General features: G+C 39.7%; 2 protein-coding genes and 2 long non-coding RNA genes across 7 annotated transcripts; 1 reads left to right on the top strand and 3 right to left on the bottom strand.

Annotated features, from left to right (window-relative positions):
* Window positions 1-4,255: 4,255 nt before the first annotated feature.
* Window positions 4,256-9,110, top strand: LOC121052249. 2 transcript variants are annotated; one of them, XR_005808665.1, is made up of 3 exons: window positions 4,256-6,188; window positions 6,859-6,934; window positions 8,353-9,110. It is a non-coding gene; the product is annotated as an uncharacterized LOC121052249 (long non-coding RNA). The 2 variants fall into 2 exon arrangements; XR_005808664.1 differs by having other exon boundaries at window positions 8,332-9,110.
* A 348-nt stretch (window positions 9,111-9,458) lies between these two features.
* LOC112194980 lies at window positions 9,459-11,085 on the bottom strand. Its single transcript, XR_005808669.1, has 3 exons — window positions 10,938-11,085; window positions 10,662-10,746; window positions 9,459-9,919 (listed from the first exon to the last, which is right to left on the bottom strand). It is a non-coding gene; the product is annotated as an uncharacterized LOC112194980 (long non-coding RNA).
* A 649-nt stretch (window positions 11,086-11,734) lies between these two features.
* LOC112193729 (B3 domain-containing protein Os12g0592300) lies at window positions 11,735-13,865 on the bottom strand. Of its 2 annotated transcripts, none has more exons than XM_024333964.2 (4): window positions 13,456-13,865; window positions 12,536-12,833; window positions 12,320-12,431; window positions 11,735-12,217 (listed from the first exon to the last, which is right to left on the bottom strand). In XM_024333964.2, exons 1-4 carry the CDS (start codon window positions 13,516-13,518, stop codon window positions 12,199-12,201), a joined length of 492 nt encoding a protein of 163 aa, XP_024189732.1. In that variant the 5' UTR covers window positions 13,519-13,865; the 3' UTR covers window positions 11,735-12,198. The 2 variants fall into 2 exon arrangements, with proteins under 2 accessions (XP_024189732.1, XP_024189730.1); XM_024333962.2 differs by having other exon boundaries at window positions 12,301-12,431; window positions 13,456-13,858.
* Window positions 13,866-26,935: 13,070 nt separating this feature from the next.
* Window positions 26,936-41,314, bottom strand: LOC112193462 (insulin-degrading enzyme-like 1, peroxisomal). Of its 2 annotated transcripts, none has more exons than XM_040517086.1 (26): window positions 40,690-41,314; window positions 40,390-40,465; window positions 40,069-40,136; window positions 39,273-39,364; window positions 39,108-39,181; window positions 38,945-38,988; window positions 37,191-37,242; window positions 36,836-36,958; window positions 36,635-36,747; window positions 36,269-36,431; window positions 35,276-35,368; window positions 33,803-33,888; window positions 32,932-33,018; window positions 32,314-32,417; window positions 31,857-31,959; window positions 31,626-31,719; window positions 31,315-31,506; window positions 31,119-31,180; window positions 30,786-30,890; window positions 29,772-29,973; window positions 29,445-29,653; window positions 28,839-28,963; window positions 28,695-28,746; window positions 28,526-28,612; window positions 27,961-28,083; window positions 26,936-27,571 (listed from the first exon to the last, which is right to left on the bottom strand). In XM_040517086.1, the coding sequence occupies exons 1-26, from the start codon at window positions 40,804-40,806 to the stop codon at window positions 27,320-27,322; spliced, it is 2,898 nt and encodes a 965-aa protein (XP_040373020.1). In that variant the 5' UTR covers window positions 40,807-41,314; the 3' UTR covers window positions 26,936-27,319. The 2 variants fall into 2 exon arrangements, with proteins under 2 accessions (XP_040373020.1, XP_024189380.1); XM_024333612.2 differs by having other exon boundaries at window positions 26,996-27,571; window positions 31,315-31,504; window positions 31,612-31,719; window positions 40,690-41,311.
* Between the last annotated feature and the right edge of the window lie 30,775 nt (window positions 41,315-72,089).

The following is a 72,089-nucleotide window of genomic DNA, read 5'->3' as shown; positions in this document are numbered from 1 at the left end:
CTAGACGGATGACGGGCTACGATTATTTGTGTACGCACATCGGATGCTCTAATCCTAGGCGGATGACGGGCTACGATTATTTGAGTATGCGTATCGGATGCTCTGATCCTAAGTGGATGATGGGCTACGATTAGTTGTGTATGCATACCGGATGCTCTAATCCTAAGTGGATGACGGGCTACGGTTATTTGAGTATGTGTATCGGATGTTCTAACCTATGTTGATGAACTACGATATTGACAATCATGTCGGATGCCATAACCTAGGCCAGGTGATGGGCTACGATTCAGTTAGAGCTCTAGTCTGTCAGTCACCGTATTTGTATAAATACGCTTTCGGGGTTTTGAGAAGAAAGATATGAGTTTAGACCCCGTATTAATCTTTTGTGATTTAGAGTTGGTGATTTTTGTGACTGATTTTGGGGATTGTGGATTGCTTTGTGGGTATTGTGATTTGTGGATAGTGAAAATGTATTCCTTGTGGTTTTCCATGAATGGATTGATGTCTCTTTGTAGACGTAATACTGTTGAGTTTTTACTTGAACTGTAAGAATTGTAATTTAATAAATCAACAGTTCCTTCTTGTTTACTCACGAGCTTTGCAAAAAGCTTACCGGGTTTTGTGTTGTTGCAATTCCCGGTACACTATTCAAACGGTGTAGCGGGTAATCCTACAGGACAGAAGAAACAGGAAGGCGATCGAGCTGTGTAGAGTAGCTGCATGTGATACTCTGAATTTCTATTGAGAGGTTTGTTATGCTCATTTAGAGCTTTACAATCTTACTTGTATGAGTGAGTTGTAATAATTAACTCGAGGTTTTCGAGATTTGAATTTTGAGTGGCTTGTGGTGTGGTTGTTCAGAGAAAAAAAGTCAGAAAGTTTATTTGTAATAGTTATTATTTATTTGTAATAGTTATTATTCACGTTTCGGATTTGAATTGGTTATTCAAAATTCGGGGCGTGACAGTTTGGTATCAGAGCGTAAGGTACATATTTGGTGACGTTTCAATACTTTCCGAGTGATGGCCCGTCTGCAGCGGATCCCCATCATGTGCTCTTCGGTATTGGCTAAGTCATTGGGTATGTGTGAGTGTTGGGAGTTGTTTAGGCCGCTAGGTCGTTTTAGGAACGTGAATACCTTCCCTGTAGTATTGACTTGGTTAATATGAGCTTGTATTTGACTTATACTGTGTTTTAAGTGTTATACATGTATTAGCCAATCATACTATGCATCTTAGGTAATGGATATTCGAAGGAGTAGTACTTTGGACATAAGCTGTCATGGAGTTTCGTATTAGAATAAGTTCAGTTTCCGCGGGTTATAATCTTTAAGGAATGGATACCTCTAGATCTAACTCTGATGAGTCAGTGAGAATTGTTTTATGGAAGTAAGGTTCTTTTGGATGTTGAAGTGTTTGGTTGAAGGCATGATGTTGGCCTATGCACGTACCTTGTGTGGTCATGAGTATAAATTGATAGAAATTTTGCCTTCTTAAGTTGGACATACAGATGTTTGGATGAGATGTACGTATCAAGGATTTGATATCTTGTTTGTATCGAGATGTCTTAGTGGAGTTTAGTAATTGACTTGTGATATATGTTTAAAGTGGCTTTGAGGTAGCTATGCTAATCTTGTGTGAGGTTGAGGTGTTAGCATAGATTGGGAATCTAAGGGCAGTTGGGATGAGATTGTTGTGGTATTCATCAAGTGTGTATGGTACAAGCTAGTTGGTTTCTTCTAGTGCTATGCCTTTTGTACACTGGCCTCCTAGAACTTTATTTGCGTATTCGATTGGTTAACTGTCGTGCGCCTATCCCTAGTGATTGTAGAGTAAACCTATTCTACAGTTTTGAGTTGTGCTACGAAATGTGATTCGAGGAAAATGTTGTGAGTGTCTTTTCCTCTATACCAACGAGTTGTTGGGGCAGGGATTTAGGTGCGGAAACCAAAGTTCGAAGTTTGTTTGAGTGATTGAGACAATATTTTTGGGTGGTCTCTGAGTACTATAATTGTTTTGAAATCAGGGTTGTTGGTAGGAACGGAACTGGTGGTAAGTTTTTGTTGAAGCAATTGATTGATGAAATAGTTGAGATTTTATATGTGTTGTAAGTGTAACTCTAAGGATGTGGGTTTTCCTAGTTAACTCAGGAAGCGCTTAATTTTATTAATTCCTAATTCTAGCGACGGAATTGTTTGTGTTTGGTTTGACTCAAATGATGCTTGCTAGACCACTGTGTGACTGAATTGATTGTTGGGTTTGGAATTGATTGTTTGTGATACATTTTTATGAACGACGCGTGCAGCAGAGTCAGCTAGGGTTTTGAAAGAGCAAGGAGTGGCCAAGGTTCGACCCTTGGTGTCGTTGTTGGTTGTTTAAAGGAAAAGACGACATGCATTCAATCTTATTGATTTAGTTTACAAAAAAAAAAACTACACTATTCTAAGCTAAGTCAGCAGCTCCGGATGGGTTGAGGCTGAGCTCAAGAGAAACAGGAGAGCCACTGTTGTAACCGCCTGAGCCACCGGAATAGTAACCAAATGCGCTACCTTCCTCGGATGTATTCTTCGGGTTACCAAGGATGTCTTCACCGTGCTCAGGGAACAGAGGAAGAGTCTCGACCTCCTGGTGATCTCCTCCTTGTTGTTCCATGGGAGATTGTCCTCCTGTTGTGCCAAAAGAGGTAGTACGGGTATTAGTGTTGAAGGGTGAGGAGGAATATGGGTCAACACCATAGCCGACGCATGACCCAAGGGTTAGATCGATTGATCTATCCTTTCCAGTAGAATCAGTGGAACCAAAGTTTAGATCGATGGATCTACCATCATCAGCAGAACTTGTGGGTCCAAAGTTGAGATCGAGAGATCCACCAACCCGAACGTTTTGGATTGACCTCATCAGCTGCCTCTCTCGAGCTTTGAGGTTCTGGAACCAAAAGAAGACGTTCTTGTCCTCGATCTGCCCAAACTGTTTCAGATTGAGGCAGATCTCTTGAATCTGCTCTGGAGTTGGGTACTTAAACCCCTTGTCATAGTAAAGCCCCTTGAGGATTCTTAGTTGAGGCGGTGTGGGAGCCCACCGGATATTAGTCGGTCTGACAGGCGGGTTGGCACTACTCCCAGCTGCTTGGTTGTTTCCTCCATCCTCGACTTGTTGCTGGGCTTGTAGTTCCATTTGTTGTTGGGTTTGAAGCTCCATTTGTTGCAGAGTTCGTGGTTCCATGGTAATGAGTTGAGAGACAGTGTAAATTGATGAAGGGTGTTGGAGATCTGAAGGTTCAGAGGAAAGAAGAGATTGAATCAACTAGGTGGGAGAGAAGATAGGGAGGAAAAGGATTGAAATCGATGAAGAAAGGATTTGAGATTGAGAAGAGGAAAGCTGAAGAGTTGAGAGAGAAGGGCTGGGACTCGAGAGGATTTTTCTTTTCCTTTGGAGTGAACAGTCGCTCCCTCAGAATGTACCTATTTATAGAGCAAGGTGAGCAGATCTCCACCGTTGGATGGACGATCTCTGTGATTCATTCTACGCGTTGGATTAAAGTCGCCCTAAAACCCGGAAAAGTTGTTGACGCGTGTAGAGCGCGTAGGGGGACAGGATGAATCTCGAGGCGCTGTGGCAGACAGCTTTAGCCGAAAGTGATTCTGATTTCCGTAAATCACGGAAAGGACAAGCCGTGGCAGGTGGGCCGCACCTGGGCTTGCCCCGGATCAGGGTCCTCACTGTAGCTGTGGGTGGAGGCCCGATGAGCCGAATGTCTGCAACAGTTTTGGATATGTTGGGCTGGATTTCTGCAACAGTCTTGGATATGTTGGGCCGGATTTCTGTAACAATTTTGGATATGTCGGGCCGGGTTTCTGCAACAGTTTTGGATATTTTGGGCCGGATTGCTGAAAACGGTTGAGTTTAAATAAAATGAATTGCATGGATAGCAACGAGAGCAGCTGGTACTCTAGTGGTTGAGAGAGAAGTCCTTGTACTTGAGGTCCTAGGTTCGAGCCTCGCCTCTCGTTTATTTTTATTATGTTCGTTATGGACATAATAAGTACAACATTTGTACATATTATTATAAGGGCAGCTTGTGCTCCAGTGGTTAGGAGCAGAGCTTTTGTGCAGCAGGTTAGGGTTTCGAATCTTGCCTCCCCTTTTATTTTTTTTTATTTTTATTTTTTTTTATTATGTTGCTGTTGACATAATAAATATAACACGTGGGGATATATTGATAAAAGCAGCTCTTACTTCAGTGGTGGGGAGCAAAGCCTTGGGGCATAGGGTCGGGAGTTCGAACCTTACCTCCTGCAAATATTTCTTTTTTTGGATCTCGTATATGCTCGATATACGGATGTATATACGGTCAGTACGGTATGCGTACGGTATGTAGAGCTTCACACTGTAGCCGAGCCGAGTCGAGTCGAAGGTTAGTGGGCCGAGTTTTTGGACCAAATTGGTTTGGGCCGGTTCGAAATGTGGTTGGGTCGGTTTCTTTGGCCCAAATGGCCAGCCTTTGTGCTTAGCCCAAGTCATCATCACTGGGTGACATTTTATTTTGTTGGCGTGCTTTTGAGAATGATTTGTTTTGGGTGATGCATCTCTATTGTTGCGTAGGATAGTGCATGCTTAAATTTTACCATGGAGGTTTACCGTGATGTTAATTGAGTAACGAAACGCTTTGTGTGAGTGTTTACTGTACTTGTATGCCTGTACAGGGTGACTATTAGTGTGAAAATAGATTTGTGTACAATACCACGTGGTGATTTGGGTGTGTGTTGCTTGAGGCAATTGTTGTGTTGTAATTTTGAGAAATGTGGATTGCGAAAGAATGTGGTATTGCTGAATTGTGTTGAAATGGATGTTTCATTTGTGAATTCTTGTTGTGTGGGTCACATTAGTGATGAAATGATTTACCTGCTATTGGGATGTATTTTTACACATAGAGCCGTAGCTTTGCGGATTGCTACAGTTTTGGTAAAAATGGAGATTCGATGGTTAGGTTAGCCTTATCTCCTAGAATTCTTGTGGAGCAACTTTTTGCTTGAGTCTAAGTTGAAGAAGAAAATCTATGATGGAGCTAGTGTAGTCAATCGTGGTATAGTTGAAGTAGAATTTGATGTGGCCATATTTGGTGTTGGATGGTATTATGTATGATCTACATAGAACCTTTTTTTTTTTGGCTGAAACTGTCTTGTTTAATATCTGGTGGAGGCTTAGTATCGGATGCATTACTCAAATGAGGGCGAGGACAGGATGCGAGACGGAGTGAGCCATTCGTGGTTTATATGTTGCGCACTTAAATTTCGGGACGAAATTTCTTTAAGGAGGGTAGATTGTAATAACCTGTTTTGGCAGCATTTAGTGGGTTTAATGTGGATAAAAGAAAAGTGGAACATGTTTCCGTGTTTTGAGCAACAAAGGGAAAACAGTGCTTCTGCTTTGACTCTCTCTCTCTCTCACTCAAACTGTCACTCTCTTTCTCGTCCGAAACCCATTCGAAAACAGAGCACGGTTTCTCCGGTCTCTCTCTCCCACCTCAGGCCACCACAAGACACCAGACCACGTCCCACACCTTCGCCTCGATATTTCGCAGCTGCAGGTGGCAGCCTTGCGCTGCAGAACAACCGGAAGCGGCGGCGGGAAGCTCCGCCCGGTTTGAGCTCGTTTGGGTTCCAAGCTTGATATCTCAAGCTACCGGTCACCAATCCTCACCAAACTTCATCCTCGAGCTCACCTCAACCTCCTGAAACTCCCAGAAGTGTCCATACACGGCGGCACTGCGCGTGGTGGCAGCTAGAAGCCAGCCCCGATCAAAATCGGAAAAAAAACGAGCTATCGATCCGGATATCTCGAGCTACAGACCATCATTTCTTGTGATTCTTGCGCTGGTGAACTCAGATTGAAGTTTTGAACAACTTTCATGAAGGGATCGAAGCGAGTTGTTGAAGTTTTTACGTCGGAATTCAAGCTCGCCGGATTCTGGAAATTTTCCGGCCACCGAAGCTTTCGATCAAGATATCTCAAGCTGTAGAGCTTCGTTTTGAGTGATTCTTGAACCTGTGAGTTCGCCTTGATATTCTTAACAACTCTCCAGAAGGAATAGAGGCCTGAAATTGAAGTTTTTAAGTCGAAATCAAGCTCGCCGTTTTCTGCAATTCTCGTCGGTTTCTGGAAAAATTCCGGCCACCTCGACTGTTTTAGGTAATTTCGACCCCTTCCGGTCATTTTCAGACTTCATGCTAGTTAGGAAAGTGGTTGGGCTTGATGAGATGAAGAGGAGCAGCCTGGCCCCGACACCATTGGCGGTGGTCGGCGGCGGCTCGGCCCCTAACTCCGGCGGCCCTTTCCGGCCACCTCCGGGGGTCAAAAATGTGATTCTTTACATTTTTAGATTCTACATTTCAATACGATCATTTCGATATATTATACGCAATTTTGGATATCGTATGATTTAGTTATGAATTTGACGATTTCGATCGATTTCGATCGTTCGATTTGTGATCTGTGAAGATCAGACCGTCGGATGGACTTGTAATTTTAATATGTTGATCGTATGACTGTCCCAGTGACTTTTTGTGGTCACGGGCGAAGATCCGACTATTGGATCTTCGTATAATTGTGAAATGGTGTTTTGGAAGGCGATTCGTGAGAATCCGACCGTCGGATTTTCATATAAATATGTGGAGATGTAAATAAAGGCGATTCAGGAAGATCCGACCGTTGGATCTTCGTGATAATTTCGGGAGGATGATCCAAAGAGTGATCCGTGAGGATCCGACCGTTGGATCATCGTATAAATTCGATCAGACCGTCAGATGTCATTTATTTTATTTTATGAGTTGTTGGCTAAATTCAAGTCACTTATGATTAGGTGTTTGACGGTTTGATTTGGCGGACGATTCGTATAATCGTGGTTGTGCTGTTAAGAAGACGCAGCGGGATTAGAGGTGAGTAAACCTCACGTGGTTCATATTACGAACCAGTACTTTTAATTAATTTATTTTGTTGTCATTGTGTGAAAATATTTATGGAATAAATATTTGTTTTAAATCATATGGACTTGATCAACTACGGTCCATAGGTAAGTAAAATGATTTCTATTATACAAAATGAATTTCATGATTTTCTTGTGTGAACTATAGTTGGTATTAGTGGTCATTCCTGAGTGGGTGATTACGTATATATATATTTACGTGATTATATGTGGAATGGTGTGACATTGAAGAGTGTGGAATTATAATGATTTAATTGATGTGAAATCGAAAACGTGAATTACCATATTCACTTATGATAATAGCGATTGGTGGAATTATATTGAAAATTCATGTATGACGTGGTATTGTGTGATGATATGATTGAGTATGGATTGGTAATTTTTGGAGTGGTATTTTGAGTACATATTTACACAATAATAGTACATATCATGGACTTATTGATCCTATTGTGTGAAAGAATATTTTTGTACTTGATTGGTTGAGTTTAGGGTCAACATAATGACCAGCATGGGGGAATCGGATGCTCTAATACTAGGTGGAAGATGGGCTACGATTGGTTGAGTTTAGGGTCAACGTAGTGACCAGTATGAGGGAATCGGATGCTCTAATACTAGGTGGATGATGGGCTACGATTGGTTGAGTGTAAGAAATGCCACGACCCTTATCGGGTGACGGGCTAAGTTGAGTATGCACATCGGATGCTCTAATTCTAGACGGATGACGGGCTACGATTATTTGTGTACGCACATCGGATGCTCTAATCCTAGGCGGATGACGGGCTACGATTATTTGAGTATGCGTATCGGATGCTCTAATCCTAAGTGGATGACGGGCTACGATTAGTTGTGTATGCATACCGGATGCTCTAATCCTAAGTGGATGACGGGCTACGGTTATTTGAGTATGTGTATCGGATGTTCTAACCTATGTTGATGAACTACGATATTGACAATCATGTCGGATGCCATAACCTAGGCCAGGTGATGGGCTACGATTCAGTTAGAGCTCTAGTCTGTCAGTCACCGTATTTGTATAAATACGCTTTCGGGGTTTTGAGAAGAAAGATGTGAGTTTAGACCCCGTCTTAATCTTTGGTGATTTAGAGTTGGTGATTTTTGTGACTGATTTTGGGGATTGTGGATTGCTTTGTGGGTATTGTGATTTGTGGATAGTGAAAATGTATTCCTTGTGGTTTTCCATGAATGGATTGATGTCTCTTTGTAGACGTAATACTGTTGAGTTTTTACTTGAACTGTAAGAATTGTAATTTAATAAATCAACAGTTCCTTCTTGTTTACTCACGAGCTTTGCAAAAAGCTTACCGGGTTTTGTGTTGTTGCAATTCCCAGTACACTATTCAAACGGTGTAGCGGGTAATCCTACAGGACAGAAGAAACAGGAAGGCGATCGAGCTGTGTAGAGTAGCTGCATGTGATACTCTGAATTTCTATTGAGAGGTTTGTTATGCTCATTTAGAGCTTTACAATCTTACTTGTATGAGTGAGTTGTAATAATTAACTCGAGGTTTTCGAGATTTGAATTTTGAGTGGCTTGTGGTGTGGTTGTTCAGAGAAAAAAGTCAGAAAGTTTATTTGTAATAGTTATTATTCACGTTTCGGATTTGAATTGGTTATTCAAAATTCGGGACGTGACACTAGAACAGGATATTGACTCCATTCAACGGAAAGTATGGTCGTTGCAAGAAGAGTTGAATAGGCTGACTGTCGGACTCTATCTTCTTCGTTATCGAGTGGAGAGATCAGAACTAATTAGATCTGGAACAATCCTACCATATTCGATCAGATCCGGGATGCCTCGACTTAGTTTAGATTGAGGCAGCTCCTAATCAAACCAGGATTCCTAGGTGGAGCCCATACAGGAGAAGTGAAGCGCATAATTCTCAAGGGAGACCAAATTCAAGAGTAAGCTCGAACCGCCCCACAAGAAATCTAGGTGGTTAGCGACAACTGCGACCCTACTGCCTATTCCATGAAGCTTGGGGACACACCACCGAAAATTGTTCTTTCGCAGGGCGAGATTCGAGCGGACGTGTCCGAGACTATGGAAGGAGAGAAAAATGGCCCAAAAGAGACATCAACTTCATCAGTTTGGTACTTTGGGCACTAAGTTGAGCTTAACAAACCAAAATAACAATGAAACAAAAAGTTCACAAGTAAAATTTTGAAGGGAAAAAACTTTAGTCCAAACCAATATGGACTTGTATTCCAAACTCTCTTATTTCCTTCCATGATTTAACATTTCAACCATCAAAGATCATTTTTGCCAAAAATCAATGTAAACATGAATTCGTTAATTTACTCATCTATTTGCATCAAACAAATTTTAAAAAATGTCCTACAGGACACTACCGCAGAGAAAGAAGGAAACGTTGGGTGGAGTCGCTTTTGCTAATTTGTTTTAGTAGGCCTACAAGACTAATAAACCTTACCTTGCATGTATTGTTACAACACAATTCTAAATGCTCAATTTAGACATCAGCTACAAGTCAAACAATCCATGTACACTAATATTACATTGAATACATCAACAAATATAAGGTTACAACCATGGATAAACAACAGAACAAGAAGCCTTTATTTTTTTAACGGACAACTGTTACAGAATTATAATTTGTACATCAGTCTTTATTTTCCTTAATTTTTCTTGGACCACTCCCCTGCGTTCTTCTTCCCATAATCTTTCGCGTTCTTCTTCCAAGATGGATGTTCAGGCATAGAGTTTGGAGTATATATGCTGATTGGTAACATCCCTAAACACTCCATCCATATAAGTTTTTCCAAACTGATTGATCACCAACATCTCAAGCTTCATTGCATTTTTCATAATAGATTTCTCGATCTCTTTCAGATTTACAGTCCAGCATGTTCCACAAGGGCCTCTAAGGCCACTGATGGACGGTACACAACTATTAAAGTTCTTCACAAATGCACGTGGTATACGATACAGAATTATCAGATCATAAGAAACCACTCATATCTAAATGACATTTTAAGGCTATGAGACCAACAAAAGACCTAATGGAAAATATGGCAATCTTAATTTCTCAAAACCACAAACTCAAGGAAATCAAAGACTGGTATATATGGTACAACTATCATCATTTGCATACACACTCTTGGTCACCACAGATCAAATATCTCATAGATACGGGGGTCTCTCGATCTGATCACAAGATGAAGGAATAAATAACATATTTTTCATGTATGCATAACTTTCTCCAGTATTTTATAGCCCTGAGTTCAGATTATGGAAATTGAAGCAGACTATTTGTTGGGGATATCAGTTATATATGCTTATAATTTGGGGTATACTGTAGTGAGATATTAAACTTTAGACCTATTGAGAACTAAGATAATTTGGAAAATAAACTTGTTTAATTGGTTCAGATTGAGGTAGGCAGGATAATATTATTAATTATTAACTTCCCAGAAAAATTTGGATGAAAGGAATACAGTTGATCAAATAACTTTCAAGTCAACTGCATTTCATGTGAACATAATTTCACATTCATTTCTCAAAAATTCAACTGCATTTCAGGGGCATCAAACAGAACTTGATGAATCTACGCAGAAAATTAATATAAGTAAAAAAAAAAAAAAAAGAGGCAATCATGAAAATGGATCTAAAAGAAAATGAGATGAGAATTGATCGATGTTACCAGTTGCTGGGAGAAGTCGCCAATAAGGACCTTGAAAAATGATGGCCTTTCTTCCTCTGGCTCCATACACAATAGAAATTGTGCCCTAATTCATCAAACAAAGGTAGCAATGGTTAAAATGCTTGAATGTGACCGAAACTATCAGAAATTCAACAGATGATGAGTTGCACAGTAGGAGTGTTGCAATAACAAAATGAAAACCCTTGTATTTATTTATTTATTTAGGATAAAAACAGGGAGAGAATTTGAAGCTGGAAGAGCAGAAAAATGCATCACCTTGAATTTCTGGAGAGTACAACAAAAATTGGGGACAATGTATGAGAGAATATATGAATAGTAACTTAGTAAGGAAAAAGGTTGGTGAAGCAAATTTAATTGAACTGACTGCAGTCTAGGACACTGCAACTGACTACAACCACAAAACAAAATCTTCTAAAATTTGGATGAGGCCGGAATGCGCAGGCTGTAAGTTACAGCCACTGACAAGGGCACATGTGGCGTAAGTAGAGCCACACAATCAGTCAAAGTAGGGGCATTTAGTAATTTCTAAATGGACGGTCGTTGGGACTTAGGAGTGAAAGAGGTGGCCGTTATGGTAAAAAATTAGGGGGATTGATTGGTCTATTGTCACAATACGACAAAATAGCCAAGCGTATTGATCCTCCCAGCATTTTGGTTTCTGGTTTCCTTTTGCAGAAAGCACATTGAGAGGGAAGGAAAGTGGGTCGGTCAAATATATACTGACGAGGTCTTCGTGTAGTCGAAGATGATGAAGGCGTTGAGGATACTGTAAGATCTTCGCGGATAGCGATTGTGCAGAAATCTGAAGAACTATGTTATCCCATCCCGGAATTTCGGCCGGTAAGTCACTTGTTAAGTGCTGTGGTTGGAGGAGTAGTGGTTTTAACAAGAGCTCATAACATGCATTTGGTCTGTCTAGCTAAGATACCATTTAGAAACATCATGATTGGATATGTTGGAACCCCAAATCACAAAAAGAAGCAATGATTCAAGCCAAGAATAAATACAATTAACAACCCCGATAAATAAAATAGCTAGATAGATAGTGGACATTCAACAACAAAAAGTCAAGGACCAATTGAAATATGATTCAACAATGAGTCACATTACAGAAGAAAACGTACAATGCATAAAACACTACAAATTAGAAATACAAGAACCGACTAGGGAGTGAAAAACCAGAAGATGATCCTTTGGCAGTTTGGCCAAGACGAGTAAGACCATTTTTTATCAAATTTGAATAGCAGTGCAGTCTGAAATGCTGCAGCCACCTAGCTTTGAGTTTCGACATCCAGGGCTGCTCCTACTTTATAAACATGGAGTTGAAGTACAGAATGGTTGACTACCTCAATAACAAGGGTGTCTCCAAATGAAATTTGGTTCTCTTTACAAACATTACACCAGCCTTCCATACGCATTTGACCCCTTGGTGTTTCGTTGAGTTTAATAGACCATGACCTCCCAGTTGGATCTTGAAGCATTATAGTTTTATTGTTCATAAGACCTGCAGCTATGACTACTTTGCTTGGAATTCTCTGCAATGAAAACAGGGAAAAGCTTCTTAGAAATAGAGCAGTCGACATTGGCTTGAGAATTTGGCGACAAAGTAAGCACTCACCAGGTCATATCGAGTATACCTCGTAAAAATAGTAGTAAAAAATGGATTCTCCGAATTGAAAGAGATGGATCCAATAGATGTTTCTTCCACAAGATCAAGTGCAGGTCTCTTTCCTAAAATGATGTGGTTGTCTGTATAATGCCAAATACAACAGCAAAACCAAGTTGTTACAAGATGGCACACACCAAACTTCTATAAGCTGTTGAGAAATGAAATAATAAACAGTACAACTTACTAATTGTTCTGTCCACAACATTGCCAATCCTGCTCTTGGCTGCTTCAACATTCTTCTCACAGTAGCTTTTATCATAAATTATGACATCAAAAATTGAACCATCATCTTTAGTGAAAGTCAAGAAATCCCCAACTTCCAGAAAATGATGCTTTGCAAAACTCTGCCAACCATTATGGAAAACCACGCGATCCTTGATCTCTTTTAAATTCACAGCCCACAAGTTTCCACAAGGGCCTCTAAGGCCACACATTCGTGGTACACGACCATTGAAGTTCTTCACAAACGCACGTGGTATACGCTACAAAATTAATAGATTCGTAGAAACCATTCATATCTGAATGACATTTGTAGGCTATGATCATAGTAAGTTCATAGGCATTCATACCTGAGAGTTGATACCAACAAAAGGGACTAGACAAATATGAGCTCAGGAAAAACATAAATCGGTTTAACCAGATTTAGTTTCATAAGCATTCCGTCTCACCAAAGATCTCAGCTCTAATCGATCTATAAATGATATGTAGTTTTCTAACATGCTGAAGTTATATATCAAATACATTACATCAATTTCTTGTATGCACAAGAAATTTTCCATTTTCCCTTAAAGGAACACTAGGGGAATTTAAGCAATTAGTCTGCTTATATAATTTGCTATGAACAAAACTACACTACATAGACAATTTGAACTAGAGATGACTAAAAACTGTAACCTTTGTTGGAATTTTTGGCTTCTCTTGTTTGGTTGCAGTCTTGCAGAGTATGGTAGGAATTTTTAATACTTGATCCCCAAAAGAACATGAAACAAATAGTAGCAAACGGAATTTGATGGGCATCACTCACCTCAGAATTTCATTGATGAAGCTAAGCAGAGAATTAATCAACCTTGAAAAAGAAAAAGAAGTGAGATTAATATATGTTACCAGTTGCTGGGAGAAGCCATCAACAAGGACCTTGAAAAACGATGGTCTTTCTTCAAGCTCCATACTCTCTGTTTCTTCTTCCCAGCTGGGTTCTTCTCGGCACCTCCACAACTAACCCCTCTGGTTTCTGCTCTCTCTCTAAATGCTGGCCTTGTCTGACTCGATCAAGAGCTTTAATTTATGAGCATTATCTTGAAGGTCGAGTTTGGTCCTGCACCCCAGGCCTGGGTTAACCAATTGCTACGAAACTGTTTAGTCTCCATCAGGGTTTTTGAATGGTTTCACAGGTTCGTGCTTCTGATATTTTGATGCTGCATCCCAGGTAACACTGTGACCACGTTTTGGGTCTGCAAGCTTTTTCACATTACAGTGATGTGATGTGACTTTTCCCGACTCCAATGGAGTTATGGCACCTTGCCACCTTTTTCCTCTCAAGGATACCGTGATGGAGTCCTAGCCTATGTGAGATCTGCTCAATTGAATTTTGTTTTGTTATTTTTTTTTTATAATTTTTTGAAGTTTATTAATTAAGGAAAAAATTATACGGTATTGAAATGACCGGTTGTGATATTAATACCACGATATTTATTCCTATCTAAGATCCATAATTATGTATCTATCACGGTCAAAATTTTAAAGAAATTACACCTAATATGAGATACTCACACCTATGCATAACAATAGGCAACTGAGGGACAACATTTGAACCACCTTATATATACTTCCAATAATTGTAGGTTGCTCATCTTATGGGACACCCAGAAAAATACCTAGCCATGATGTTAGTGTATGCGCGTAGATGACAGCTTCATACATGCGAGAGTTAGGAAATAAAGTAGAATGAGAACACAACAACTCAACCTACAATAACAATAATATATAGGGGACATGACCACTTACTCAATTTTAGCCTAAAAATTGCACACTTACTCCACTAAGAGTTTTTTAACCTCATTTACCAAATCTAACAGTGTTTGACAGTATTGCCCTCATTTTAATTAACAAATTACACTCATATCTCTCTCTCTCTCTCTCTCTCTCTCTCTCTCTCTCTCTCTCTCTCTCTCTCTCTCTCTCTCTCTCTCTCTCTCTCTCAGCCACCACGCCCACCACTCCACCGTCGATGTCGGCCTCCACCGCCGTCGCTCTATCCCACCGTCGGACCACCAGAGGATGATGTCATCCAACTCCACGATCCCAACCCCTCTGGGCTTCGCCGATTTTATTCGTCAGATGTCCGGGAAACTCTCCACGCTGGAATCGAGTCTGGGCTTCGCCAGTTTTGTTTGTCAGAAGTCCGGGAAGCTCTGAAGCTCCAAGTCGGAATCAAGTCTGGGCTTCGCTTGCAGGTCTCGGACGACGTCAAAACTGTGGTCTATTGGGGGGCAATAGACAGATTATTGCCCCCAATAATTTCTTAACTGTGGTTAATTAATCACTGAAATTAGAGTTTTGATAAGTCTTATGTTGTTTTGAGTTTATTAAAGTACAATAATCTGGCAATGATAAAACTGGGGATTTTTGGGGTGGTCTATTGGGAGGCAATAGACATATTATTGCCCCGCAATAATGTCTTAACTGTGGGTCATTTATTACAGGTCATTTCAACAAAATGCTGCTAGATTCATTAACCAACATAATTAGGTTTATTGGGGGGTCATAAAAAGTTTATTGCCCCCCAATAATTTTTTTTTATAAATGGTCAGAAGTAACTCAGTTTGGTTTTGAATTAGTTTACAAAAGTAAAGGTACTCAAATTCAATACTTGGTGAATTTAAGTCCACAACGAATTGGCTTTTTTTCACACTCTCCACTCCACTTGAACCGCTTCACCCTAGGCCTCCCGGGTGGCCTCTTAACAAGAATAAATGCACCTAACAACAAAAGGATCACCCATATTCATGCAAAAAATAACAAAACAAATATATTATTGCCCCGCAATAAACAGATTATTGCCGCCCAATAATATATCAGAAATACCAAAACACATTAGAAGCAGTCTTTAACACAAAGGAAAATATCACTAAACACAATTATAGAGACTTTATAACAATTAAGACACATTATTGCCCCCCAATAGGAAGATTATTGCCCCCCAATAATCTCGACTTCGGTTGACGATTTTGCCCACAATTCTAGTCGTTTTGCAACAATTCCGGTTGACCATTTGCCTTCACACTAATTCGACCCCGATTGCAACGACTCCGGTTGCAGCCCGAGACTGGAGATACAATCAAGTTGCGATTTCTGTGATAATTAGTCGCCGGCGAGAGAGACAAAAGCAAATTGAAGACGTACCCGATTCTATTGGCGGTCGTCGATTCCTTCAGAAGGTCCAACCCAGCCTCGCCGAGCTTCTCAGCGACGAGGACCGTCGGCTTAGCGTCGAGCCTGGCCGCGGAGAGCACGACCACGAGTTTCGGCACCGCGATGGCGAGAGCCGGCGTCGTGGGCGACCTGCTGGAGGGATGGAGGGAGGGAGAGAGAGAGAGACTCTCTCTCTCTCTCTCTAAGTGAGAAAGAAGGAGAGGGCAAAAAAGTCCCCAAAAAAAGAATAAAAAAAGAATTAATTGGGTATTAGGAAAATAATCTCTTAGAGTGTTTTGAGTAAATGGGGTTAAAAAAATGTTAGTGGAGCAAGTGGGCAATTTGGTGCCTAAAATTGGGTAAATGATCGTTTCCCCTAATATATAAGGAAATAGACCACCAAGAATTAAAATGGTTCAGCGATATGCCTACACCAACAGGACAACAAGATCAAACTTCTTCCACTACTTCGTATTAGGCCTCATTTGGTTCGCATAAAGGAAATCAATTCTTAAGAAATCTTATGGGAAATGAAAACAGACTTCCTACTAGCTTTCTTTTCCGTTGTTTGGAAACGTTGTGAAAGCAACGAAAAAAGATATGTTTGTTTACATTTTAGTGTTTGATTTTGTATAACGAAAGGAAACTAAATCATACTAATATTCCATTTATATCCTCATACATTAAAATTTATAATTACACAAATCTCATAAACTATTTAAATAATAATATTCAACATGGATATAAATGTATTTATACTATGTAATTAATGCAGGCAAACATAAAGGGAAAATGAATTAGGATTTACTTTCCCCATCAATTCTTAAGAAGCTTCTTAAAGGAAAGTTGTTCATTTTCTTGTGTACACCAAATGTAGGAAAGGAATAAATTTCTTTTCCACAATTCCAAGTCCTCAAATCTGCGAACCAAAGGAGGTCTTGATGCAAAAAACCTGAAGAATACAAAGAGCTAAAGAAGCTCAACCTTCAGCTGATTACTCATGGGTTGGAACAATCCAACAATCTCTCTTTCCAAATGATAGCGAAGGTATACCCAATGTGTGATTCCATTACTTGGAGTGCAATCGAGCTGACTATTTCAGATTTTGAGCTACCAAACTGTGTTATAGCTAGTTATTACAAAACATTGAAAGTTTTAGAGAGAGAGGCTCATTTCTCTCTCTAGAGTTTTCTACCCTTCCTATCCCATTGGGATTCAATTGGCATGCAGTATACCCTCCATCTTCACTCACCTCCATTTGCTTCACTCATCGTCTGCCTCCATTCCCCACCATAATCCTTTACACCCTTTGTGGTGATTTTGCTGGCTTTGTCCAGATATTACACCCTCTTGTGGTGATTCCACTGCCTATGTCTAGATCTAGAAGACTTTGTTCCTCCTTTTACATTATTATTCTTTTATTTTCTTGTCAATTATCTCTAAAATTCTTCAAATCTGAGATCATCCCACCCAATATCCCATACCAACTCTCCTCTCTCTACCACTGACTTCCATGGAGGTTCTTATGACTGCCTCTATAAAAGTGAAATTCACTTTCCTAGAGGAGTATGGGTGCTCAGGCGTAGATGCTTCACCCCCATTCACCATTGTAATTTTTCTTTGCTATTGACTTTTGTTCCCTTTTGGTGGCTGCAGTTCCTTCTCGGATCTTTGGGCTCTAGTAGAGATAAGAAGGTTAGTCTGAGGTGTCAATTCTCTCTCCATATCAAAATGTATTTTGGGTATGATTGGATCTGCTTTTTGGCGTTCTATTGGCAGCGGTCTCACAGATTATATCACTTAAATTTGGCTCTTCTGGCGACATCTTAGTCGATAATTGTGTGGCAGTTCGTGATTGTGCAATATTACTGGTAGGGCTGAGCATTTAACCCCAAAACTAGAAACCCGACCTGAAACTAGTCTGGGCCCTTTAAAAAAATTGACATTTTTATAAAGCCCGGCCCAAAAACATTATATAACGGGCTAGGGTTGGGCCTTAGAATTCAAAAACCTAAAGGCTCGAAGTCATGTATAATTGCCCAGACTTTTTAGTTCTTTTCTCTTTTCTTTCTTTACTCTCTCTTCTTCTTTCTTCACCTGTCTCTTCTTTCTCCTTTCTTTTCCTATCTCTTCTTGTTCCTCCTTCCCTCATTTCCTTTTTTTTTTCCATCTCTCTTCTTATCTTTTTCTTCTTCTTCTTCTCCCCATATGCCCTCCTTTGTCTTTTTTTTTTCTTCTTTCTTTTCCCTTCTCTTCCTAGTCTTCCTTCCCCATCAAATCAATTGTAGATCATTAGAGAGAATTCCTAGTCCTCCTTTGTCTTTACTCAACTCCAAAATCTGTGCAACACCATTGGAACAGTTGAGGAAATTGATGTCGAATCTGAGAGAAGGTTTAACTCCAGCAATTTCAAATACAAAAAAGAAGAATGTCTCAGTCAGGGAAATTGATGCCGAATCTAAATTGTGCAGATTGCAAAGGTCTGGAAGCTTGATTCGATAACGAAGTCTAAGCTTGATTCAATAATGAAGTTCGAGCCTGGGCAACAGGATCGAAGTCGGAGCTTGATTCCATAAACCTAGACTTGGAGCTTCGATGGTGGTGGTTAGGTGGGTTTGGAAGGCAATGAAATTTGGGTTTGGAGATAAGATTGAACTAGCCTAATGGGCCCAGAGGCCAAAAAAAAAAAAAAAAAAAACAGTTCAGGCCCAACTCTGTCTCAAAAATGAGAAAATATTATTTAGGGTCTGGCCAAAAATTTCAGTTTGGGTCCGGGCTCTCGAAATTTGACACGGGCCGGACCCGTACTTAGGCCAAACTGCTTGGGTGGCGACAACAGTGGTATCGATTTAGGATATGTTCTTTTAATTTTTAGGGTTGCTCTCTTTTATCCTGACCTATGTGGTATTAGGTTAGAGATGTAATTTTCTTGTTTTAGTTTATCTTATATTTCGGGGCTTTAGGCTCCCTCATTGGGTTTATCCCTTTGAGCTTTTTAATGAAAAATGATTACTTTGACAAAAAATAAAATAAAAATAAAACTGTGTTGTAGCTCCGCCAGATCAAGTTTCTCCTAATGAAACTCCTCCGGACCATGTCCTCCACTCCTCCCTAGTCAGAAATTTATTGTTGTTTGGAAAAGAAAATTGAGGACTTCTTTACCGGAATTAGTAAACATTTTCACTATTATAACTAAATATTTTATGCAATATACATAGAGAAGTGTTATCTTTTGTATTCGAGTTGCTTTTTTCACACCTTTGCATGTATCTCGTATAGGGAATAACAAATAATTCCTCTAATAACGGCCAGGAACTTATTGGTAGTAGGGCTTCCGGCGGAACTAGGATTTGTAACTTGGGGGTCAAAACATAATTAAATATAGGGTTAAATATTGTTTACTCCCTGAACTTTTACTCAAAAAACACTTCAGTCTCTATCGTTCTAATTTCACACGTTTACTCCTTGTACTCTCAATTTTGGACCAATAGGTCCATTCCTTTACTCTCTGTCTAAAAATTCCGTTAAATCGCTAACGTGACATTTTTTTTTGCTGTAAAATGTCTATCCTACCCTCACTTTTTTTTTAAATATATATATATATATATATTATTTTTAATTTTTTCCTTGTCCTTTTTTCTATTTATCTCTTCTTCTTCCATTAGTCTCTCACAAATTCTCGCAGAGCTGTGAACCCCAATCGACCTCGTCTTGCCAGCAGCCTTAACCCAACACCACCAAACCCTAAGCGGAGTCGACAACAGATTGCTCTACGGTGGAGCAGTTGTTTGGAGCTCCGATTCGAACCCGAAATCGAGGCCGAGAGAAGATGACCAATCTAGGGAGAAGCTGATCCAATCTAGCGAGAAGACGACTAACGTCGACCGGTGGGCTTGGGGAGATTTTTCGGTGGCGGCTGAGCGAAGATGATGTCGGCCAGTGATCCTCTTCTCTCTCTCCATAAACAAATTCCCCAATTTTTTTTTTTTTTGGTCTAATCCCACCTCGATGAGTTCAATGGTGGCGGAGTTGTGCTCTTCATCATCTTTCTCAGCCTCTTATGGCACCCAATCTTCATGATCGTCTTCTTGATCATCCTCGTCTACTGGGTCTGCGGTTAATTCTCTTGCGCTGCCGGCCCGGTCGTGCTCTTCAACCAAACTTCGACAACGGTGCCGTCCTCTTCGCGCTCAGCCTCCTCCCCTTTGGTTCACAGAAGACTTTCATTTCAATAAGGAAAGTGCTGCTGAAGGTGGGTTGGTTTCTGTGAGTGGATCGAAGCTGTCGCGCTCGGCCTATACCCGATTTTGAAATCGGGTTTTCCAAATTCATATGGCTGTTGATTTTGAATATTTCTTAAGATGATATATGGAGCCTCAATTATTAATTGTTTAACTTTTGCTGATGTGATTGAAATTTTGAGTTACTAAGCTTGAAATGGTGTTGTTTGGTTGAATTCGAAACAAGTAGAGACGTGGATTTCTTGTTGTGTTGTGGTTTTTGACATATTCTGAGTTCTGACTTTGTGTTGCTTACTGTTCCTCAATAGCCAATTTGTTCCTTCATTGAATTATTAAACATTAATCAGCTAATTGTAAATAAAAGAAGTGTGAAAGAATACAAGGATACATCTTGTGAGGATTTCGTTTTGGCTTAGGATCCACCCAATCCTATCGGGGGTGGAAAAGGAAGAAGAGAGAGGAACGCAGAAGGGAAAAAAAAACAGAGAGAGAGAGAGAGAGAGAGAGGAAAAAAATAAATTAATTTAAAAAATTTGAGGGGTATATGAGACATTTTGACGTGGAAGAGATAACCACATCAGTGACTTAATGGAGAAATTGGGCGGAATGGACCTATTGGTCCAAAATTGAAAGATAAAGGAGTAAACGTGTGAAATTAAAAAGCGAGGGACTGAACTGTTTTTTTTTTTTGTGAAAGTACAAGGAGTAAACAATATTTAACTCTTAAATATATAATTAAACAAAAAACAAATAACTTTATGTTTAAGTAAATCCAGAATATGTGTCTGGCCCAAACTTTAGCTTACTTGACATAATCGTAATAGGGTTATGAATTAGAGATATTCTCGGAGATATTCATAGATATCCGATTAATTGTACAATTATCTTTCCTTGTACAACTCTGAATCTATGTCTTGTAATCCTCTATATATAGAGGCTCCTATTATCAATGTGTTGACACCCAAAAATCCAGCTAACAAGCCCAATTCATATTTCGAGGCGAATTACACCCGCAAACATCACGCCACGCACGTGGACCCAAGCCACGTTCATGCACTCGGGGCTTACAAGAATGGGTGTGGTGTGGAAGGTTACAGAAAAGTATGATGTCCATCGCGAGTTTTAGGCATGTTGATAATTTTGGACTTGAAATTCAAGCCAGCAACCCAATTCTCAACATGGGCAAGGTGAAGAAGAGAGATAGCACAATTCAAGCCCAATATCTCATTAATGGGGATAAAGCCAACCAACAAGCTAAGAAACCCAAAGCCCATTGAAAAAATCCTCTCACCCAAAGCCCATTGAAACCATCTTAAACTCACCACGTCCAAAATCTTGATCCCAGCAACATAACAAAATCCTAGCAGCGCAGCAGAAATCCTGGGATTGCAATCTCAGCAGCAGATTTCAGCAGCGAGAATCCTGGAAAGGTAATCCCAGCAGCAGGATTTCTGGGATTATGATCACAGCTACACGCCAAAGACAAGGCAGCAAGCTTAATGCTGCATCACATATCAACTCTCCTATAAATTAAGAGTTCTCACTATTGTGAAGGGGCATTCAGAAGCAACCCTAAAGAAACCCACATGCAAAGCAAACCCAAGCAATTCCCCAATACTTATCCCAGAAACATGTAGGCAAACATAGAAACAAAACCAAGCAGTTTCCTCCAACACCTATCCTAAAAACCCATTTCCAATCCAAAACTCATCAACCACAATCTGAATCCAAGCTTTCATGGCTGCTGCAAATCTCTCATCTTCACTACAAATCATGCTTTTCTAGCTCCCACGCCACATGCATCTTGCCAAGCACCTTTTGAAACGATCAAGTCACTGCCGTGCATGTACAAGGAGCTGACGGGAAGAACACAACAGCAACACTACTAGAAATTTCCCCATTGCACACTGATTTGAATTAGTCCCTATTGGGACAAAGCACACGAAGGATGGAGAGTCCCCCATATCAGCTTCCCAAAAGGAGCAGTTGGGATAATATTTTGCCTTGTACAGTCTTGCAATTAAAGAGTGAGGATTGGACGCCAATCTCCATCCTTGTTTGCCAAGCATAGCAAGATTGTACGCATAAATGTTCTTGAACCCCATACCACCTTCTTGCTTTGTGAGACACAATCGCTCCCAACTCCTCCAGTGTATCTTTCTCTTGTTATCCGTGTCTCCCCAAAAGAATGATGCACAAAGTTGATGAATATCATCACAAAGAGCCTTTGGCAATAGGTAACAGTTCATTGCATACAATGACATAGTTTGAGCCACTGCTTTAATAAGGATTTCTTTACCAGCTGCACTCAAGATCTTTGCCTTCCAATTGACCAATTTTTTTGTCAATCTTTCCTTGATATAAGCAAAAATAGCTGACTTGGATCTCCCAACCCTCATAGGTAGTCCCAGATACTTGTCATGCTTCGTGACACATTGAACACCAAGAATAGAAGCTAATTCTTGTTTCCTGTCATCCTTAACATTATTACTAAAGACAACACTACTTTTCTGGAAGTTCACCTTTTGTCCTGAGGCTTTCTAAATATATGATGAAAAGAAATACTACTGAAATAGCTGGGCAAATTATTGATATTTGAGAAAATAATGTTTGGAGAATCAACTTATTAATACCGCTGCATCCTACCATATAAACGAGACAAGTAAGAGTTCATCAATCTAAGGACGCGTTTTCCAGAGTAAACGAGCGGCGTACGTCAAAGTGAGAAGAAGGGCAAAGAAGAATATTCAACGCGTAGGGAAGGAAAGTGTAGCTGCTGCCTGCTGCAAAGCCTGACTGACGCAGTATTCTTGCTTGGACCACCGAGCAGACTAGTCGAATAAGTCAAACTCATGACCAAGAATTGTAATGCTATGCTCTATCCTCGCATATTCGCATTTTCACATTTTCACTCACTCACTTCTCCTATGTCTTTATCTTTTCATCACATAGTAAGCTACATATTGATCATGAAAATAAATCGATCAATAAACTTATGAGTCAATTTTTTTTTTTTTCTGTTATGTTTTTCTTAGATATTTGTCAATCGCTCGTGTTTTGGTTAGATGATATTTGAACATATCAAGTTACGACCAAAATTGTGATTTTCAATATATTGTGGTGATCGATGAATGATTTAAGTAAAACATAACAGCAAACAAAAGGCACTATTGTCGAGTTTTGTTGGCGGTGGAGCTTTGATGTTGGACTAATTGATGACAACGAATGATTGTTGGAGGCTACGTACAAGTTCTACCCATTTGGTTTGTTGTAAACAAGTTTGGCCGTTTGGGATCTAGGTCGGAAAATTAACTTTCTCTAATACCAACATATGGACTTCGAGTTTATGAGTTTTCTAACATTTTATTGTTTGGTTCCACACAAGATCTATAATAGTGAGATTGAGTGTGATTATTTAAATATTATTTTTTCTATCTCGCAACTAAGAAGTCGGTCATAGTGTATAATTTTATTTTAAGAAAAACATTTATGATGACGATATTTTCATCTAAAAGAAAACTTTGGACCGCTCCAATAGGCTTATTAAAAGATGATTTCTAGAAAATACATATTTAGTTAGGAATTTGTCCTACCCATTTGCTTTTTTGTAAAGAATTTTGGGATCTAAGTTCAACAAAATTTAGGAGTTTAGCTTCCTTTAACATGAACACATGGACTTCGAGTTCCTGAGTTTTTGTAGCATTTTATTGTTTGATTCCAACCAAATGACCAATATAATTAATGTTATATGTTTATAATAATTAAATTGAATATGATACAGTTGTGTCTCACAGTCCTTTAAAACTAAAGTGATTAAGCCTGATAATCATAATTTATATACCGAACTAATAGCTCGGTCATAATATATAATATATTCTTCTTCTTTTTTTGAATAAATATATAACATTATTCTATTAACAAAAAGTTTATGACGACGATATTTTTAGTTTGGACCGCTCCTATCAAAAGATGATTTCTAAAAAGTGCATATTTGGTTAGGAATTTGTCCTATACGTCCCCCCACATAGTTGGTTGTTAAATTGGAAGAGTCAAATCATGCTAACCATAAGTAACGCACCACCCAAATATATATCTACATAGAAAATGTACCATGTTCTTTTCGTTTATGCTCACTCTGTCACTTCCTTAAACAAAAGAAAAACGAGTAAATGTGGACCGAGCAATAATATAGAAAACAAAGCAGCCTTCTTGGAAAAACCACAATAGGCGAGGCTATAAAATAGGAACCAAGTCTCTTCTCCTTCCTCACAAATTCAAAGCCATCTTCCTCTCTTTCTTTCCATTGGGTTTTCGTCTCTCAATTCTCTCTCTCTGTGTCTATTGGAAACAAAGCCAAGCTTAGAGAGAGAGAACAACCCAGATACCATTGAAAGATTAAGAGAGAGGAGACTTGATTAATCAATTAGATCATCATCACCATCATCATTCATCAACATGGCGAAGTGGGTGGAATTATTGGATACAGGGGTCAGAATAGCAGCCAGGTTTCATTCTCACTGCCCACAAACCGGACGTTTGTACTACCACCCTCCCTCTTCCAACTCCTCCTCTCAAGACGATCATCATCACCACGCGCCGCTTTTCGACGCCATGATGAGCGGTTGCGCTGTCAAGGCAGCTAGGGAGGCCAGCAGCACCAATAACAATGAGTTCATATATGCTGTATTGTAACGGGAAAAAAAAAAACAGAGAGAGAAGGAAGACCATTTTTGGCCATTGAATATATAAAGTGACGATTTTATTGTATAATTTGTATTTTTTGTGTGGCAATACTCGTATCCACAATTTACGATCTTTTGATAGAAGCTAGTTAATTTAGACTTAAAGCACTGTTGGGTTTCTGCATGTTGGAATTTTTTCTTTATCACTTTGTTCTTGCAAGCAATGAATATTTCTCTATGAGAGGAGGGAGGAAAAGTTATTACGTACATATTTTCATCAAATCTTTGGATAAATAAACTTCACGTGAGGTGCAATGACAAATCATGGTGATTTTGTTGGAGACACTCAAATTTGACAAAAAAAATCTTCACCGAACTATTTTATCTCAACTTTTAATTTCGATTTGTTTGACACTGATTGTTTTATAAGAGATTGTATCTAGCTTTTTTTGTAGTCTAAATCTATCAAAAATGTCTAATCAAAGATCACACATGATGTATTATGTCTGGCTTTTCTTTAGTTATACAACCCATCAAATAGGTATAACTGAAATCTTTTCGAAAGATCCAACTGAAGATTACATATGACGTTCTTTTCGAAAGATCCAACTGAAGATTACATATGACGTCATCAATAAAGTAATATGAGTTTCACAACTAAAACCAATTGATATTAGTTAGAGCAGTCCAGATTCTTACAAATACATTTTGATAGTGTTCATTTTTCCATATGAATTTATATACTCAACATATTACTACACAAGTGGCGAATTCCCAAGTCATAGACATAGACAACTTATATTAGGTGACGTGGAGTCCGGATGACTAGGTAGCATTTATGTGTGGGTTAACTTAACTCTTACAAAAGTAATATGAGTTTCAAAACCAAAATAAATTGACAATAGTTGGACCTGGTCCAAAATGCTTATAAACACATTTGCAAAATCTCAACGTTCTCATGTGAGATTTTATATTCTCAACAGTCACCTATTTATGGGGGATGACAACAAGATACATAACCTAAGTAACTTCAGCCACTCTCCAACGCAACCAATACGAAAGAGAGATATCTTCATTGTCATCAGCGTAGACCAGGTAATCCATCTAGAAATAAAATTAAGCCTAAACCTGAAGTGACCAAAAACCCATCTCTTCTTACCCTTCCTTTGTGCGTGCTATAGACATAGTCAAGACGCCCGAAGAGTTGCCATAAGTCTTCTTTATTTTTACTTCTTCTAGGGTCTGTTAGCAGCTCCCTCTTCTCGTACCCCTCTGGGTTGGGTTATTATAAAAAAGTTGATATCTTTTTCATAAAAATCCTTTTCATAGAAAATGTATGGGTGATTCTAGTTTGACCTCCAAATTTGATACTTAGACCTTCAACTTTTTTCAATTATTAATAGACTTTGTCAAGTTATATGAAAATACAAATAAGGACAAAAAGAGAAAAATGAAAAAATAAAATAAAATAAATACTCTTCTTACCTCCTCCAACCAAATATAACATTCAATTAATTTTTTTTTTCAAAATTTCCTTATATTGCCTATATAGTTTTACAATTTACCTAAAACAATTAAGTAAAAATAATAATTTATATACATGACCCATCATTTAATACAAAAATAAATTCAAAACAATCTGATTTGGAATTTTCTTAAACTAAAGATATAGTTATTATTCGATCTTCCAACCCAAAACCCTTGAAATCCTTCTTTTAGCAAATTCAGCAAAGAGATTCCAACAATATATTAAGATCAAGAACCAACCCTCTGAATAATTTTTGTGGGTGAGAGACTTACTCATAAGAGTACATGATTGCTATTTTGATTCATTCTTCTTCGAGGTTAAAGATAGAGATAAAAAAATATAGTAATAGATTGTTGTATCTCATGTTCAAGGGTGTTTTGGTAAAAATAAGGAGGTCTACTTAGCTTTTCAAGTATTCTAATAAGTAAATTAGAGGTGTACTAAGTATGAGAGGTCCAAATAGCAAATTTGAAGGTCTAACTAGAACCACCCAAAATGTATTTGAGGTTAAAAAAAAAAAAATTATTTGTTATGTGATCTAGTCTCTGTTGTTCTTCCAGTTTATTGATTTTTAACAACACGCAGCTAATTTGAAATTAATGAATCGAAAAGATTTCCGTCACAGCAGAGACAAAAATAGCTGATTACCAAGTATTAGTGACTGTATTACTATGACTCCATGTGAGAGCCACAATAGTTGCCGTGTCTAAATCAGGTGCAAGTTGTAAGAATAATTGGCTTTTAATTGAGGACTTTATAAATATATATGTAAGCCACATGCAAGGGCAGAATCTGCGTTTCTTATTTGAGGATGACTTTATTACAGAACAAATTCTTGGTAGCTCAACATAGAATACAAAGAATATAACATTGTTGAATGGGACAAGTTTCCATTTTCTGTGAGAAAAAAAAAAAAAACTAAAAATACAAGGACCACGTTTGTCACCGTCGAATCTTCTAAACTTTTTCTTCATTGTCAATGAACTTCTTGAGCTCTCTTTCTGATGCTGTCAACAATCATCAGTATTCTCATACAACTTTGTCGAAGTTGAAAACTTGAAATGAAGAAATATCATTTGTAATCCAGAAATCGTATCCTGAATCGTCTACAACTTCACATGACCGGAGCTTCCCTTGAATGAACCATAAAGAGGCTGTGACCTTCTGAAAGCGAAAATATCATCGATTTTGACGGTGCAAGGTTGCACTAGGGATCTTTTATCTGATGCATACTCAAATGAATGACGATTCCCATATACTCGTACACTCAATGTCCTCTTATGAGGTGCCCCAACTTTTATATGCTCATTGAAAAACTCAATCAACTCTTGTTGTGTAAGCTGCCTCAGTGCTGCAATCTGTTCAACACCACCATTAATCAGGGATTCTTTTATCTTTCTTTTTTTTGCAAATTAGCAATAAGGTCAATTCTTCAAACAGCTATGCCCAAAAAGTCCCACACCTTTTCCCTCAGGGTCCAAACTACAACTTAAAAACTAATATACACTCCAGTCCAATTAGAAAAGTATCATATAATTAAACACTAGTATTTATGATTGCCTTTGTCTCTCAGTTAGGGTCAATGACATAGTGTGAAACTTGAAATTTGGACTGCAGAGGAAGAACAGTCACATGGAATAATGCCCTGATGAGGGCATTACATTATTCAATGGTATGAAATGAATTGATTACATTGCATTATGCTTGCACAAATATATATGCTGAAAAGTTAGATTGATGTCCATACCTCTGCTTCTTTACGAGCAAACTTGAGGGTCCCATCAGAAATCTCCCTCCAATAAAATTCAGCTTCTTCCCTCAAGTTCTGGTGCTTCTCAAGCTTCATATCGATCAAAGTATTTACATTGCTCTACATAACAGACAGTATAGCAGCTAATTACCGTGGAAAAACTCTGAGCCTTTTAAAACTAGCAAACATAAGTTATATCAGCTTTAAAGAACGAAACACAAAGAAGGTCTAGATTAGGCCACTGAACTGTACATATATTGTCCTCTTCTTACTGTGTGGAAGAGACCATTAGAGAAGTTCAAAGAGACCTACTAGGTGACCCCTTAACCCTTTCATGCCTCAAAAAGCCAATTTTAATTCAGTTTACGGACCATCTTAATTGCGATTAGTCCAATTGCCTCATATGACGATGTGGAACAGAGCCTTCACACTATTCACTCTTTCTTAAATACTCAGAATGCTAGTTCGACTTTTCCAAACCGTAAGTCGCAATTATTTGAAGATTTACATCATCTAGTCAAATATGATAAAGAAATGAAGACTAGATCCTAGTTGACCTCACCTTGAATTCGTTATTTGTCATCTCATAAAGCTTACTCTCAAACGTCTTGAGAAATTCCTCCACTCTCAAATCAATACGTCCTGGACCCTGTTAAGAGCAGTATGACATACTTGGTATAAATAAGCATTAAGGAAATAATGTATTCATAATGTAAAGGCATGCCATATACCTTCACTGTGGATTGTATAATGAACTGCAGTCCACGGATACCACAATCATTCCTACATCAGGAGAAAACAAAGCTAAATAAAAGAAGAAAAAATAAAAGAAGATCGCATGAACTGGGGATCAGTAATTTGAATTTGTGTCATACCTCTGTAAAAGACGAGTTATGTAACCAAGTTGCTCAACTATTCTAAGTTGGTGAAAGGCTGGTTCCTTTGCAATAAGAACAAATAGCTGAAGTTTCACATTCAGCATAAAATCATCTCGATGAACCTACACATGTAAAAGGCATATATCATAACCTATCAAAATAATTGAGTGGTAGATTGGTGTTTTATCTATTATAATAGGAGCATTGAATAATCCATAATGGCAAGAAAGGTTAGGGAACCGCTATGTTCTGTAAAAAAAGACTTGCAGCCCTCTTCAAGAACCACCATAGTTTTACTGAATAAAGAAGATTCATAGAGTAAACAATGGAGTGAGGAAAACCTTTAATGTCAGAATAAAAGCCTGAAAGTCCATTTGCCTGATCAAACTAATCATCCATAAGAGGTGACTTATAGTAATCTGGACATTTAAATAAGTGGAGAAGGAATTATTGGCATCTAAGTTTTAACACTTCAGCTTACTTTTTAGTTTAACTTTGAATGAGACCTAGAAATGAAAACTATAAACAACAACTCCAGTGGAAATGAGAACATTCCAATAGATTCTAGATTATTCATTTATGTAACAAGTATACCAGACAAACCTGGATATAGTGGACAAGGGAAGAATTCTTATCACTTCGATTAAGGCCTTCCACAGGATAGATAAAGTTTTTTCCCTTTTCAAGCTTCACGACTCTATTTGTCAAATGTTGGGATGGGAATAAAGGTTGGCAAATAGGGTTTGAACCCTTAAAAAAAACATATTCTACTTGCAGGATCATTGACTCAGCTTCAGTACTTTCAAGGTTTCCTGAAAAACAAAATCCCTCTGCAATTAATAAAACTAGAAAATGAAAACTAAAACGAACAGAATAATGGTTATATAACCTAGTAACTATTCAAAAAAAAAAAAAAAAAAAAATTGGAACCTGCTGTGTAACACACTAAGAAGGCCCTTGAGAGCATCAATGGAACAAAATTAGCAAGATCTTCAACTTCAAGATGAGTAAGAACTTCTAGTTGTTCCATCAATGGCCAAGTCTGGTCCTGTAGAACTAATGAGCAATAGTAAATAGCCTGCTCATAGGACTGTTCAAATTTGTAATTTTGGTACTCCTTTGTGACCGTTTCCTAATAGGGACAAAAGATCAGACAGCAGAGGTTAGATACAATCAAAGATACGCACCTGTTGAGATATCTGTTTCCCAAGTTTTGTGATTTACAAATCAGCCATTGTAACAAGTTACTTAAAGCAATAATCTTAAAGGTCTCCCACATGCAAAAATTGCATAGACAAGAAAAAGTATTCTTTATACAAGAAACAAAAGAATCTATAAATACCAAGTTAGACAGCAACAGAAACAAGAAATAAAAAAATGCTACGAATCAATACATAAATTAATTGATTAGATCACAAAGTTCTTTTATTGGAAAAAAAGATATGTTAATGATATGTAATGATGCTCAAATATAGGAAAATCCTGTCCCTAACGGTGACGAGGATCTTTAATTGGGCATCCTCCTTCAAGTCAACATTTTCATTCTATGAATAATTAACTGAATATTTAATCTAGAAGAAGAAACAAGATTGTCTCTAATGCCAACTTAGCTATTCTCCTGATCACGGAAACTTCCAATCCAAGTCTAAGAGAACATGAATCTGGGAAACCCTAAAACATCTAAACAAAGCTTAAGTTCCAACCACATTTATTTTTGTAAGAAAACAGATAGATTACATAGGATATATGTTTCTATATATTACAAATTCTTTACTGTCGCTTTAGAACATAAGATAGCATGGAGCAAGTCCCTGGAATAAGCCAACAGAACAAACCACTATATATGTTGTAGCACCACTTAAAGTGTTCAGCCAAATGCCAAGAACAATATGTACAAGATTTACAACATAATATTATTAGACACAAGAAGCCTTGAGCGTTTACCTTGATCACAGAGAACCTGTCAGCTTTCACTTTAAAGCTTGCAATCTTCTCAACTACCGTTTCCAGTAAAATCCTCAATTTGTGATTATAACCAACCAAAGTCACCTACAAATACAAGGTCACACAAGAAAATAAATACAAATGCTATGAAGTATAAACAAACACACTGTACGAAACAAACGAACAATAAAAATGACAGAAGGAAATATAAAAATAAAAATTCTCAAGATCATAATCTGTAAAACTGATAAACAGATCAAATCAAGGAGATGCTGAAACCATAGACAGAAATATTACAGAAACACCAAAACAATAATTTAAAGAACCATCTACCTGAAAACCACTTTCTGTGTGGTATATTCCATAGTACAGTCCAGCAACCTCAGCATAATAAGCTGACAAAGAAATAATAAATAAGCACTTCAAAGAAAATGACACCTTCTATGTAAGCCAAAAACAAGACCAATGGAAACAAAATGGAGATTCCCAGATTTAAATAATCATATATGATTGTAAATAAACCACTTACCATAGTCATTCAAGTAATCCATTAACAAATGAGTAAAAATACTAGTCAGGACTTCTGCTTCCGGGGAGCCACTTGCATGGGGACAATTGAAATCAATCTTGACGTATGCTTTAGGAGTAAAAAACATTGTATCAGGCTTGTACCATAGTGTTGCATATGGTGACTTTCTTAACAGAACTGGACATTTGACCTGATTAAAAGTCAATCAGGTCATTATTTTTTATTTTCGTAAGAGAAACAACTTAGAGAAGAAAAAAAATAATTAACGTCACTTTTTTTCTATACTATTCACCACACCTTCTCATTCTCATTCTCATTCTCATTCTTAAGAGACAAGTCCGTGGGGATGAACACATTACGTGCTGGTAGGTGTAAATTCACATTTGGAGAAGATGCTATCCATTCCTGCAATCAAATGCACAACTTTCAAGATTAGCAAAGCACTACCCTTTCTCCTTCTACATGATTGCCAAGACCTCCAAAAATAGAAATCATTGATGCCCTTGTGCTTAGTATTTACTTAAGTATGATCCTTAACAAACCTGAATTCTGGAGCCCGTAATTTTTTCCATGCAGTAAGCAGTTCCATACCAGGGCTCAAACATGTTTGTATCACCTTCAAATTTCTTGGACTCCCAGAAGATTCTGTAGAAATGGGACATATTAGCAAACTTTTTACCACAGTTTAATATAGTTCCCACATGGAAAAACTAAATAAATGCTGATATCAAACTTTAAGACAGTAAGACGAAGATCAACTACATATGCAAGAAATAAAACTATTTGGTACTGAAAACAGGACAGTCCTCAGCAAATGCGGATAACAGATTATTGAATTCTAGACTTCTACAGTGCTGAATCACAACAACAAACAAATTTCTTAAATTAATCTCACTCAGCAATAGTATATGCATCAAATGCAATGAAAACTTTAGCACATTGTTTATGAAGCTTCAAGGTCTAAACAACCAATTAAGAATCCAACGAAGTAGCACTTACCGGACATTGTTTGGAGAAAGCTTGTTCAGCACAATTTGGATAATGTCTGGACTGAAGTTAGAAGGCAATGATGATCTTACCAGCCAGTCTTTCGGGGGATATTTCTGTGATATGATACAAACTTGTCATTTGATTTGAGCAACAAGGAAGTAGAGTTCTATAATAGCAGATTCTAAACAGTACCCAAAATGTTCTCACTAGAGCCCACCAATTACCCACTTTACCCTTTTAAGCTAGAATTTACACGTGTTGGGTGGTTCGCTATCAAACACTATTTAAAGTGTTCACTGGCTGGATGTTCATAGCATTCGATGGTTCTCTATTGGACGTTCTTTAAGTTGGTTTGCAGAGTTTGGTAAAATTGATCTCATATTCATGTCTGGCAATGCTGCCAAATGTTATTGCCTCGTATGGGAAGAATCCATACAGATTGTTCTTTTCGTAAGGTTAAACATCCTAAGTTTTAATTGTAACAGCTACATATCAACACCCATGCAGATCACGTCCTTAAAGAAACAGTAAAAACCGTGAGGCATACATGCAAAGATCTATTATATAGAATGTCAAGAACAGAAATATATTTACAGCAGCCAGGACAGTGAACATTAAACTGCCTACCTGCATATTTGATGAAATACTGACCACGTAATTAATAGGCTCAATTTTGTCCTGATAATGAAACTTTGTCTCACAAATAGCAGATAGCTTCAGTAAACATAAACTTATGTCAGAGCCCATTACAAAATGAGAGAGACAAATCAACATACAAAGTTTGAATATGATTAACAAAGATACTGCAAATAAAACTGCAGTAAAGTTTAAACTATTTAGATACATGGAGAATTAAGAGAACATGGTGATGCAACAACGTGGACAGAAAGTTGATACATTGAAACAAATGTTAATAACTTATTTCCACTCATGCTTTCAAAGACAAGAAAATAACATAACATTCTTTCATCCTCCTTCAATCTTAACCTCATATTTCAAAAGCATATAAATCATATAGCCAAACGATCAATAGAAAACAACATAACTAGCTCTCATTGTTTGGAACATACAGGTGTTCAACTGCTCTCACTATCCATGTAAAGCAATTTAATCATTCAACGAATCATCTAAAATACTCTGAAATTCTCACTACTTTAAGCCATAATTCCAATTAGAGAAATGACTATGGCATTCTGTCTTTGTAGAGACTACTGCTAAGAGATTCACATGGTTTGCCTTGAAAAAGGATACAGAGTCATTAAGAAGATGGCATCAATAACTAGAACTTATATTATCATCCTTACAATTCATTCTTCTTTACAGATACACACATTGGTGGAGAATTGAACAATTAGGAATTAAATAACTACTGGATCTCCGCCTACACAAGCAAATTGTGAAATATGATGCCATACCATAGACCATGCATCAGTAATTCTTATGGATGAGAACAGGTGCTAAACTTGTTGAAAATTAAAGATATTGTGCACATGTCTACCTCATCAAATATCCATTTGCAGACACCTGACTGCTGTAACAGGGAAACGTATTTGAAAAGCAAGCCTACTATATCTTGCATGTGGTCTGCATTGTAGCCACGAGACTAATTATATCATGAAACTATACTCCAGGAAGAAAAGGTAAGATGAGTATCCCAAGCTCCATAGGACTTATGAAAAGAAGCTCAGAAGAAACAAATAAAACTTAAACCGTTGGGAGATAATAGAATACCAAAAAAGAAAAAAAGGTTATTGGCACTTAGTACCAAAACAAATCGTGATCAGGCGGATTGGTGACTTCAAAATCGATCAAATTGGTATCCAAGCTTTCAAAAGGTATCAGTCATGGTAATTCATCCAACTACTCTAGGGATGCCATGAATGCCATCACTTTTCTGGAGTAGATTTATCAAATTTCTTATCTCTTTTTGTCTTTCTTCCCAAAATTGGGATCTTGCAGAGTTATTCCATATATAAAACACAAACTCTGAGTTCGAATTAAAGCTCTAAACCCAATTTTACTGTTTTTGGTAAACAGATTCATATATTTGCTCTCTGTAGACATCAAACATGGGATCTGGCATAGATGCTTTCTAGGCATTACCCACCACTCCACCAAACTTATAGCTCCTACTTCGTATTATATCTACAAGGATAAGAAATTTTTTGAAATCCACTGCAATAGAAGGAAAAAGAATAATAAAAATGACCCGAAGTCTGTTCAGCCATAAATGTGCAAGTTCCAAGGTTAAGTATTCTTTCAATTCCAACAAGTTGCATTGGTTTAGACTTTAGACCGTAAACCAACTTCAACTCTAAAAAACACACTAGAAACAGTAACTCAAAACCAACTGATAAAATTACAAAGACAGAAAGACTAGAAAACTTCATGGGTTCAGCCATGGATGTGCGAGCTGCAAGGACGAGTTTTCTTTCAATTCCAACCAGTTTTGTTGTGTTCAAACCAATATATCTTCAATACTGTTGAAAATTATATTGGCAACCTTTAATGAAATTGAAGGAAAAATTGTAAAGGTTAGAAACTTTGATATTCAAACTCAAGACACAGGGTTTGAAATTACTGGCCTAATCCTCTATTTTAAATTCAAAAAAAAAAAAAAAAAAAAAACAATAGTCCCACTAAAAAAAGATTTTCAATAATACCAAACAGATTTTTCAATCCAGATATGCAACTCCTTACCGAAAAGCATGTTCATCAAATCCACCAACTCAATGCCTCAAGAACAAGAGAGGATCCCAATTTTCCAGATTCATTTCAATTGACAACTTCAGCCCAGAAAAGTTGGTTATGTTCCTTATTTATGACAACAATATCAAAATAACAGAGGGAGGCACCATAATGATCACTTTTGATTTTGAAGCCCAAGTCTCAACCTGTACGATCATGATTTGCTCTGGTACTACTAGTCATAAGAACCAGTGAATTAACAAGAAATAAAAGATGAACTAACCGTGGCCTGCATCGGTGAGATCAATATATACTTCAAAGAAAGAAAAGTCCAAAGTAGAATCTGATTCACCAGCCAGCAAACCTGTTGCCCATCCTGCAATTTATTTTGAAAGAAAAGAATAATTGAAGTTAACTTTCACCCAAGTGAATATCCTAATTTAATTAGAACTTCGCTGAAGTATGTTAAATTCATGCGTGCTATAACAAAACTTGACTCTTTCAGTAAGTTTCAGAATTTCAATATGGTATTCTAACTCAAAAATAAAAACATATAAAAAAATAATTAAAAAAAAAAAGCATACACAGAAAGAGAAAGAGATGGTATTTAAACACTCTTCACTTGCAAACAAACATTTTCCTTCTATATATGCACCTCCTCCACTTCCAAGTTTGAACCACATCTACTTCAACTAAGCTGGAGGCCTGGGGCTAACTTTCACTTCCTTCCAGAATTGAGAAAACTTAATTTCATCTCTTCTGTTATTCTACTACAACAGTACAAGATGGACATCTGAGGTAGACCAATACAATTGTGTAAGGAGAATGAAATTCACACTCCCAAATTTGCAATCACATTCCTTTCTTCTTTTAGAATGAAACTCACACACTCAAATTCTGTCTTTACAAAAAGACAAAATTTATGATACTGAGCGTAAATTGTAAATAAAATGTAAATTTTACTACCCTAGTGTAATGTAACCCGCCTACTATGATATTCTCATGAACAGAACTCCAGAAATATCTCTGGTTAAATGAGAACCAAGCTGAGATTTAAAGATTTGAAGCAACACTTTCATGAGCTTTGTTCACTTTCAATTTACATTTTTCACTCATGATGACACTCGGAAAATACAGACACGAAATTAGGAAGTCTATAAAGGCATTACAATGAAAATTAGGAATACATCAATGCCTTCAAAAAGTTCCTGAAATACAAAAAACAATTGCCAGAAAACTTATATCTTAAGCCTGTAACAAATAATGCAAAACTCACCCAATGTTTTCAAGATGTAATATAAAGATCCTTCTCCTTCATGGCCGATAAGGTGACCAAGATACCTACACGGCCCTTCCTTGTAATGGTGAATTTCTGGAGTTATAGGCCATGCAAGTCTTAATTTATGACCCTCTTTTATTGGGACGGTTCTGACAAGAATCTGAAATAAACACAGAAGAGCAACAACTATCCATGATTCCATTCAATATAGGGCCTGCATTAAGGATTAAGAAACCTTTTCGTAAAATCTCGCCTACTGATCGGTTTGTTGTCCAATTTTTGTTTCTTATCTACTAAGTTTCTTGTCAGTGTAACAAAAGCAACCTTTCAACTCAGCGTAAAATGTTTAGGGGAACCATGTACCTCCAGATGTTCTGATGTGCAAGGCTCACCAGTAAAACGAAGGCAACTTCGGTCAATATTTCGAATTTCCTTAAACTTGTCCTCTACAAGGCCTTGAATTTTATCAAGTTTCTCTGAAAACGTCCAGTGGCAATAATTCAGCATTTCAGCTTAACTACAGGGAACTGAACCTGACTGTTATAGTTGAATTTAGCTAGAAACCTTTTCCGTATATAACCAGATGCATGAGGTTGGCTGAATAGTATTCTTCATAGAATTTAATAAGTTCATGTCTGGTATCCAATCCTTTTGCTTTTGGTCGAACCGCCAAAGTATGCCAACTGCCTGAATCATAGAAACTATAAGGCACAACAAAACACATGTAGACATTCTTATACGAATAGACATAAAATTTCATAAACCAATAAAACAGAAAAGAAATTTTCAATCAGCAGCAGCCAGCTACTAAAAGTTTTCAGAGAGAGGGCCAAATGTAATTTAACAACGGTTATCATAACCAAAGATTAAAATCCAAGCTTGAGAGAAAAAAAAAATTTGATTATAATCAACTGCTGACCTGTACTAAATTTATGGTAAGGATGATTCGCTGCACTTAGATGCTTCTGAAGCTGTAAAGAGGCATTTCATGCAAATAAAAAGGGTTACACGTGTTGAAGAAATAGAAAGACTGCTAGAAAATAGATGAGAGAAGCCACATGGTCTACTTCACTTCAAGAACATAAGCTTATGAGAAAGGTTATTGTAATCTGTAAGGATAAGAGTATAGATTCACGTTATTGTAATCTGTAAGGACAAGAGTATAGATTCATACTTCGTTAGAAGAAACTTAGTAGTGCTTTACTTATTTAGCCACAGTTTCAGAAAATATCTACATCTGCCCATATATACTGCTTGTGTGTGTCTGTGTGCGTGTGTGGGTGAGAGAGAGAGAGAGAGAGAGAGAGATCAATTCCACAGTATGCATTGGTCGTCTCCACAATTGTATTGAAAGCATTCCTCTGCAATCACCAATGCCATAGCCAGCAAAGCTTATAAAACGTCCAGGTGCTCTAACATTCATGCAGATATTGTGAACTTTAAAAACCATGATGAAGTTTACACATGGCCTAGTTTTCAATTGTCATTTTTCTTGACATTGGCTCTCCCAGAAAGCCTATCTACTCTCCAAAACAATATTTCATTCTTCTTTAAACACTGACAAAAAATACAGAACACACAATGATTTTCCAGGAGTTCCAATAACATCACTCATCTTCACTATTAAATAGTTTTTGTGGCCCTATATTTTCTATTAGTAGATTAATGGTCCTGCTTTAAGGTCGTCATTGTTAATGTTTCCTTAGTTAATTATAAAATATAAGGGAAAAAAAAACTCATCTCAAGCAACAACTGGGTACAGACTGTATAGTTCCAAAGTACCCCCCATTTGCTGACCTAAAATATAATGTGAGTTGCATTAATTATTCTTTAGGCACTCTTCAAATCAATTCACCTTTCCACAATCCAATTACATAAAGGTACCAATATCACAAAGATGATTGGTCCCATCCTCAATATTACTTGCATGAAATCACCACCCTTATTTCATGTTCCATGCAAACTGAAGCAAGGATTTCCCTTATTAGATGATCAACTGGATTGGACAATAAATTACCAGGACCTACCATGACAATACGCTGGCATGTCCACACTCCAAATATATATTAGCTACATATTCCATGGTCAATTTAAGCTATATTAGCTACAACTACAACAGCCAGATAGACACGCACATAAATTGGTGATAAGAAGATGAACCAAGATGAATCCCATGATGCTAATTTGAACCTACTTGTCATACATGGTACGTGCATCTAGAATTAGAACATCATACTTGTGAGAGAAAACCCAAAAACAACTAGAACCCATCGCCTGCAAATGCCAGTAAACTCCGTGATATTCCATGGCTAGCTATCTAATTGATGACCGGTACTTAGGGAAGTTAGAAGACACTTCGAAGTTGATTCTAAAACTTACGGAAACTACAATTTTTACTATAACTAGATACTAACAAACTTACAGTAACGGGATATTGGTATACATGGCCAACCTCAATTCCAAACATGAAACTTGGACTGAATTCATAATATCATGATAGTTCTTGGAAATATTTCAAAAATAAATTGTTCGGAGAGAGAGAGAGAGAGAGAGAGAGAGAGAGAGAGAAGAGGCTCGAGCACTTGATTATTAATACCTGCATTTTATATAAGACTGATGTAAAAGAAAAGAAAAACACATCTAGCAACATGATTCAAAGGAAGTAACTCATACCTGGTTCATTCTCCAGTCATCGGACAACAGATTTTTCAGATTTGCTGTAACATCAAACACAGACTAGTCATTAACAGTATAAATTTATTTATTTATTTATTCTAACAGCCATTAACTCTAATCATAAGTTTAATATTAAGCTATCAAAAACAGAGTAGCTAACCTGAATTAACAGCTTTAATTTTCCTCGCTGTAGCATCAGCTGACATCAAGGGTTTAATAAAGAACTGAGCAAACCTGGAAAGTAAACCACACAACAGCAATAGGATTAATTTTTAAAATTCCAAAATGAAAAATAGTAACCAATAGAAAGAAAAGCAGAATCTACCTGTCCAGAGCCTCTTCAAAACCATCGGGATTAATGTCGAAACGATAGCTGGTGTGTTCTGCAGCAGTGAAAGCTTTTCCTGTTCCTCCATGCTGTGCATCAAGAACATTAGCCATTAAGAAGTTGAAACAATATAAACAAGTGTTTTAGGCTGACAACTTAGCAAAAAGACAAGAGAACAAGATGTGCACTACAATAGCACATGATAACAATTATTTTCATGACTCTGTACTTCTGTGATCTGAAAAAAATACAGGAGTAGACAATCTTATGGAAAATGGCCTCTCACAGTTAGTCCAAGAACAAAACCACGGCCAAAGCAAATACCCTAATATCTTACTAAATTGACTCAGCTGTGACTCTCAAACTGGCGATTCCCAGAGGGTGAGGTTAATAAGTAAGCATTTGAACAAAGTATATATCTTACAATAGTTCAACAAAGTATATATCTACAGTATATCTGTTCCAGCTAACAAGTAAGATCCATCAATAAGACATGAGTAGCATTGGGGGTTGGGAGGTTTTTTTTTTATAACTATGACCATTGCATTTTATTTTGGGGGGTCCTGTGCTGATCCTTAGGTTCTGTGCCCTGTAATAATTCTCCTTGTCTAGGCTTTTCTTCTTTGCTTTCTATTGTTTTAACGTCCACTGCAACAATATTTGACAACAGTAACATAAAGTGGAGAAGCATGATAATAAAAAATAATAACAATAATATTAAAATCTAACTGAATGCTGCTGCGGTAACAAGTTAAAAAGGCTCAAGTCGCTGTGCAGTTTGAAAGTAAGTTACCTCGCTGATGTACTTCAAGTAGCTACCCTCCAAAGGGTACTTCTCACTAGCATAAAACAGCATATGCTCTGCAAGAAAACACTTGCTTTATTCAAAAACTGCATATGCAATCTATCACGTTCACTTATACTTGGCAATGAGAAGTTCAAACCCCTGCCTACCAAAGACATGAAAAAACAAAAGTGCTAAAGACACCAGGATGGTTTGCAAGTGTTGAAATTTTTTATACAAAACACAACCATGCATACATACATAGCAACTGAAAATGCAATAAACACCCAAAATACAAAAGAACAGTAATAAACAAAAAGAAATAGTTACCAAGGAAATGGGCAAGGCCCTCCAGGCCATCAGGGTCGCTGAAAGAACCAACACTGACATCCATGGAAGCAGCACACTGGGAAAGAAAAAGGAAAAAAAGTTGAAAATTTTAAATAGAGAAAATAAATGCAGAAGTCCTAGATCTAGGACTGAAATTTGTGATATTTAGTTGTTGTTTTTTTTTTGGCCTTTTGGCCCCATCTATCCAAAAATAAATAAATAACCCAAAGATTGTAAATCCATGAATAGAACCGTATCCACTGAAACAGAGAAACGAGTCTGAGATGAAAGAGCAGTTGCCTTGTCAGTATCAGGATCGCTGATGAGGAGGACTTCAAGGAAGTTAGGGAGGACGATCCTCCTGTACTCCCTGTTGTCCGTACGGGCTTTCAATATCTCTTCTTTCGCCCCAGCCATGTCTTCCGAGTGTCCTTTGTCTTCGAGATATGATAGGCAGAGACCCAGAATAGACTTTGGTCGTGTTTTTACTAATCTTCAACTTTGGCCCAGTTTGGGACTACTTTTGAGCTCAAAAGTGCAAAAGCAATTTAGTAGGGGTGTTTGGTAAATGTGCGGGAGAAAGGTTGATGGATTGGCATCAACATGACTTCAATCAGCAGAAAACTGAAATGCGTGTGATTCAAGAAAAGCTCAATGATCTTATGAGGCAACCTCATTCGTTACAATCATATGAAAAGCAAAGACACCTTCATGTTCGTTACAGCCAATTACTTTCTTTACAGGAGAAATATTGGCGACAGAGATCCAGGGTTTTATGGTTGAAAGTTGGAGACAGAAACTCAGCTTACTTTCATAGAAAAGCAAGCAATAGAAGGAGTAGAAATACTATCAAAGGCCTCACAAATGAGCATGGAACTTGGCAGAATGAGCCTAATTATTGTTAACGTTAGAGATCCGAGGGGTCTCTAGTTAGCTTTAGAGAAGAGAGAGAGAGAGACACACACACAAGAAGTATAGTGGTTCATCTCTGCCTTAATGGGAGACTACGTCCACTTGAATATTTTACTATGTGTGTTTGGGCCTTGCGGCCCAAAGGGGATTACAAAGTGTGTAATGGAATGATCTTAAGTTGTGGGAGGAGGCATTCCTTTTATAGGTGAAGGAATGCTTCTCCTTTACATGGTTTTCGATGTGGGACAAGCAACCACCATTTCTAGTCTAAAAAGCCTAGTTGTGAGGGCATGTTGGCAAGGCCAGGCAAGTGGCTTCCCGAAGACGTATTTGCAGCGTCCGGATACCGTAGCGTAGCTTGAACATAGGGCTACAAGATGCAAGTAGCAGTTGGATCCCATGAGGGTGTTGTTTATGCTTGGTGAAGTAGCAAACTATCCATGTATAGTGAGAGGTATCTACAAGTCCCCCAAGTCCTCGAGTAAGAGAAGCTTTTTGGTTGGGGAGTTATAATCATGAAGTCATCAAGCATAAACAATGTCCGAGAGGCGCCTAAGCCCTACAAGTCCCTGAACTCCTTAAGCAAGAAGGGACTCGTCTAACCTGCACAATGAGACGAAAAACGTGCATATGTAGAATGTTTTGTTGTATTGGTTACCGCTCGTATTAATGGAACGCGAAAAGAATTCGATTTGTTGCAAGCGACAAATGGTAGAAGAATTCAATATTCTATTAATGTGTATGAACATGTAAAATATTGGTATTTGTATATGTGGATCTTATGGCCATATAGCACGCACAATAGATAGTGGCAAGTGTAATGGGTGTCCAAATAAAATTGTGGGAGTAGTCCCGGTGACATAGTATGAAGCGTTTGTGAACTTGGGGCTTAAGTAAAGCATGTTGGACATGATCGAGCAAGTTGGGTGTAGTTGAGTGTGTAGGCGCTGTGTGAGCATGCGGGGCATGGCCCAAGCACAAGTCGTGGCCATACTCGATACCCAAGCGAGTCGCAACCCGAGCAAGTCGTTTATCCGGGCATGTTTAATTAAGTCATAAGTGTCACAATCTTCTAGATACGTGTCACATGAAAGTGAATTTAAGCATGTATGTGTGTAGCATGTACTTGTAGTAAAGTTGCTAATAACATTTTTGTGGGCATGCAGCATGCTTAAGGGTCATGGAGACATGTATAGTCATGGCAAAGGCTCTATTTGCAAGAGTGTAAGAGATAAGATATAGTGACTTATCTTATTCCAATTTGGAGCAAGTTGGAGGAAAAATTGGTATAGGTATCCAAATCATGTTGGAGTTGTCCAAGCATGACGCTCCCATGTTGTTTTGGCGAAGTTTCTTAATAGAAGGATGATGGTTTCACCAATTGGAGAGGTGATCAGTGATTATGCCTCCTTAACATAAAATAGATAATTAGTACGTTTGTCCGTATAATTAAATTAATTAAATATGTGCAATGAAGGTTTAACGTACACGTATTCGAGAATGTCACAATGGTCATAGCGATACTATTGCTCCATATATATGCATGACATTAGGTGACATATATGCACGGCACTAAGTGAATACATGTGTACATGTGTATACATGATAAACATAGACATTATAAGCATGTGTGCAAATGTAAAGTCTTGAATTTTGATAAGCATCAAATACGTGTATATATATATGACGTGCACTTGCGTCAAAGCATCAATGAATACCCTGTTACTCAAATGCTAGCAGATAGTGAAATTGGTCACAAGTTATGTAAACATGTACTTTGGGATTTTTATGAATGACCAAAAACTCATAGTAAGGTAGAGTTTGGTAGGGATATTGATTGAGACATTTGAATATTTGAAGAGAGCATTTAATTGATGTCATGTTGAATAGTAACTTCGGTATACATGTTTGGAGAATTATATGCATGGCACATGCATAATTCTAAACTAGCATAGTAATTGAGCCATGTGGGGTACTGAGCATGTGAGCTACTGAGCCAGTGTCATATTTACACACACACACACAGGCAATTTCTGGAATGCGCCCTGCGCACGCTGCACCCTGAATGTCCGTTAAAGGAAGGGTAGATTCGTAATTTCTGTTTACACAAACGACAAGCATTCTGTGAGGTGTAAAAACTTATTACCGCGGCGCCATTCCTCCTACTTTGCAAGGGAAAAATGGTATTCTCATTTATGATATTGTGAATAACCTCTTTTTGAGACGTGGCACAGTCAACCGAAGAGGGAGGCACTAAGATACCAGTATCTGAAGATACCGTGATACAGATTTGAAACAACAGAGGCATTTGGTTTTAGACGAGAACCACAACTCCGACTTGACCTTGAAAGACAACTACTTATCAGAACTTCGTGTAGAGGTTCAGGCGTTCATTACATTGGGTAGAAGGAATTTTTGGTCCGGGACTGTGCCGACTACTCGATACACACCAGACAACGGTCGCCTGTTCGATAAACCAGAAAGGTACACAATCCATTTCTAATTCCGGTACATTAGTTCCAGTTATAGTGAATTCTGCTTGGTTGAGTATATATGTCTAATTCGGGGTGAAGAAGATTTTGGCTCAATTAGTGGGATTGATAATAGGCAGCGTTGATAATGAGGAACAATAAATAGGATATGTATGAGGATGTCCACGGTGGTTGCTTTGTATACCTATTCGAAAATATACCTATGATATGAACTTAACAGATGACCGATTTTTCAGGCGACTTGTTTATTGAGAGAGGCAGTTGTTGTTGAAGGCAATAGGACTTGGAAGCGAACCGCAAGATGGAAGAGGGATGGAAGAGAAATTGTGATCTTTCCCGAAGCAGAAATGATGCGCTCTGCGCTATTGAGATGTAAGATACTATAGTAGATCTTGTTTCCATTATGAACAATGCAATTCATGAGACGGCAGACTATAACAAACTGTTTTGTGTTGTGATTTATATCCGTAACATAGGCAAACAGGAGGTCATGACCAGAAGCGGAAGAAAGAAAACCGTAATGTAGAAAAGAAGGTCCATTGCATCCTTTAAACATTATTTTGTGTGTTGTTTTAAAACCATCAGAATTGGACAAACAGCTGTTAGGCATCCCTAATGTTTGACCCACACATGTTTCAGGGAACCGACTCTGTTGTTGTATTATCAAGTGGGTCAGACATTGATGATTGTATGACATTACCCGGTGGTAACGAAGAATCAGGCAGTTAGGTTACAATCAGGACAACATGCCGAGGAAAACACTTCACAAAAACTATGTCTTCCTATCAGCTGGAAAGTTAGTTGCGACAATAGAAATGGGGTTTGGGTCACTTTACCAATTTCGCTGTACGAAAGTGAATCTCCCACTTTGCCAAGTGCTGGTTGAAAATTTTGACGTGGCGAACTCAAGCATCAAGATTCATGGAAGGAACTTGACAATCACACATCAAGACTTTGAATGCATAATGGGCGTTAGGAATGGAGGTTGTGATGTGGAGGTTGAAGGAAACACCGAGGACCCTGATATATTGGCCCTGGAGAGGAAGATTTCGGGGAAAGAGAATCAGATAACAATACATGGATTAAGGAGGGGGTGATGATTGAGTCTGAAAGTGCTGATGAGATATTTAGGATCAGCTTTGCCTTGTATGCCCTTGCAACCCTGCTATCTCCGGTAACTGGAATCCATGTCGAACGAAGATATCTTATACCACTTAAGGATCCAAATGGCCTGTGTTAAAAAAATTGGGCAAAGTTTGCATTTGATAAGCTCGTTGAAGGGGTGTCATTATTTCAGGGTAGGGGGATTGGATTGGCCGGAGGTTGTATTTTGTTCCTTCAGTTGTTCTACCTAGACGTTGTTAGCAATGGCATGTTTGTTTTGCCAAAGACGGTGAAACCTGTTATGATATGGGGCGCAAACGAGGCAAAGAAAATTTATGAGCAGGTGGAAAAGTGAGTCTGTTTATGTGACAAAGAGGTATTTATGGGACAGAACAATTCAGTACAGTGGATCGGTTGATGCCAGCACAGGGATAAAAACCAATGTCGTGGAAGACTTGTCAGAAGTGATGTCTGATGTGGGTGTTGTTAAAGGGGACATCCGGAATCTAAAGTCAATGGTCGGTCAATTGAGACCGGATATGTGTCGTTTGCGGAGCGCAATTATGACGTTAGAAACATCTCTTGAGCATCTGAAGGCTGAGGGCCTCTCTCAGCTTGTTTCAGACACTATCATGGGAGTGTTTGAGGATAAGCAGAATGATTATGTGGGCAATGATGGGACTGATGTTTTTGTTGATGGTCAAAAGCAGCATGGTCCAGAATTTGAGTCAGATGACGATGGGATGCCTAATGCTAAATCCAAAATTGTAAGTGATATCATATACCAGAAAATGTACACCTTTAGAATAATTTCAACATTAATTAAGAATAGCAATATGTTATACACCATGGAATAACACAATAGAGTAATGTGATGTGTGTGTTGGAAGCTTAGTTCTCTTTACTTTGTTGTTTCTTGCACTATTAAGGATATCTGTGGTGATACTAATGTTCCTTGCACAGGTCATTTCCAATGAGGTGGTAGCATACCGGGATCGCAACACTGAGGTTGAGAGAAATGAACAGACGAGGTTCGAAGCGGTGGCCGAGATTTCAGAAAGGGATGCATACTTATTGTCATATCTCTTCAACAAGAAGGTTTCTGCGGACGACAGTTTTGGGAGGTAATTACGGACCAAAGTTTGATATATGTAACATACGTTTTTGAAAATATTATCTAATCCCCAATTGAACACAAAATAACGAATGAGTAGTTTAATGAATAAATACTTGAACCATGTGCTTTATAAATAAAGTAAATGATCTACTACACCACATAACTAAATGCATTCTGATGGTAATATCTGTATGACAATACCGGCATTAAATTTCCCTACACAACAACAACGAAGTTACTAGGTTCGAGGATTCAGGTGTATCTTGCTGGGACCTTAGCTGCTTGTCCCCAACGCAGTCGTTGACTGCCGAGGTAGCAACCTTCAACCTAACCCTACTATATTTAATGTGTTATGTTTAATGAATGTGGTGTGGAAGCATATGCATATATGGAAGTAAATGATATTGTATTAACATGCTTCAAACGGGGTTGGCCCTGAACTTAGGTTGTCAACATATCAGCTGCGTACTTGTGCCACAGCGGATCTGAGAACTGGTTCTTGCCAGCTACAGTATCGGTATGTTATGTAGCCATTCAGACTACTTTGAATATGTAATGATTGTGGAATAGGTAATGATTGCAATGTAGTACGGATTGAATCAATTTTACCGCTTTTATTTAACCACGAGCCTCTTATGTAATATTGCAGGAGCGTGCTAAGGAGATTTGGGCAGGTATGCTAGTGGAAGCTATTATGCCTTCAACCATTACACTCTGCAAACTGGGAAGATTTATTGGCCGATTATCGTCATGCAATAAGGTAACGACCTTTGATTTTACAATACCTTATGTAATGAAGCGTGTTTAAATGGTATGTGTGTGATTGTTAAAACTTGAAATATCTATGCAGATATTCCTCTCCATCCACGATGGGGTAGTGAAACATTGGTTTTTGGCTGTGGTGAACATACCAGACGCCGAGTGTGAAATATGGGACAGCAACCCTGTTGATTATGCTAATGCACGCAGGCAGGAATATGCGATTGCATCGGTAAGTGAATCCACCATCAATACTTTGCAGTTTGTATGTTTTGCTTAACCTTGATAGTTCAACATCTGTCTGTCCAATCGTTTTATTTGATGACAGATGTCTTTGCTTGAAAAAGTATTTGGCAATGAACTGCGAATGGCACCCGACCTGTATGCACGGTTTGGATCATTCTCCATTACTTATCTAGAGTCTTGGCCTCTGCATCCCAGATCTGAAGACTCCAGAATATTTGTGATAAGAAACATGCAGTTTTACCGACAGCGGTGGTACCTAAGGGTGAGTACTAGCTATGAACAGCAACCCAAATATATGGCTAGTTTAATGTGTCAATACCATAAGGTGCATGACTGTCCAATTATCATTTTTTCATTTGAATCAGTTTAACTCCGGCGACCAGAGGGTTTGTATGGCACTTGAGATTCCTAGGAATGAAATTCATGAATGGGTGTGGAGTGCCGCAGCCGAGGAAGTCCTATATGATGTACCTACCACAGACGTGCCACCATTATCTCTGAAGGAGGATGCAGTTCTCCCAACTTTGGGCATGAAGTTCAATCCACGCCAGTCCAGGCGCGGATAGATTTTCAATGTATGTTCTAGTAGTAACCCCCTAATCACCATATTCGAAACTTATGTGTTAAAGGACTATGTAATGTAATTTTCCGATATACTTTGGTTTATTTTAATTTGTGGACAATGAACAAGTTGCCACTAGGCTTGTGTCGCAGATTGTGTTGTATGTTATGTTTGAACTTGATCGGAGGAGCAATTATCAGGGTTTCTAATTCGCTATGTATTGTTATGTACTTGGAATATGTAGGAATGTTAACAGCATACATATATAGCTCCACACTGAATACACTAGCTTCAATATTAATCGAGTTGATTACCTTTAATCTCAGAAATCAACTTCATATAATACATGTATTAAGCTACACCGAATCAAGTCGAAGAAGATTTTGCTGAATGGAATTTACTCGTTATGTAACATTGCCGGCGTAGCGGAGGCAGTTCCTGTAACCACAACTACATCGATGAGGCGCTTCCTTTTAGTATATCATTGTTTAGACATGTTACCTGCACCTTCAAGCACTTCAACGGTAACAATGGACGTAGTTTAGAGGGCCTTACATTTCCTTCGTTCACCTGCCTTACATGATAGTTGTGGCCCTTCGGTCCCAATACCCGTGCCTTTATCGACAGCTCCTACAGTATAGAACTCCTTCCCATTGTTGGGATGATGGGAACCCCCCCCGCGCCACGACTGAACTAGTGTTTGAATGCCTCAGACTTGTGACTACCCTTAAACCTCCCGTCAACTGTGCGTCCCGACCTCTTGCCACCACCCATCTCACCGGTGAAATCCTGCTGTCTTTATAGAAATGGGCCAATGATTGGTCAGTGAAGTCATCGTCGTCATGCACAGCGGTGTTGGGACTGAAGGCATTTCTGGCCATGGAGCAATGAATTCTCAACCACACTGAGCACTCCTGCTGCCCTTATGAAAGGATGATATGTATAGCTCCAGTCATTGCCCTTCATCGAATGGCATTATAAATAAGGTTAGCAGGTTTAGGTGGAACCGTTGGAGACAGTAATGGTAGCCCACATTCTCATTATGAATCCCCCCTTCAACAGCATATTAATATAGTTGTCCTGTTGGGTGGATTGCAGCAACACATTAACAGCATGGCTGCATGGCCTAGCTAAGTGGGTTGGTGTGGTTCACTTCCCTTCCATATTTCAGGTCTCCATCACCAAGGAAGTGGCAAATTTTGACTTAATTGAGGGCGGGGATTGTCGCATTCAATCTGTTGCAAGGCCCATAATGCATTAGGCACCATTGAGATTAATTGTGGATGTGGAAAAGCACACCAGTTACGAGGCCCATTATGCATTAGGCACCATTGAGGTAGGAATTATGAATGTGGATTGTCATATTTAATTTGTTACGATTGCAGTTTATGCTTTAGCCACCAATGATGTATAGTTTAATTTGTAGACCCTTCCGCCAAAACGTTGATGAAACTAGAGAAGCCAATATATCTGAATCATACGAACATCAAATCTCGTATGGACCATAACTTGTAAAAAACTGTAGGATACAAGATATCATAAACGAACAGAATAACAGTTATGGCATTGCAGTCATGTAAGTAGTCCCAAAAGTTGCGGCATTTTAATGTACGATTAGCGTTCCAACTTAACCCTATACTAGTATCGAACAAGGGCAGTTTAACAAAAATAGTCTTTGTTACCTAAGTCAATGTCCCACGAATGAAACAAGTGGATTCGCATGGCAGTCCACTGAACGGTGAATGTAAATAGCCACACAACGCGTCGGTAGGCCCATTATGCACCTCCCTATGGTGACCGTGCCGGAACTTCATATTCAGTGAAGGAATCAAATCCTGCAAAATGTATTTTGCACTCATCTCCCCATATGAATTGTGGCATGTGGATTGGACCCTACATTTTACCGATAAACATATAATTCAGTTATACATTTCCCTCATAAAGATACACACTGAGGAGTGAATTGATTTGAATAGGTTTTGAAAGTAAAGTGGATATACTGACAGGGTAACCATAGCAGAACCAATAATGCCTGCCTGGATTCAATTCAGATCGTGATATAAACGACATCATGAAGCCATCACACACTTCACAATTAGGACCATACATTGTGAGGTTCTGATAGTTATGCAATGTACGTGCAGGAATGTCCTGCAACCACAACATCAAAACAGAGAAGTCGTATCTACTTTGTGATATGGCATATGAATATGCCACCCCTGCATTTTCAGTTAAGAATAGTTATAGCGAAGCACTACATTATATCTCACCCCTGCATTATGCTCGATGCATCCCACGGTCCTCTCGTCCACCCATTTATACCCCCTACAATATGGGAACCCCTGCAAGATCAACCGCCAACTAAGTAGGAAATGGATTACAAATTTGACATAGCTTATCTATATACGCGGTACAAAAATGAAAGGCTATAAAAATCGAAGTCTAGGGCATCTCACGTTGGTACCGGCACACCTCCAGTACGGCCTTAGCTTCAGGCACCCAATGCTGCATGACCGTCATGTTCCCTTCACAGAGAGGACATCGGGGACTTTTGTCCGGCCCTTCCTTGGGAAGGTGCTTGCCCTCAACAGGTGGGAATTCTTCAGAGCATGGTCCTTTAACTACTTGCTGGACCTGGCCGCATAGGTGACACCACCTTTGAACAGTTGTTGAGGCTTGCCCTCACATAGAACAGTTGACATCCCCACCGCATGCTCTCGCAGTATTCAACCTATTTATGTGAATAGCACAGAATGTTAGGTATCCATCATGACGAAGACCCATACTCTAAATGGTTAATATACTGAGCCAACTGAAGGGGTAGTCGCCTAGCTTTCATAGACGGATTTAGAATTTAAAAACCGGTTCGGCTGGAACTTAAGACTGCTAATGTAATTTGAACCACGGTTGTTTCAGTTAGAGATCACAATCTTCATTGATGACTATATTAGACAAAGATTAGAGATGGGAAATCTGTCGAGGCTAAAATAATGGGATGGAATCAGATTATTAATGCTACATTCATGTGGCCTATTAGTTATCGACGAAGTGACATTCAAACATGTTTACATACCCGCTAGTTCTGATGTTCCCAGCCGAGTCCATCTTGAGGAGGTGGTTGGATTTGCAATTCAAACCCTGTGGTTGTTGAGTCGCTCAAACGTCTGTTTGCTTGTTTTCGGTGGCTAAAAAGAGGAGAGTTCCGGGAACTGGAGACATTTATACTAGGGTTTGTTCTGGTGTCTGGGCCGTAGTTGGAATAGGCTTTATTATGGTGTCCAGCCCACTGAACGGTGGTCCAACACACCACCTGAGTTTATTTTATTTTATTTTTTTAAAATATCAAGACAGCAAACCGAATCGACATTTCGCACCTAGTTGACAGTATATAAAACTGGTGAGGTGGTAGGCATATACTTGAATGGACACTGGTTCGATTTTCCCCATCTACCATGTGCCCCAACTTTTTTTATTTATTTTTCATTCTGGTTGATATATTTATTTTTCATGCATGAGAAAAAGTTACAAAATTGTCACATACTAAAACACATTAGTCTTAAAATTGTCTATAAATTGTTCAACATTTTTGTATATCGAGTATTTGCTCAAAAACATCGTGATGTTTTAAAGACTGTCTTCCTAAATTACCAGAACTGCGCCATCGTGGTTATAAGTAATTGACAAATGAGTCGTTGGAATGACCGTGATTTGTAATTGTAACGAGAATCCTAATTAGTTGTAGTGAGTTCAACAAGAACACTTTTCAGAAACACTTAAACCGGGGTCGGTTATCATAATACTTCTCGTAAAGTATTTTCGATACTAATTCATCATAACATAAACGTGTATTCACATGAGGGGGGTGTTTCGATTCTTCTACAGTTGCCTTTGCTTTTTAATTTCAGCATTCACATATTTCCTTAGCATTAAATTCTGTTACTTTTGACAATGTTTTCTACTATTTTACGTATGCTTCAATTAGTTGTTTGTTTGTTGATCTATATTGTTTTCTTCCTTTAGGCAATGTGTTTAGTGAATCACTTAGGGTGTGTACTTTGTTTCTCCACATAATCAGTTATTAGATAAAAAATAATTATCATTCAATTTAGAAGAGTGCAAATTCAGTTTGAATTTTCTTTTACAAAATATATTTACTGGGCGAGCTGGAAATATTATATACTATTAGATATTTTTATTTTACCGGCTCCCTCCTCTTCTTCTTAAATTTTTCTTTTATATAATTTCTCTTTACAAGAATTTCAATCATTGTTGTTGTCCTTGCATGGACTTTGATGTTAGGAAGGTGAAGATGAAGGCACGGGATTAGACATAAGTGACAACCCCTAGCATGCATATAGTTACAATTCTCCCATCAAATATAAGCTGATGCATAAATTAAGTGACATGAAGGACATGAATTGGGTGTGTGTGTGTGTTGGTGGGGTGGTAAGGCTCTGAACTCTCATTTGGGAGGTCAGGAGAATCTGGACTAGCTACAACCTGTGTCTTTTAGTTTGGCCGGCCCTTCATTTTTTTGTTTAGGAATTGAGAATCCATTTCCAGTTGCTAAACAATTAATCAATTTGTCATGCATAATATGGAGAATTTGATAGTTAGAATTGTGGTTCGGATTGATCAATTAAGGTTTAAACAAAACATGGACATGGAAGATGATGAGGTCGGAAGAAGCATGCTTGAATAGTATGTTATAATTAAGACTTTCAACCAAACCTTGTATATGATTGTTGGTCGTAACAATGTAAGGCAGTCAAGGCTGTATCTGCCAGCTCAAGCAGTCCTGGTGCCGGCCCAACAAGAGAGATGAGAACATATCAGGGCGGGCGTGTGCCTGAATCCAAGGCAGTTGTATCTCCACATGCCAGGGCCATGTTCACTTATGCAATCACCTGCAACGAGCAGGTCAATCATGTGATTAGAATGGACTGTAATGGAGCAGAGCAAACTAACGCCAAATCTTGGATGCTGCCAGGACCTTACATGCTGATGCACCCTATAGGGAATGAGGACATTCTCCTAATCAATTACATTTTCATGGGTGGGAAGAAAGTCACGGTGGAGGAGGGAAGGTTAGCACACAAACTAGTAGCAGATGGGGTAGTAATATGCATTCGTTGTTGCTTTTTTTTTTTTTTTTAATTATTTTTTTTTATAGATTTCCTTCATAACTAACATATTATTTTATTATCCTAAAATGGTTTTTCAGTACTGATATTATTGAAACATGTATTATGAGTCGTTGTTTGTGGGTGCCAATAAGTATAATGTAACAACATCTATGTTTCGTGCAGAACTATGGTTGCTTCAACCGGGAATGAGAAGGCACTACTTTACCGTGATGAGGCCTTATGCTTGGGGCCAGCCACAAATGTTTCCAGCTTTGTGAGTTCTCCAAATCTCCAGCCTCATATGGATAGATGATAGGGAAAATCAATACAGCCTTAATATATACCCCTTCATCTTACGATTCCACGGTGTTCTAGTTTTACAAAAAATAACCCTTTAATTTTGGGTAGAAGGTCATCAACTTTGTCGCAGAATGCTTGAACAAGGATGGGAGTGGGGACTGGTTTTTTCCTACTTACTTCTCGGTGAGTTGTTACGTGCTTCCGGTAACTAAATGGACATATGTGCATTAGTGCACACAGCCTTGGGTTTCATGAATGATGAATTGCCATATGTTTTCACATTAGGAAAAGGCTAGTTCGTACAATGCAGGGGAATCGTTTCGGAATGGGTGGAGCACACAAGGACACTGTGCAACCTTGATAGATTTAACGGTTGCATGAAGAGTTGCAAGAGGGTGAGTTGAGGTTACCAACTTATGCTGTCAGTTTGCGTTGTCAGATCAATTTGGGACTCTGATGGACCTAACACTATTATCTTTTTGTGTATGCAGATGTTTTTGCCGATGCATTATGACAAGGCCGGGGGACATTGGTATCTGATGGTGGTTGATCTGGAAAAGAAGGTGGCTGAGGTTTGGGACAGTCTGCCGACTCTGTCATCAGCAAGCAGTAGATGGGACCATGCACTCACAACGATAAGTCGGTAACTAACACGCATATCTTCACCTTGACCATCCTTTGTAAATAATTTCATATTCAACTGGGTTATGCGTCAAACAGCTACATCTATCTAACTGCATGCACCCTAACCATGTGCATATCCAAACTAACATATACGATTGACAATGAAAGGATTATATATATGAGGATCCTGATCGATGTACCATAAATTGTATTTGCAGCTGCGCCATCTTGACCATTGCTTTTACTTTGACAAGTTGACGATGGAAGGGACCAACACTGACTTTGGGCTATTCAACTATGTTGAGCCTGTAGATGCACCTAAACAGGCAAATGGGGTTTATGTCATCCTTAATATGATGCACTACCGGACCAATTGACTGAAAGGGGTGAGGCTCTGTTAAATTTACTGAATTGGCATCTACTTGACGTATTAATTGTGTGAAATATGTTCAACAAAAAATTGTCTTCAATGCAGGCCGGGTCAGATGATCTTAGAGCAAGGGTGCTTCTTCGGTGTCTCAAAGCCCCTGATAATGAGAGGGCCATGGTTACACTAAGAGAAGCACAGTCCTTTGCTGTTGAGAAAGGATCTGTGGGAGGTTTGAAGGAGGACAAGATAGTGGAGCCAAATGGATGGGAAGGGATTGATTTGTCTGAGTTTGATGAACTGGATGATGAGTTGGGAGTTACTCAAGTTGGTGATCCAAGTACAGCAGCAAATGGTGATTCAGGCATAGTGAAGAGGAACATGGACCTTATGGGAGGCTTTCCTAAGGAAATGTTCCTTGATTAGGCTCGATCTTGAGTCCTTTTGGAGGCGGTCGAGAAGTTTATTACCTCCCGCCGGATACTATTAACTATATTTTGTGAAGGTGGAAAGCGGCGTCGATGAACAATGGAATGCAGAAATACCCGTGGCTGGAAAAGGACAACGAGGTTAGTTTCCATCCATTAACATCATACCATTGGTTGGTTCATGTTAATGGATTTTTGTGTTAATTGGTATATACAGAAACCACAATTACACGCTGCATCAATGACGTCCAAAGTGATATCATCAACTTTGAGTAGTATTTGATTCCAGATGCTTAATCACATTTGTGAAAGTGTATTAAGGACATTATATTGGATGATTGGACCTTCAGTTTGTTATTTATGTGAATCACCACTTCAGTATTTGTTTAAGGGAGCAGTTCATGTAGGAACTTATTGACAGGCAAGTTGTAGAAAAAATAACATATCAACTTTAAAAAAAAAAAAAACTAACAAGGACGGTTGCCCCATCCACACGGAAGGCAGTTACCACTCGTTTGGGTCCTTATATATTGTATATGTAACTTGCAAACATTGACATCTGATAATTGAACATTGATCATCCGGTACATCACCTCATAGCAGGTACCAACCGTATTTCCTTAAAACAACTGCCAGAATGCCATACTTCAAACCACTGTCTCTACCTGGAAGGCGCCGAAGACTCAACCCGAGAGCGGCCAATGACTTCACACTGCCTCTCATCATATGGCAATATATTCTTCAGTTTGTTACCGCAGATGACCTATACACAATTCTACAGTGTAGGAGTATTTGTAAGACTTTTATGAGGCTCATTGATGACTTCCATGTCTATTCATGCATAGACATGGCGGGCATATGTGGTCCTTAGGATATTGACATTTGTGAATCATTGAAAGTGACGCGACGTCGACTGTTTGCTAAGCAATGCTTGGAGGCAAATAATCCGGAAGCACTGTTCCGTCAGGCATTCCGAACCATGACGAAGTCCAGCAACATTCTGATGGCAACCCAATACTTACAAATGGCATGCAGGGGGGGCACAATCTTTAAAGGTTGGTATAAGTGGATTGACTACCACGACATTGCGTATTATGTGTTGTGCATGTTGCAGATCATCAGGGGAAACCAGGAGGTCCGAAATAAGACAGTCAACGTCATGGTTGGTAGGTTGGATTGGAGGAAAAGTGGCTGGGAAGTACAATATTGTCGACATGAGGCTCACAGATGGTTGGATATTGGGCAGCCGACGCACTCCGATGTCTTGACACATCCCTACTGACTACTCATTCCTTCCCGAATGATGTCAGGGTTATGGTGAACATTCATTCCACCGTCCGTTCTTACATAACATGTGGTTAGTTAACTCTGATAGGAATATGGGTGAAACTTGTGATGTTTGCAAGTGCTACATCGTGGCCTCAAATTTCTACTACAAGCTACGGAATTCAGCATCCTCATTCCAACACCTGCTCGATTGGTACGCATTCATTGACGACATTCCCCACATCTGAAGCAGGGTGATCGGACAACCTCGACAAGAAGTGGAAGAATGATAAGGATTAGTGTATGTGTTCCACCTACTAAGGCATTTCTATATTACCTCTAATTCAGTGTACGTAGTTTGTTTTGCAGTTCCGACGACTAACGTCGCAGTTAATGTTCTAAATCAAGCCCCTCAGTAATTTGTTTAATTTAAGTTACTAATGGTAATCACTAGTGTGTTTGTGTTAATTTTTAACATATAGATTGTCGACATTTATAGTCAGTGTTGAAATGGGGACAGGTCGGTTATCATTCATGAAATACAATTTCCATCCGATAATTGTAAACATGGGTGTGACCGTTCCGACCAAAAACCTGGATTATATTGTCAATACAACACGTAAATAAACGATGAACAATAGCAGGCAGCAAGCAAAATATATGCTATAAATATTTTACGTTAAGGGAGTTAAATTGTTCCACCAAAAACTAAAGATAACAATGTCTCTTTATACTTGTGTCAATTGAGGAAAGGAAATATAATCACCACAAAATAATCCATCATAATCGGAATGCATCAATTCGGACTACATTCATGAACCACTTCGGACTTAGGTAACGCGAAAATGAAGCTTAATTCCAACTTGTACCTCATGGGATCCACTTGGGGGGTGGATATGAATAGTCCAGTTTTAGCTGCGTAACATCATCATTTGGGGCGTTATGGTTCAGGTTGAATGAAAAAGGCAGAATACCAAAGGATGAGGAATGCTGGGATGCAACGAAGAATGGGAATTGACCAATACCACCAACTCTGCTATCGCCATTGTCATCAAAATCAAGCTCCATACCATACTTAGTTACACAAGGTGTGGGATGATATGGTAAGTCTGCAGGAAGAGGAACTGAGGCAGGGGGATCAGGGACTGCGGCTACCACATAGGATGATAGGTCTGCCAGATTTGGGACTGAAGGAGCAACATGAGGTACCGAACCTGAGTAAGCTTCAACATGAGGTACCATATGATGGGAATCTGCATATCCACGATTTCAAACCCCTTCTTCATTGGCTGTACAGGTGCGCCTGTTATGACCGGGCATAAAACATTTACAGCAAATCCGCTGCTCTTTGTTGGCATTTTCAGTGTTTGTTGTAGGATTAGAGGGCATGCCCTTTGTGCCGGATATTTTCGGGTCTCTCACAACGTTGCTGCTCGGAGACTCTTTTGATGTGTCCATGGGTGGATCAAGCTTGAACTCACTTGAGCTTTGAACTAGCCTTGCAAATTCATTCTTTCCTACCCTAAAACCTTCATCTGAAAATGAGTAATTTAAGCACGCTTTGGACACTTCTGATATGAGGGCAGAATACCTGGCCACTTGAGCTGACTTGTCGTGATCGGGGACCTTAAGTTTGGGTGCAACTGTTGAATCACCCACACACTTTGTCCAACATTTGGTTATCAAAGAAGCCGGATATCTTGACACAAGCTAATCTTTCAAGACACAGAAAATGTGACCTCAAGGAATACCATCTGATTCAAAAAGTTTGCAGGAGCACAGCCACGTTGGGTTTGCCGGGTCTGAATGGAACTCAACACACCACTGTCATTCAGGCCTATCATATTAGGCAAGGTAGAACATCACTGTATCAGAAATGGGAAAGGGTATTTTCTGCACCAAAACAAACCTCCTCTCAAACAAGATTTGGGACTTAATCATAACAAAGATGTCGTGTGTGAACAGGCTACATGCTTCATCCTCTATTCCCCTCATGTGTGTCTCATATACTGGAGCCCCGTTTTTAGACCTGAAGTTGTCATACAGTACGCGATTTCGGATGCAGCCAAGTGTCCTCTCCATTCTTGGCATAACTTCACATAACATAGTGTACCTCCCAATCTTCTTTTTCAGCTTTGCGTGCATGCCTTCAACACGCTGGGTACTGCACATTCCATCTAAGAAGTGCCCTCTGAACAATGCTTCTGCCCACCTCTCCTGTTTGTTATACAAACTTATAATGCATGCATTGTCCGACAACCCATTTCTAACCACAATTGACTGCCAAGCTGCGTTCCATTCACTGACACACATTGAGGAATAAATCATTTTTGAAAGGCTTTTCTGAGCTGCAACATCCTTCACATTCTGCAATATGTTTCTTCCAATGTGCCATGCACATAACCTATGCCGAGCTCTTGGCATCACACGCTCAACAACCTTTCTGATTGACTCATCGCCGTCGGTTAGGATGGATGAAGGTCGTTTATAATCTATGGAGTCAAGGAAGTTCTCGAACACCCATGTGTACGTATCCTCCCTCTCATCTGTATAAGGGCAAACCCGAAAACAACCGTAGCTCTGTGATTATTGCACCCAACAAATACAACAAGATGCTTCCCATACAAATTTGTCTTGTATGTGCTGTCCATAATGACCACATCACTATATACGCTGTAGTCCAAAAATGATTGGTAGTCCCTCCAAAACAGATTGGCAAGTCTGCCTTCTTCATCCAAACTGTACCTGCAGCAGAACTCTTCTGACTCCATTCCCCTCATGTTCATCCAAGTGATGGCAGCCTGTGCATCTCCATCCATCTCAGCATTTTTCCTCAACTCATAAATCTTGTTATACAGATCATTCATCAAGAAGCCAACACCGTCATGTCCCCCGGCTTGCTCTACCAGTTGCTCGTACGCCCTACTAGTGTGGACTTGTGCGTGGTGCAGGCACTCCACCTGAGCAACATCTTTGTCTTCCACGTGACAGCTTGACCGTAAGAAATGAACTTCATGGGACTTTGCAAGGTCATGATTGTGCTCGTGTACAAACTTAGTCACGCAGTATAGCTCCTTATCTTTACAATATCGAACACTAAATGAAACCGGGCAGTTAACTCTTGTGTATCTTACTCCCCTCGGTATTATGTTCCTCCTCTATTTTTTATGCTCGCCAATCTTCTCATTCTTTGCAGTTTTGTTCTTATCCACTGGTTTTTTGCTTCCTGCACTTGATACTTGCCAATCCTTGTTTTGAACAAACCCACTGCCTCCTTACCACCAAATCATTGCCTTCATTCTGCACTCTGTCCCTCCTTATGTTGAAACCAAGTATTCGTGAGTACAGCAAGTAGAACTTTTCTGCCTCTTCTACAGTTGGGAAGTATACCCCCATCATATCATCCATTGTGAGGTCTTCGAAATGCTTCCCATTCAGCTGTGCGGACCCCGTGTGGTTCACATATTATGTTCTTTGAACAGTGCACTCATGTAATGTTTCCTCCTCTTCAACTACGCCTGGTGATTTCCTCAATTCACCCGATTCACCAGGTATTATACTATCAGTTGCCTCCTTTGTACGCGCTGTTACCTTAGTGCATTTACCAAACCGAATCGAAATTTCATCTTCTGATTCATCGTCTGATGATAAACACTCATGATAAATATGGTCACTGTACCGAAGGCCCCCTTCGTCTGTGTCCATGTTAGCCTGTAATTCCAACACGGAATGTCAGAGATTGGACGAGTATCTTCCAAGCAAACAATGAATTCACATGTCTAGTAATTTATCTCTAGAAAGGCTAACAGTTCATTTCTATATGTACCACTCATTTAATATGTTGCATCCACCATCCAAGTCATCGCATATACTTCATTCAGTTACCTTATTTAAAAATTTACACATTAAATGCAAAGCTATATCAAGTAGACAATGCGTAATCTTCAGTAACTACCACACAACCTGCAGCATTCTTTTTTGACGAATTATACATTATCACTACAGCGTCTGAAAGTCAAATAATCCTACTAGCCTTACTCACCGTCTGTGATATGGAGTGCTATCAGTTTCAGCACCTCAGCTCACTTGAACAATTTGCAGCAACACCACCAAATCCCTTTACTTCAAAATTCTCGTATATGCTTCCTTCAGTCTTAGTTCTTCACAATCACCCTTCCTCCTACAAACAAATTTAAATAATGAGTAGTTGCATACACATGGCTTATATCACTCCAACCATTATTCAACATAGTAAATGTTTCAGATTTCCCTCTCCCTTTTTATCTTTTTAGGAACAAAGACATGCATTATCTTAACACATGATAATGAGTATTATTGTGAGGCACCCTTATTTTCAAATACCAACAAAACAAATAGAAAAATACTACATTCCAGGAAAGGCAGGAAATGTTGTGGTACCTGAAAAAATTAAACTGGGTCGGTGGCGGCCTTTGCTTGTCTTCTATAAGTGGACAACCAGTTCCCTGCAACAAGTTCTTCACAATCACCCTTCTTCCTACAAACATTTTTAAATAATCAGTAATTAGACAATATGCATGGGCAATATCAATTCAGCCATTAAAACATAACTCAAACATTCACTGTAAAACAAAACTTTTAGGAATCGTTACATTTACTGGTTGTTAACTACATAGTTTGTTAAATTCAGTTGGTTCACAAAAAGGGTTCAGTTTGATAAAATTATCACTCCACCACATAATGAAATTCAGGCAGAAAGTCATTGCATTTATAACAACATCAACCAACAATTAACTAATACCACAATTTATTGGTCCGTCTCTGTTAACGTTAGAGTCCGCGGGGGTCTCTAGTTAGCTTTAGAGAGAGAGAGAGAGAGTGACACGAGATGTATAGTGGTTCGTCTCCCGCCTTAGAAAAAACTACGTCCACTTGAATGTTATACTAGTGTGTCGAGCCTTGCGGCCCAAAGGGGATTACAGAGTATGTCATGGGATGGTTTGAGTTGTGGGAGGAGGCATTCCTTTTATAGGTGAAGGAATGCTTCTCCTTTACATTTTCTTAGATGTGGGATGACTAAAATCACTATTCTAGTCTAGAAAGCCTATTTGTGAGGGCAACTTGGCAAGGCCGGAAAGGTGGCTTCCCGGCGACGGATTTGCGACTTCCGGATACCGTAGCGTAGCTTGAACATAGGGCTACAAGATGCAAGTAGCGGTTGGGCCTCACCATGGCTTATGGGTATCCCAAAGAGGGTGTTACTTATGCTTGGTGAGACAGCAAACTAGTCATGCTAGTAGGTATCTACAAGTCCCCGAAGTCATCAAGCATAAGTGACCGGGCGACACGGGGCTCCTACAAGTCCCCGAACTCCGTAAGCAAGAAGGGACCCGTTTAATCCTGCACAATGAGACAAAAAAAACGCGCATATGTAGAATGCTTGTTGTGTTGGTTACCGTTCGTATTAATGGAATGCGAAAAGAATTCGATTTGTAGCGAATAACAAATGGTAGAAGAATTCAATATTCCATTATGTATGAACATGTAAAATATTGGTAGTTGTATATGTGGATTTTATGACCATATAACACGCACAATAGATAGTGGCAAGTGTAATGGGTGTCCAAAGTAATTTTGTGGGAGTAGTCCCGGTGACATAGAATGAGGCGTTTGTGAACTTGGGGCTTAAGTAAAACATGTTGGACATGATCGAGCAAGTTGGGTTGTTCAAGCAAGTTGGGTGTAGTTGAGTGTATAGGCGTTGTGCGAGCATGTCAGGCGTGGCCCAAGCGCAAGTCGTGGCCATACTCGATACCCAAGCGAGTCGTAACCTGAGCAAGTCGTTTATCCGAGCATGTTTAATTAAGTCGTAAGTGTCACAAGCTTCTAGATGCATGTCACATGAAAGTGCATTTAAGCATGTATGTGTGTAGCATGTACTTGTAGTAAAGTTGCTAATAACATTTTGTAGGCATGCTTAAGGGTCATGGAGACATGTATACTCATGGCAAAGGCTCTAATTGCAAGAGCGTAAGAGATAAGATATAGTGACTTATCTTATGCCGATTTGGAGGCTAGCGGAGTTGGCCGAGTGTGACGGTCCATTGCTTGTGGCGGATAAAGTATTCCGATAATGTATGTCAACTCGTAGTTGAGGTTGAATGCTCCATAGAAATAATCGAATTTCCTTAGAACAAAATAGGTGATTAGTACATGAGTGGGTAAAATCAACACTAGTATTTTGCATATGTACTTTGATAAGATATTAAGCAAAGTATATATGCGAAGTAGTAGTTGACGGCAAAATGACATATTTAATTATGTGCTCTAATATGCATTTCAATTTTGACCATGAAATTATGAATTTCAAAGTAACAATGGAAATAAGTCATCATGTGTAATAGGCGCTGGAGCCTTTATAGACACATATCGATGCCAACATTGAACTAGAATGACTAGGTCGGGTTTTGAGTTGGTAGACCAATGTGGCAAATTCCCTGAAGTATGAGATCTATAAGCATGTGAAAATGTGAGACCAATACATAGAATAAGTGCATGTGTTACTGCCCTTCAAAAAGGTGTGAAAGAATTTATCTTATCCTTGCTGGAAGGATATGTGATATGCTTGAAATCCATTTACAGTTGCGCAAATGAGAAGCATCCATGCATAGTTCAAATGTAGAATGATTGTTAAAGCATGGATAATGAGCTAATCTTTGATATATATACAGCAACTAATTGCCAGAAGAGGACAAAGGAGTAGTACTCATGCTTTGTGTTTCATTTGAAAGCTATATGATGAGTGATGCGCTGAGCATATGAATGCGTACAATTAAATAGATATATGGCCTAATCTGTGCATCAAGTATGGTAATTTAATGCAATCAAATTGATCATAGAGGTGATCTATACGTGAGTGTATCAAGCCTCCTGAGTGCTACTTGTCAGGAGGTTATATACTTGACCAACAACATATGAAGATATATGGTTTACAATTTGAGAAAAGTATAATATGTGCAATTAACGATATAACGTTATAGGTGGCGTCACCTTAGCATGCATGCTTTTGCTCAGAAGCGAGCACGTGGTGTGCAAACATGCTTATAAATAAAGATAGGATATACATAGAGGGACACAGAGACTTAACTTATTGGCTATTTTGACTGGAGAGCGGGAGAGGAATTCAAAGGCTGAAGCTTGTAGCCATTACTGACGGAGTAAGAGAGATGGCCGACGTTGATCGAACAATTATGTGTGCCAGAGATCCCAGCAGCGGACGCAGTGCAAGAGCAAGATTGGGTGTCTTGTCAGTTGGGTGTCCAAATCATATTTGGACTGTGGTTGCCATACGCCTGTGACCGCTGCAATTGCATATTTCAGATTGGCGGAGCTTGGCCAGAGGGTTAGCAGGTTAGCGGAGCCTTAGCCAGCGGAGGTGCTACTCAGCGGAGCTTTGGCCATCGGTGGAGAACGGTGATGCCCAGCGGAGGAGTTGTTCAGTGGAGACTCTCAGCGGAGCTTGGCCAACGGTGATGCTCGGCGGAGCTGTGCTTGACGGATCCCTTGACGGATTGACTCTTGATGGACCATCGAAACGCTTGTTGCTTGGGAGATAGCTGCTGGCAGAGGCGTTGTTTGGCGGTATATAGGTTAGAAGGGTGAGTTGGAGTGGCTAGCGGAAAACTCGGGGTCAGCGGTTCTCTTGGCCAGCGGAGTAATTTCTCAGCGGAGGTGATGTCGTTGCTCAGCGGAGATGCCTGGTCATGCCGCTTGTGCCTCCTAGCGGTGTTGTAGCTAGCTGAGGACTTGATGCTCAGCGGAGAGTCGGACCGAGGAGCTTGGGTTCAGCGGTGTATAGTTCGGCGGAGCGGAGCTCCTTGATGGAATGGAGCATGGTCAGTGGGGTGGAGCATGGTCAGCAGGTCATGGACGGCGGGGCTCATGGCCGGCGGAACCTTTGGATATTAACGAAGAGCCGAAGATTGATGCTCCGTCAAGGCTTTGTTAGTACTTGGAGCTAGCTGTGTTGTGCTTGGCGGATGGGATCCGCTGATGCCATTGGCGGGGTAGCCTAGCGGTGGCCTGCCGGAGGAGGTGGCTAGCGGTGAAAGTAGGTGCTGCAGCTTGACAGAAGCTCGGCGGTGGCAGTCAAGCTGAGATTTGAAATTGGCGCCAGTCCCCGCTAGCTGAGGATGATGATTGAAGATAGGATGGGTGCCCATAGAGGTTTTCTGGGTGTCCAGAGTGAATCACCAAATTTATTTATTTATTTTTTTTTTAATACCGCTAGGATGCGATTTTTTTTTGTAGGTCAGCGTTGACTTTTTTAGATGGGCGTTGACCGGAGTTGACCAGCCCCCATTTGATGTTGAACGAGCGTTGACTTCGTTTTGACTTGAAACCTTGCAACCTTGCAACCTTGCAAGCACTAGGAAGAAATTTATGTTTGAATTTTTTTTGTTACCACCAAGGATGGATAGCGGCGGATGTAAGGCTTGATTGAGAATACAAGGCAAGGAAGGTCGAGTGCTTCTAGCGCCAATGTTAACGTTAGAGTCCGCGGGGGTCTTTAGTTAGCTTTAGAGAGAGAGAGAGAGTGACACGAGATGTATAGTGGTTCATCTCCCGCCTTCGAAAAAACTACGTCCACTTGAATGTTATACTAGTGTGTCGAGCCTTGCGGCCCAAAGGGGATTACAGAGTATGTCATGGGATGGTTTGAGTTGTGGGAGGAGGCATTCCTTTTATAGGTGAAGGAATGCTTCTCCTTTACATTTTCTTAGATGTGGGATGACTAAAATCACTATTCTAGTCTAGAAAGCCTATTTGTGAGGGCAACTTGGCAAGGCCGGAAAGGTGGCTTCCCGGCGACGGATTTGCGACTTCCGGATACCGTAGCGTAGCTTGAACATAGGGCTACAAGATGCAAGTAGCGGTTGGGCCTCACCATGGCTTATGGGTATCCCAAAGAGGGTGTTACTTATGCTTGGTGAGACAGCAAACTAGTCATGCTAGTAGGTATCTACAAGTCCCCGAAGTCATCAAGCATAAGTGACCGGGCGACACGGGGCTCCTACAAGTCCCCGAACTCCGTAAGCAAGAAGGGACCCGTTTAATCCTGCACAATGAGACAAAAAAAACGCGCATATGTAGAATGCTTGTTGTGTTGGTTACCGTTCGTATTAATGGAATGCGAAAAGAATTCGATTTGTAGCGAATAACAAATGGTAGAAGAATTCAATATTCCATTATGTATGAACATGTAAAATATTGGTAGTTGTATATGTGGATTTTATGACCATATAACACGCACAATAGATAGTGGCAAGTGTAATGGGTGTCCAAAGTAATTTTGTGGGAGTAGTCCCGGTGACATAGAATGAGGCGTTTGTGAACTTGGGGCTTAAGTAAAACATGTTGGACATGATCGAGCAAGTTGGGTTGTTCAAGCAAGTTGGGTGTAGTTGAGTGTATAGGCGTTGTGCGAGCATGTCAGGCGTGGCCCAAGCGCAAGTCGTGGCCATACTCGATACCCAAGCGAGTCGTAACCTGAGCAAGTCGTTTATCCGAGCATGTTTAATTAAGTCGTAAGTGTCACAAGCTTCTAGATGCATGTCACATGAAAGTGCATTTAAGCATGTATGTGTGTAGCATGTACTTGTAGTAAAGTTGCTAATAACATTTTGTAGGCATGCTTAAGGGTCATGGAGACATGTATACTCATGGCAAAGGCTCTAATTGCAAGAGCGTAAGAGATAAGATATAGTGACTTATCTTATGCCGATTTGGAGGCTAGCGGAGTTGGCCGAGTGTGACGGTCCATTGCTTGTGGCGGATAAAGTATTCCGATAATGTATGTCAACTCGTAGTTGAGGTTGAATGCTCCATAGAAATAATCGAATTTCCTTAGAACAAAATAGGTGATTAGTACATGAGTGGGTAAAATCAACACTAGTATTTTGCATATGTACTTTGATAAGATATTAAGCAAAGTATATATGCGAAGTAGTAGTTGACGGCAAAATGACATATTTAATTATGTGCTCTAATATGCATTTCAATTTTGACCATGAAATTATGAATTTCAAAGTAACAATGGAAATAAGTCATCATGTGTAATAGGCGCTGGAGCCTTTATAGACACATATCGATGCCAACATTGAACTAGAATGACTAGGTCGGGTTTTGAGTTGGTAGACCAATGTGGCAAATTCCCTGAAGTATGAGATCTATAAGCATGTGAAAATGTGAGACCAATACATAGAATAAGTGCATGTGTTACTGCCCTTCAAAAAGGTGTGAAAGAATTTATCTTATCCTTGCTGGAAGGATATGTGATATGCTTGAAATCCATTTACAGTTGCGCAAATGAGAAGCATCCATGCATAGTTCAAATGTAGAATGATTGTTAAAGCATGGATAATGAGCTAATCTTTGATATATATACAGCAACTAATTGCCAGAAGAGGACAAAGGAGTAGTACTCATGCTTTGTGTTTCATTTGAAAGCTATATGATGAGTGATGCGCTGAGCATATGAATGCGTACAATTAAATAGATATATGGCCTAATCTGTGCATCAAGTATGGTAATTTAATGCAATCAAATTGATCATAGAGGTGATCTATACGTGAGTGTATCAAGCCTCCTGAGTGCTACTTGTCAGGAGGTTATATACTTGACCAACAACATATGAAGATATATGGTTTACAATTTGAGAAAAGTATAATATGTGCAATTAACGATATAACGTTATAGGTGGCGTCACCTTAGCATGCATGCTTTTGCTCAGAAGCGAGCACGTGGTGTGCAAACATGCTTATAAATAAAGATAGGATATACATAGAGGGACACAGAGACTTAACTTATTGGCTATTTTGACTGGAGAGCGGGAGAGGAATTCAAAGGCTGAAGCTTGTAGCCATTACTGACGGAGTAAGAGAGATGGCCGACGTTGATCGAACAATTATGTGTGCCAGAGATCCCAGCAGCGGACGCAGTGCAAGAGCAAGATTGGGTGTCTTGTCAGTTGGGTGTCCAAATCATATTTGGACTGTGGTTGCCATACGCCTGTGACCGCTGCAATTGCATATTTCAGATTGGCGGAGCTTGGCCAGAGGGTTAGCAGGTTAGCGGAGCCTTAGCCAGCGGAGGTGCTACTCAGCGGAGCTTTGGCCATCGGTGGAGAACGGTGATGCCCAGCGGAGGAGTTGTTCAGTGGAGACTCTCAGCGGAGCTTGGCCAACGGTGATGCTCGGCGGAGCTGTGCTTGACGGATCCCTTGACGGATTGACTCTTGATGGACCATCGAAACGCTTGTTGCTTGGGAGATAGCTGCTGGCAGAGGCGTTGTTTGGCGGTATATAGGTTAGAAGGGTGAGTTGGAGTGGCTAGCGGAAAACTCGGGGTCAGCGGTTCTCTTGGCCAGCGGAGTAATTTCTCAGCGGAGGTGATGTCGTTGCTCAGCGGAGATGCCTGGTCATGCCGCTTGTGCCTCCTAGCGGTGTTGTAGCTAGCTGAGGACTTGATGCTCAGCGGAGAGTCGGACCGAGGAGCTTGGGTTCAGCGGTGTATAGTTCGGCGGAGCGGAGCTCCTTGATGGAATGGAGCATGGTCAGTGGGGTGGAGCATGGTCAGCAGGTCATGGACGGCGGGGCTCATGGCCGGCGGAACCTTTGGATATTAACGAAGAGCCGAAGATTGATGCTCCGTCAAGGCTTTGTTAGTACTTGGAGCTAGCTGTGTTGTGCTTGGCGGATGGGATCCGCTGATGCCATTGGCGGGGTAGCCTAGCGGTGGCCTGCCGGAGGAGGTGGCTAGCGGTGAAAGTAGGTGCTGCAGCTTGACAGAAGCTCGGCGGTGGCAGTCAAGCTGAGATTTGAAATTGGCGCCAGTCCCCGCTAGCTGAGGATGATGATTGAAGATAGGATGGGTGCAGGTTTTCTGGGTGTCCAGAGTGAATCACCAAATTTATTTATTATTTTTTTTTTTTAATACCGCTAGGATGGGATTTTTTTTTTGTAGGTCAGCGTTGACTTTTTTAGATGGGCGTTGACCGGAGTTGACCAGCCCCCATTTGATGTTGAACGAGCGTTGACTTCGTTTTGACTTGAAACCTTACAAGCACTAGGAAGAAAATTTATGTTTGAATTTTTTTTGTTACCACCAAGGATGGATAGCGGCGGATGTAAGGCTTGATTAAGAATACAAGGCAAGGAAGGTCGAGTGCTTCTAGCGCCAATGTTAACGTTAGAGTCCGCGGGGGTCTCTAGTTAGCTTTAGAGAGAGAGAGAGAGAGTGACACGAGATGTATAGTGGTTCGTCTCCCGCCTTAGCAGGAAACTACGTCCACTTGAATGTTATACTAGTGTGTCGAGCCTTGCGACCCAAAGGGGGATTACAAAGTATGTAATGGGATGGTTTGAGTTGTGGGAGGAGGCATTCCTTTTATAGGTGAAGCAATGCTTCTCCTTTACATTTTCTTAGATGTGGGATGACTAAAATCACTATTCTAGTCTAGAAAGCCTATTTGTGAGGGCAACTTGGCAAGGCCGGAAAGGTGGCTTCCCGACGACGGATTTGCGACTTCCGGATACCGTAGCGTAGCTTGAACATAGGGCTACAAGATGCAAGTAGCGGTTGGGCCTCACCATGGCTTATGGGTGTCCCAAAGAGGGTGTTACTTATGCTTGGTGAGATAGCAAACTAGTCATGCTAGTAGGTATCTACAGTCTCCTACTTTCAAATTTATATTATTTACCCCTTTTCATTCACAGCCTAATTTGACTTAAAGGTGCCTAAACAACTGAATCTTTCAATAAATCCTAAACAACCTAATCTTTAGACAAAACTATCATCAATAAATCCACAGACATGCGTCTCATCAATATACACACTTACCAGATCCAAGCGACCCTCTAAGCCCCTCCAAAATCTGATACAAGGGATCACAATGCCATCGGATGTTTCACTTCATCGATCTCCTCTCAGTCGTCTACAAATTTTACACCATTGTTTATTGATGATGATGGCTACTCTTTGCCTACTCTTTCCGGGATCCCTCTTTCCTCTAATATACTATGTGGCCGCTGGGAGTAGGACGTGGCTGTTTCTTTTAGCATTTGAAAGGGGGACGTGGCTGTTTCTCCATCACCGGAACCATTAACCTGCATTTTACCTCATTCCGTATATTACCTGAATACCCTCCGCCCTCCACATTGACGGCAGTGTTTTAACTGATAACGAACGTTTTCTCTGCAATTACAACGCTGCCCTTCTAATTCAAATCCTGAGGACCAGGAGAAGCCACGACGTCCGGACCCACACGGGCGCACCATATGTAGGGTGTATTCCAGCCGCTCCCATATATATATATATATATATATATAAGAAGGTGATGGGCTTGCACATGGAATCACAAATACAATAAATATGTATGTGAGGAGCTGTTATTTGTACTAATACGACAAGTACTGGTATAAGCCATATATGATTGTATTTTAAAGTCTGAAGAACTTATCTCATGAGTCTTAGAGCAGCCATGGCGAGAGTGCAACACAATTTTCCGCTGCCTAGACCCACTTAGCAAGTGGCCTTAAGTGGATGCGAGCGACGACTGGAGATCAGATGACTATAGATCAAGCATAGGCCGGAGGTCCTGGTATCTGATATGGGTGCCCAAACAAATATATAGGTGCTGAGAGTAATTTTCTGGTGACCGGGGGAATAACCCTTCACCAAGAAGATTGAACCTTTGCCCAGAATATTGAAGCTCCAGGAGGATTAAAGCTCCGCTGGAATCAAGGCTTCGCTGATCGCTGGGATTGGAGCTCCGCTTGGCGGTGCCAACGAGCTACCGTGCTTGGAGGACAGAAGTCCAGTGCTGCTGCTAATCTATCTCGGCGGTGTTGCTGACAGACGGTGAGAGTTTGGTGCTGCTACTGGCCGAGTGCGGCAGTGCTGCTGACAGAAGCTCAGAAGCCTGCTCTGCTGCTAACTAAGCCTAGCCTTTCTGCTGATGGAGATGAGCGGAAAAAGTGTCGCTGACTGGAGGCCTACCCGCTGCTGACTGGAGGCTTATCCACTGACGTAGATGAGTGGAGAAAGTGTCGCAGAGTTTGGCGGTGGTTAGCCTTACTGCCATTGATGAAGCTTAGCGGAGGTACTCGATGGTTGCCACTGACAAAGCTTAGCGGAGCGAAGTCGAAGATGCGTCAAGATAGGTACCCCACAGAGGTGATCATCTGGGCAGTCGACGAGGTGGCTAGCGGAAGAAGCTCGGGTCAGCGGTGTTGTACAGTGGAGGAGAAAACTTAGCGGATTCGGGGTCGTTGCTAGTGGTGTTTAGCGGTGCCACAATTGGGGGTGAGGCATTCAGTGGTGTCGCTGACAAAATTTTGGTGCAAGCAATGAGCCCAAGTTGAACTTGATGCAAAATTTTGCTTTTTGTTTTACCGCTAAGATGGGTTTGGCAAGTAGTTTTGGATTTTTGTGTCTATCGCCAAAGATGGGATACTTGATGTAACTAAAGGTAGCCACTGGGAGCTGATGATGATTTTGAAAACAGTGAGTGATATTCAAAGAAATTGGGTGCTCAGTGAGCGGATCAATTTTGATGACTCAGGGAAAGAGAGAATTTTGAGCTCGTTAAGCTGACTTAAAGCATGGTAAGTGACGGAGCCATTGAATTAGTTCCCCTTCCTCCTAGCGCCAATGTTAACGTTAGAGATTCGAGGGGTCTCTAGTTAGCTTTAGAGAAGAGAGAGAGACACACACACACACAAGAAGTATAGTGGTTCATCCCCGCCTTAGCGGGAGACTACGTCCACTTGAATATTTTACTATGTGTGTTTGGGCCTTGCGGCCCAAAGGGGATTACAAAGTGTGTAATGGGATGATCTTGAGTTGTGGGGGGGGGCATTTCTTTCATAGGTGAAGGAATGCTTCTCCTTTACATGGCTTTCAATATGGGACAAGCAACCACAATTTCTAGTCTAAAAAGCCCATGTTGGCAAGGCCGAGCAAGTGGCTTCCCGGTGACGTACTTGCCGCTTCCGGATATCGTAGCATAGCTTGAACATAGGGCTACAAGATGCAAGTAGCGGTTGGATCCCATGAGGGTGTTGTTTATGCTTGGTGAAGTAGCAAACTATCCATGTATAGTGAGAGGTATCTACACTGATGTTGTATTTTCAGAAGGTTTTTTCGGTTGAACCGGTGGATGAGGAGGCAATTGAGACTGTGGTTAATGCCACTCCTTGTAAAGGTACACAATAGATGAGTGATGCACTACTTAGTTGCTACACAGATGAAGAAATCAAGATGCTCTTTTTCAGATGCATCCGTCCAAAAGTCCGGGGCCAGATGGAATGTCACCTTTCTTCTTTCAAAAATATTGGAGTGTGGTGAGCGAGGATGTTTGTTTAACTATCAGAAACCTTTTGGAGAAGGGAGAGATGTGGCCAGTATCAAACTTCACACACTTGTGTTTGATACAAAAAATCACAGACCCTAAAGATGCAACGCATTTTAGGCCTATTGCATTGTGCAATGTCATATGCAGAATCAGCTCAAAAGTTGTAGCTAATAGGTTAAAGGTATGGTTACCCGAAATTGTTTCTCTTTTGCAAAGTGCGTATGTGCCAGGCCGTTTGATATTAGACAACACCCTTGTCGCAACTAAGGCCGCTCACTTTATTTACAAGCTAAGGCAATAAGAAACAGGTTTCTTCTCCTTGAAACTCGATATAAGTAAGGAATATAACAGACTGGACTGGTCTTTTATTTATGCTATTTTGACAAAGTTGGGTTTTGCTTCTCAATGGATCCAAATTATCATGAATTGTGTCACCTCTGTTAGGTACTCCATACTTATCCAAGGTGAGCCAACCCCAAAGATTGTGCCAACTAGAGGCATCAGATAGGGTGATCCTTTATCACCCTATCTGTTTATTCTTTGTAGTAAATGTCTATCAGCTTTGATTTCAAGTGCAATGCATCAAAATATTATCCAAGGCCTCAAAATGGGTCTAGAAGCGCCTACACTTCACCATCTCTTCTTTGCAGATGATAGTATTCTCTTCGAGACAGGTACTGCAGAAGAATGTAGGCAATACAAGAAGATTCTTGACATTTATGAAAATGAACTTTGAAAAAAGCAGCACAGTCTTTAGCAACAATGTGGAGCAAGCAATGCAAACTGAAATGGCAAATATATTAGGGGTCCGGTATGAGAAAGAGCATGACAGGTACTTGGGACTCCCTATGAGAGTTGGTAAGTCAAAAATAGCCATCTTCGACTACATAAAAGCAAAGTTCTAAAACTCGGCATCCTAGGCGGCACCTAGGAGCTAAGCAGCGGCTTGCCGACTTGAGTAATGGTAAATCGGAGAGCTTGGGCGGGCTGGGGTTGGGCGGCC

This window comes from Rosa chinensis, chromosome 3 (genome assembly GCF_002994745.2).
Source record: "Rosa chinensis cultivar Old Blush chromosome 3, RchiOBHm-V2, whole genome shotgun sequence".
Taxonomy (NCBI): Eukaryota; Viridiplantae; Streptophyta; class Magnoliopsida; order Rosales; family Rosaceae; genus Rosa; species Rosa chinensis.
The sequence above is the reverse complement of the archived record's forward strand: the minus strand, read 5'-3'. Positions and strand labels throughout refer to the sequence as shown.

Coding starts and splice junctions, on each gene's coding strand:
- LOC112193462 (XM_024333612.2), bottom strand. CDS start 40,806: ATGGCTGGGGCGAAAGAAGAGATATTGAAAGCCCGTACGGACAACAGG. Junction 32,418..32,931: donor GTATTTCATCAAATATGCAG/GTAGGCAGTTTA, acceptor ATCATATCACAG/AAATATCCCCCGAAAGACTG. Junction 28,613..28,694: donor TTATACAATCCACAGTGAAG/GTATATGGCATG, acceptor TGCTCTTAACAG/GGTCCAGGACGTATTGATTT.
- LOC112193729 (XM_024333962.2), bottom strand. CDS start 13,518: ATGGAGCTTGAAGAAAGACCATCGTTTTTCAAGGTCCTTGTTGATGGC. Junction 12,834..13,455: donor ATGGCTTCTCCCAGCAACTG/GTAACATATATT, acceptor TTAATTTTGTAG/CGTATACCACGTGCGTTTGT. Junction 12,218..12,300: donor GGTATACTCGATATGACCTG/GTGAGTGCTTAC, acceptor TTTTCATTGCAG/AGAATTCCAAGCAAAGTAGT.